General features: G+C 51.4%; 4 protein-coding genes and 1 pseudogene across 5 annotated transcripts; 3 read left to right on the plus strand and 2 right to left on the minus strand.

Moving 5' to 3' along the window:
- Positions 1 to 5,398: 5,398 nt before the first annotated feature.
- On the plus strand, positions 5,399 to 6,334 carry LOC309685490 (olfactory receptor 14J1-like; annotated as a pseudogene). The gene has a single exon. The product of its transcript is annotated as an olfactory receptor 14J1-like (transcript).
- A 9,590-nt stretch (positions 6,335 to 15,924) lies between these two features.
- Positions 15,925 to 34,748, minus strand: LOC309685491 (olfactory receptor 14I1-like; the record flags this gene model as incomplete). The annotated part of the gene is made up of 2 exons (XM_082501253.1): positions 15,925 to 16,854; positions 33,864 to 34,748. 2 exons carry the CDS (start codon positions 34,746 to 34,748, stop codon positions 15,925 to 15,927), a joined length of 1,815 nt encoding a protein of 604 aa, XP_082357379.1.
- An 8,142-nt stretch (positions 34,749 to 42,890) lies between these two features.
- LOC309685492 (olfactory receptor 5AP2-like) lies at positions 42,891 to 43,736 on the minus strand (the record flags this gene model as incomplete). The annotated part of the gene is made up of 1 exon (XM_082501254.1): positions 42,891 to 43,736. The coding sequence occupies one exon, from the start codon at positions 43,734 to 43,736 to the stop codon at positions 42,891 to 42,893; it is 846 nt and encodes a 281-aa protein (XP_082357380.1).
- Positions 43,737 to 51,177: 7,441 nt separating this feature from the next.
- On the plus strand, positions 51,178 to 52,113 carry LOC309685467 (olfactory receptor 6E1-like; the record flags this gene model as incomplete). Its single annotated transcript, XM_082501230.1, has 1 exon — positions 51,178 to 52,113. The coding sequence occupies one exon, from the start codon at positions 51,178 to 51,180 to the stop codon at positions 52,111 to 52,113; it is 936 nt and encodes a 311-aa protein (XP_082357356.1).
- A 12,269-nt stretch (positions 52,114 to 64,382) lies between these two features.
- Positions 64,383 to 65,318, plus strand: LOC309685493 (olfactory receptor 14A16-like; the record flags this gene model as incomplete). Its single annotated transcript, XM_082501255.1, has 1 exon — positions 64,383 to 65,318. The coding sequence occupies one exon, from the start codon at positions 64,383 to 64,385 to the stop codon at positions 65,316 to 65,318; it is 936 nt and encodes a 311-aa protein (XP_082357381.1).
- Positions 65,319 to 70,639: the final 5,321 nt, after the last annotated feature.

Raw genomic sequence — 70,639 nt, forward strand, 5'->3', positions numbered from 1 at the left:
CCTGAGCCAGGTGGCCATGAGCCCCACCTGCCCTTCTGTCTGCCATGGTTGGTCAGGTTGCTGTAACAGAGGTGCCCCCAGGATCAGAACCCAGGTGGGCCTCTTCCACCTGCCTCACCCCCTCCCCTCCCAAAGGATGGAATTCCTCTTGGGTGGGGTCTCTGATGCGCTGGATGACCTCAGAATGCCTGCTGGCCAGCATGTCTCCTGAGGGCCAACCAGGCTGCTGCTGTGGAAGTGCTCTCATAAGCATCACCATGCCAGCCATCTCCCTTTGGCCTGCTGCTCCCCTTTCCCTCTGCCCCTATCTTGGCTCTGCTGGGAAGAGCGGTTTTGTGATAAACCTCTTGTCCCCAAACTGCTGGGGCCAGCTGCGGGCCAGTCATGCTCCTACAACAGTAGTGGCCTCACAATCAAGATCAGAACTTGTCTCACCTTTGTCTATCTCTCCCCATCCACTCCCTTGACTCCTCATCTCTGCTGGACCCCACCTTCAACATCCAAACCCCATTACTGGCTTTTCCCTCTCCTCTGCCCCACGGGTTGCCAGAGACAGGGTGGCACATCTTACGTTTAAGCTTTGCAGTGCTCATGCATAATTATTGTGATAAAGTGAGTGCTGAAATCAGACTCTATGGTGTGGAGCAGTTAAAACAGCAGATAGGCAGTGGTGGCCATCATGTTGGTTTTGCAAGGGGGGGCTTCTGTCTATATACTAAAAGGATCTCCTACTACCAAGATGTGTTTGGTGTTTCAAGCTGTCACTTACAGAGGTCCCACAAAATTGATCTGCAGTTGTGCCCGTGGGCTTCCAATATGTTAGTGCTGGAGTTGGGCTTTTGATCCAGGGTTGTCTGCATGGGTCATGGCACAAGAAAGGCAGTTCCTACACCAGAGATATACATCCTTCTTCAAGTTAGGCCCCCACCCGCTGCTCAGAGTCTTTGTCCGAGCTCACGCATGAACTTCGATAAACTCTCCTTGAATATTCTGAGGCAAAATCCAATGCTTATTGCCTTCTGCATCTACAGCATAATAAATATTGCTTTCCCTTACTATGCAGGCTGACCTGATGGGTCTTTTCACATTAATCCCTTTCATTGCCTTGGTTGGAAGATGACATTTTCCCACCTTGGGTCAAGATTGGTTGTGACTTCTGTTCGTGACTATATGTTACTCTGCTGGAAGCTGAGCTGCTGTTCCAGCTTTCTGTAGCTCAGTTTCTAAAACCTTTAGTTCTGTTTCTAAATCTTGTGCTTGTCCAACTTCCAAGTCCAGCTGTTTGATTTGTAACCAGGGTCTATGTCTGTTTACCTTGAGATCTTCCTCTCAAATTTTGATTAAGATGATGATTGTCTTTATTTTGGGAAATTCCTCCTCCTTCAATTTACAGATGGCTTTTTTTTGCACATTCTTTACCTTCTCATCCATTTCTCTCAGGAGATCCTGTGAATCATACATGGCACACCACAGGGTTCCAATGGCACCGGCTTCCTTTTTCACTTTACAATGACTAACGTAAACTTGACAGGCTGGAGAAGTGGGATCTGCTACTTTAAGACAGTGGGATCTCCTAGGGCATTTCCCTGGTTCAATCACCTGCTTATTGAGTTTCTAACATCCTTTTCCTCCTTAACGTATATTTTAGCTCAAGCTGCGTGGTCTGTTTTATGCTGTGCACTTTCCATACAGCCTCTACACAGGCAAACACTAACAGGAATTTTGCTGCTCCAAGCGACTCAGTAGAAAAGAGTTTTAAATTTGTTTTCCGTAAGCTCCAATTCCAAATTGACTTTCCTTCAGAGGTCCATTGGTTCTGAGCATCCAGAAAGCCACACCAAAAATGCATTGTGGGTCATTTCAGTCACCACCATCACCCACAAACCTTCCACTTTGACTGCAGAGCTTGCCTCTCCATTTACAGACCATGCAATGAAGTTGGGATGAGGCTGTTTGTTAGGAGAGCTTCCCAGACAAGATGCTGCTTGAGCCCAGCCAAGGGTGTGTCGGGGACAATTCCTCGAGGCAGCCAACCAAATATTAAATGAGCACAGAGCTACTTGTGGCTGGAATTCTGTGTGCAGGAGCAAGGACTGCCTTTAGTCCAACAGTGCAGTTCCTTCACTCTTGTTATGGTTTGGTCCGGCCTGGCCACTGCGACAAACGACAGATGCTCTCCCTCACCTCTCTTTCCAAGGAGAGGAGGGAGAGAGAGAAAGGACTTGTCAGTTTAGATAAGTTAGTCGGTTTTGGGTCACCTGTCCTGTCTGCTCCTATCCAAAGGTGCATCCCCTCTACACTTTACCGCTTCCGACCCTCCAACGGGGCATATAACAAAGTGAGCTGCCCTTGGTTGTTATAGCAAAAAGTCTAAGCAAGAGCCTCTCTGCATACCATGCCTTGGCATCAATTATAGATAATCAGGTTTTGTCACTCTGAGAGCCAACAGCTTATGGCCAATATGCATTAAATTTGAGAGAGTTCAGTTAGTTAGAGGAGGCTTGGCTGCAAAGTCAAATTACTGAACAGAAAAAGGGTTCTGTTTCACCTCAGACCAGCACAGGTGGGCTGTTCTTTTGGGAGGGTATTAGGAGAATAAAAGAGAAGCACTCGGGATTTCAGGGAATGGAAAGAGAAGCAAAGGATGCTGTTGGCCTTCTTTGCCCCCGGCTCCTGTTTTGCCTAATGAAACTGAAGGACCACGAGAGCCTTTCCCGCAAAGTTGCCACCCAGCCACACCGCCCCGGCCCTCTGTCATTGCACGGGGTTAGTGCACCTCAAGGGCAGGACTTCAGAGTTCTCTTTATCAGACATCATGATATTACTTTTGGCCCATCTCTCTGGCCTGTCTATGTACCTCTATGTTCCTTCCCTCAACCTCCATGGCCTTTCAATGATTACGGAGTGTCATTGAATACGCTGGCACATTGGCTTACCCTGTCATCTCCCTCAGCTGCCACCCCTCCTGTCCCATAGACTGGTAAGGATTGTCTTAGTTAAGGTGACTTGGGAACAATCCACTGCTGGTGGCGTTCCTCCAGATTCCTGCCCCGAGTCTCAGAGCTCTGGGAGACCTTGCTGGGGCAGACTGAGGCAAAGAGGATGTAGAGAATTTCCGATATAGCTCCACCCGCTCTATGAAACTCAGCAGTGGCCACACAGTGGATTTGGTTCTCCTCAAACTGTTCCTGAAGGAGTAAACACTCATTCTAGTGCCCTTGAATTGCCTTTCAGGCTTAGATTGAATTGCGAACTGGACTATAGCAGAGCTTGGAGGAGGCTGTCCTTGAAGACCAGATGAACTGAGCTCTGCCACCATGTCACAGCTCTGTCTGCCACAGGAACGGCTCCAGCTTGTCCTGTCTGTGCCCCTGGCTGAGATCATTGCTGCACATTTGGGCTGAAGCCCCCCCAGCTGTGGCACCAGGCAAGCGGTGACTTGCCATAAGGAATTCTGGTGCCAACACTCCAATACCCCGGTGTGTCCTACTGATGGGACAAGAAGAGGGGTTACTCATGGCCAGCTCTTCTTCTGCTGGGAGAAATGACACAGCTGGAAGTAAGTGTCTCTGCCCAGCTGAGGGAGGGAACATCAGAGATTGCATCATTTTTTTTCATAGGCGGTTCCCCTGGAGCCCCAGGGACACCTCCAAGGAGCCCAGAGGGGACAGAGGCAGTGCCAGCGTGGGCTGGTCCTCTGCTGCTGAGCTGGGCCAGGGTTCTGGGATGGAGGGAGCTCCTGGCAAGCGGGCAGCGCTGCAGAGAGACAGCTCTGCCCAATAGCAGGGCTGGGGACACTGCCTGCAGGCAGGGAGGGGAGACCTGCGAGGCAGAGAGAGCTTAAAGGCAGTTGGGAGTGGGGGGTGCTGAGAGCTCACTGGGGCAGAAATCTTCACCGCCCTCTGTGTGGTAAGTCTCAGGGTGCCGGGCAATGCAGCTCCAGTTCCTAGAGGGATCTCCTCAAGCTGGTCCATCTGAGAGCTGCTGGGCTCTGTCAGGAGGACTCTCTCAGTTTCTGTGCTGTAGAGGAGGAGGATGTGCTCCAGAGCAGGGCTTCCCTGCTGCCCGGTGAGAGGGACAGGGCCCGAGGGCTGCCTTCTGCTGGGGATGGTTGTGGAGGTGTGCGTAGGGGTGTGCAGGCAGGGGTGGCCAGGGCTGTCCTTGCCAGCAGGGTCCCTGCACCCTGGGGGCTGTGTGCCGGGCAGGGACTCTGCCGCCTGCCAAGGTCAGCTCTCCGCCTGCCCGGGGAGCTCCCACGGAGCTTCTGTGGGGAGAAGCAGTGGGTGGAAGGAGTGACTGCCAGCAAGGCAGATGCCTTCTGTTGCTGAGATGGACCTGTGTGGGTCAGGGCTGCTCCAGATCCCCATCATCCCAGGACATTAGCAGAGGGCCCGTTTTGAAGAAGGACATCGAGGCACCTTTCCCCTGAAAGGGAACAAGTCTGTGCTGTGGGATTTCTCCTCTCAGCTGGTGGGTGGGCAGTGGGAGGTGGGAATGGATTTCTCCTTTATGGAGAAGGCACAGAGACCCCCGTTCTTGATAGCACTTCCCTGAACCCCTCCTGAGCCCCCGCACACCCAGAGATGCCCCCGGGCAGCGCTGTGCTGCCAGGAGGGGTCTGCAGGGCAGAGCTGAGCACACAGCGGGTGGGATGGGCTCTGGGGCACTGGCAGGGAGGAGACCTGGGGGCAGAGAAGCAGCTCCAGGCAGGGGCAGCTCCTGGCAGCCCAGACACAGGCAGGGACAGAGAGGGAGCTGCTGCCAGAAGTGCTCAGGCAGGGGGGATCCCGGCACCTCCTGCCGCCCCCTGACCTTCAGACAACTTCTCCGCAGCAAGCCTCTGCTCTCCTCTCCCGCCCACCCCACAGCCACAGGGTCCGGAGCCTGAGATGCCTTCTCGGCAGCTGCATCTCCAGTCCAGGAGAAGTGAGTGTGTCCTACAAGTGATGCACAACATAAAAGCAAGTGCCCTGCAGTGTCGCTGTCTGGAGACACTGTCACTGAGGAGAAGGCTTCACTGCACGCCTGCCTGACTCCCTCTCCTCGCTTCCTTTTTTCAGAGCACAGACGCATTTCTCCTTGTTTCCCCACCCCTCTGTTGAACTCTGCATCTCAGGAGTTGGGGAGGGGGTGCGGGTCAGCTTCTCTTCTGCCTCTGACTCTGGGAGTCCTGCCCCAGAGGTGTCCTCATGGAAAGTAGGTGTCGAGGCAGTATTTTACCCGATAAGGGAGAGTGTCACTGAGTTTGTGGGGTTGGGAATGAGCTGGGTCATTCCTCATTCAGCTGTGGGAGGGAGATTTCTGTGAGGAATGGCATGGGGATTTCCTCAGAGAAGTCTGTCCCAGTTTGTCACTACCTTTTCCTCCTCGGACAGGTCCCCCTGCTCAGAAGCAGCAAATGTCCAATGGCAGTTCCATCACCCACTTCCTCCTCATGGAGTTTGCAGAAACACGAGAGCTACAGCTCTTGACCTTCGGGCTCTTCCTGGGCATCTACCTGGCTGCCCTCCTGGGAAACGGCCTCATCATCACTGCCATCGCCTGCGACCACCGCCTCCACACCCCCATGTACTTCTTCCTCTTCAACCTCTCTGTTCTTGACCTGGGATCCATCTCCACCACTCTCCCCAAAGCCATGGCCAATTCCCTCTGGAACACCAGGGCCATCTCCTAAGGAGGGTGTGCTGTCCAGCTCTTTTTCTTTCTCATTTTTATTTCAGCTGAGTATTTTCTCCTCACCGTCATGGCCTATGACCGCTACATTGCCATCTGCCAACCCCTGCACTACGGGACCCTCCTGGGCAGCAGAGCTTGTGTCCGCATGGCAGCAGCTGCCTGGGGCAGTGGGTTCCTCAATTCTCTCCTGCACACGGCCAATACATTTTCACTGCCCCTCTGCCAGGGCAATGCCATGGACCAGTTCTTCTGTGAAATCCCCCACATCCTCAAGCTCTCCTGCTCACACTCCTACCTCAGGGAAGTTGGGCTTCTTGTGGTTAGTGCCTGTTTAGTCTTTGGGTGTTTTGTTTTCATTGTGGTGTCCTATGTGCAGATCCTGAGGGTGGTGCTGAGGATCCCCTCACAGCAGGGACGGCACAAATCCTTTTCCACGTGCCTCCCTCACCTGGCCGTGGTCTCCCTATTTATCATCACTGGAGTGTTTGCCCACCTGAAACCCCCCTCCATCTCCTCCCCATCTCTGGACCTGGTGGTGTCATTTCTGTACTCGGTGGTGCCTCCAGCAGTGAACCCCCTCATCTACAGTATGAGGAACCAGGAGCTCAAGCATGCCCTATCAAAACTGACCCAATGGACGCTGTTTCACCGACAATAACCTGCCACCCCTTCTCTGCACATTGCCCAGGGCTTATCTTAGATCATGAGCCTAATTTTCCTCTTGTCATAACCCTGCTTATTGATATTTTTCTGGGTTTATACTACTTGTTCTAAGGCTTCATCCTACTGGGTCTGACCCTTGCACAACACTGAGTCAGATGTAGCCGGTCAGGTAACAGCTCTTAAATGAAACGGGATGTCTCAGGTAGAATAGCAAGAAAAGGGAAAAGCAGGGAAAAAAAAAAACAACCATGGGCTGAGATAAATATCGTTTAATAGAACAGTAACAGAAAATAAAAGCATTAGCAGTAACAACAACAATAATAATAATAAGTATAAGTATATATAGAATAAAGTGATTCAAAATATATTACTGTCAACACCCAATGATCATTTGCCCCGCCTGTCTGGAGAAGTCATCACCGATTCCTTCCCTCAAGCCAACTCCCATTTATATACTGAGCATGACGTCTATGAGATGGAACATTCCTTTGGCCAGCTTTTCTTGTCTGTGCCCCCCCACCTTCTACGGGAAGTTGAAAAAGTCCGTGACTTAATATAAGCATCACTCAGCAACAACTAAAACAATATGAGTTATCAATATTATTCTCATAGTCAATCCAAAACAGAGCAGCTACCAGGAAGAATATTAACTCTATCCCAGGCAAAACCAGGACAGCGTCCGCCCCTTATTCTATACCATCTACCTCATGCCCAGGTCTTACACTTTTCCATAAATCACCACCATTTTCCTGTCTTTCATATATGTATATATGCACACAGATATCATTCCCTTAGTCCATGGCCCATCCCACTGAAATGGCCCTTGAGTTCATTTAGTCCATGACTTTGGGCTCCATCTGTTGTAACTGTCTTTCCCGGCAGGAGACGTGGTGTGTGATGTGGAATTGTTGCGTGCGGCATCTGGAGCTCGCAGCTGGTGTAGCCGGCATGGCCCATGCCCATCATCTGTGGGTTGAAGATGTCGATCTCAAGACAATTCCCAGGTGCCAGTTGCTGCAGCCACTTCTGGTTCCATCACTTCTGCACTTTGCTCAGTTTCATCAAAGTTCATTCTTCATTAATTTAGGTCACTTTCACTGCAATGCCATAGATAGAGCATATAGCAACCGTATCAGTGATGACATATAGTGGTAATTTAGCAATAAATATCATATCATTTGATTCATTGGACATTCTCACCAAAATCAAATCCCCTTGAGGAACACATCGATCATCCCCATCCTCCCGCATCACCCACCAAGTGCACTCAGGGCCTTAAAAAAAGCAATCCCACAGAGAGTTTTGCCTTTGCTTGTGTCAGGAATAACCCAGACTGTCTTCCCGAACATATTCAGATCCTCAAATGTTCCCTAACCAGGTGGCATTTGCTAAATGTGTATCCCGACTTTTGAAGGTCCCACCACCCATGGCTCTCAGTGTAGTTTATAGCAGTCCGTTGTATTGTTTCATTTTCCCAGAGGCTCATGCATGGTAGGGGATGTGATACACCCGCCCAATGCCATGCTCTTTGGCCCAGGTGTCTATGAGGCTGTTTGGAAATGAGTCCCACTGTCTGACTCAATTCTCTCTGGGGTGCCATGTCGCCATCAGACTTGCTGTTCAAGGCCCACGATAGTTGTTCAGGGCGGTGGCATGGGTCACAGGGTGTGTTTCCAGCCGTCAGGTGTTTGCTTCCACCGTTGTGAGCACGTGGCGCTTGCCTTGGCGGGTTTGAGGGAGTGTGATAGAACCAATCTGCCAGGCCTCCCCATATTGATATTTCAGCCAACGTCCTCCATATCAAAGAAACTTTAACCGCTTGGCTTGCTTAAATGCAGCACACCTTTCACATTCGTGGATAACCTGTGCAATAGTGAACGTGATCAAGTCCAACCCCTGGTCACGAGCCCATCTATATGTCACATCTCTTCCTTGATGGCTTGAGGCGTCATGGGCCCACCAAGCTATGAATAGTTCACCCTTGCGTTGCCAGTCCATGTCCACCTGAGCCACTTCAATCTTAGCAGCCTGATCCACCTGCTGGTTATTTTGATGTTCCTCAGTGTCCTGACCCTTGGGTACGTGGTCATCTACATGATGTACTTTCACAACCAGATTCTCTATCCGGGCAGCAATGTCTTGCCACAGTTCAGCAGCCCAGATGGGTCTACCTCTGCACTGCCAGTTGCTCTGCTCCCACTGCTGTAACCACACCCACAGAGCATTTGCCACCACCCATGAATCAATATGGACGTAAAGCACCAGCTGCAAAGGGGCTCACAGCCGGTCCCGGGTCACCCCTGCGCCTGTGATTTCACTTTGGGGCACATTCCAGAGCCACCAGACAGGCAGGGGTTGGGAGACGGTGTTGGAGGCAGGGCACAGACAAAGCGCTGTAGCACCTCCAGGAGAAGCACCTTCCACTGCCACAGGCTGTGACGTGGGCGATAGCTTGGCTCCCAACGTCACTCATCCTCACCCAGGGAGAGGAAGATGAGTGCTGTGCTTTGCACCGTCTTCAGTGAGCTTTGCCTGGAGGAGAGACTCTGCGATGTGGTTCTCAGCGTGGGTGGCATTGAGTTCAGTGATGAGAAGAACATCCTCTGTAGCTACAGTCAATAGTTCAGGTCAGTGCTTGGAACAAGATGGGATGGGGACACACAGCATTTCCCAGGCTGTGTCACGCTGCCTTAGTGTCTCTCCAGCGCTTCCCTCGGCACTGAACCTCTTTTCCAGCACTTCCCCACAGTCCTGGTGCCTCCCTGGACACCGGAATTCATCCCCAACCCAAGATCTCACAGCAGCGCTGGAAGCGGTGTCTGACGAACCCCCCGATGCGGTGCAGGGCTGGAGCATGGCCAGCCGGGCTTGTCTGCCGTGGGGCGGGAGGTGTTCCTTCCCCACACAGCGCCATTCTCTGGTGGTCTTGTTGAAGCAAGGAGGGCACTGGCCCTGTGGCTCTCTGTGCACAGCCGGCGGCGGTGACTCCTTGTTAAAACAACCGGCTCGTAACACATGAATTAATAAACCCCACGGCCTCCCAGCATGGCGACTGCGTGTGCCCAAATTGGTGCCCCAGGAAGGAGGCACAGGGGATAATAGGGTCTGGCTTTAATGCAGCAAAGATGCTTTTTCCCCCAGCACTGCTTTGCTTTTTTCAGGGCTTTGTTTTCCACCCACTGGAGCAATGCCGGGAACGTCGTCTATAAAATCCCCGGCACTTCACCTGAAATGATGCGGCTCATTACCAAGTACGCCTACACCGGCACAGTTCCGGTCAAGGCCATCAACGTTGAACGTTTGCTGATAGCGGCCGACCAGTTCAACGTCATGGGCATCGTCAGACTGTGCTGCGAGTTCTTAAAGTCCCAGCTGTGCTTGGAGAACTGCGTCGGCATCTGGAGATTCACCGAGTATTACTACTGCCTTTATTATTGACTTTATTATTGACCTGCGGGAAGCAGCCCACGCGTTCATCCCCCATCACTTGGAAAGGGTGACCAGGGTGTCGAGAGAGTTTCTGGAGCTCTCCGTCAATGAGCTCCAGCGCGTCCTGCAGAAGGAGCAGCTCTGTGGGAAAGAAGGGGCCATGTTCAAGGCCGTTCTGCAATGGATGGCTCATGACCCGCAGAACAGGAGGCAGCAGGTTGCAGTCTTGCTGGGCAAGGAAGAGTGGAATGGGGGACAGAGGGCATTTATTTAAAAGAAAGAAAGTCTAGGTTATTCTTAGCTTAGAAAAAATAAACTCAGCATTTTTGACAGTAAGGACTTTGCTTGAAACTTTTGAAATCCTGCCTTCACAAGGGTATAAATTTGTAGTTCATATTCACTGTACATACACGCCACTCACCCAAATCCCATTGCTTGTTAGCACGTGCATGGTTTCCGAAGGCACACACACTGACACTGACACTATGGAAATGATGAGGTATGTGTTGTCTATGAGTGCCCAGGCCACAGTTGTGTGAGGCATTGCACAAGCATCGGAAATCCTTGCCCAAAAGAGTTTGCAAACCACCTGTTCCTTTCGACTGGGCTCGAAAGGGGGACCATCTTGCATAGGAGAGGATGGCACATTGCTCTCATGTTCTTGAGGTAGTCGTATTCGAGTCATGGTTTCAGTCAGAGTCCTTCCTGAACGATCATTGCCTGGGAGGACAGCACCATAAAGGCACTCAAGTGCCTTCTGGGCCACCTATGGGGACAATTCTTGGCCTTCGAGGATAACATCATGAAAACTTTCCAACTGCCCATGCTGTCCCAGGAGAGAGACTGGGACACAAAGTATGGAATTACACGAGTGATTCTCTGTTCACGAGCACGAGTGGTCCCAGTCAAATTGGGACACCCCAAATGCAGTTTCACACATGGTTCTTATACCTTTAGAGCATTCAGGTACAACACAATTTGAGTGATCGCTACGTAACACGCACACACAGGCTGCTGTTTGGCAAAGCAACTCTCATGCTGTGGCATCATCATCCACCTGCTGCTCTCCTAATGGAGACGTCCCTGGAGTCGGTCTTGCTGCAGTTCCTTATCTCTGATGCCAGATCAGGGGAGGGTTTCACAGGGGTGTCAGAGGGGCTGGGAGGCTGGCGTCATCCGGGCAGTGCTGGAGTATCCTTTCTTCTTCAGGCTGGGGGCTGTCTTCTCCTCCCGACAATGAGCTGGGTCCTGTAGTCATGCTGACTGAACCATGGCTATGCAGTACGCAATAGAAACGCTGTATATCTTAAGAAAGTTCATAAAATTTCATACTCTAAAATGTAATTGTTACAATAGTTCTGGAATGAGATTTTCCTAACAGTCCCTCCTTTTCCTTTCACCGTCAGGGTCACACTATACTCTTCATTATTTAAGTCGTAAGTCAAGTTCATAAGGTAATATTACACTGTAAACACACCCATCTAATTAGAAAGCAAAACAAGAGAGTGAATACAACAACCCAAATCCTTTCAGTTCACAGTCCTGTTCTTAAGTCTGGGAGCCAAGAGGTTAGCCACCCAAAGAGATTTAGGGGAGATCCCTGCCCTATTTTGTGTAATATTTTTAAATGAGTCTTTCTCTTGTTTCTCTCAGTTTTGTTTTTCTGGTCTTGACTGACATAAAAACCCCAGCAGCTCTTATTCAAGAACGCACCTACTCTGTCCTGTACTTCTAAAGGGTGCTCTAGAGCTAAGCCATTCTATATTACCATTTTTGATAATAATTTGATTTCTTCCTCTAAGGCTGTCATACTGCCTGCCCTCATTAATGGCTTTTTCTAATTCTCTTGGCACATTTGCAGTATCCCTTTCTAGTTTTGCGGTCCTTCGCTGTGGGATAAAATCTGATATAGACAGGTGGAACTCAGTGCCACATTATCAAAGGCATTTATGAAAGGCAGGTCCTGCTTGACTAACCTGATCTCCTTCTACAACGTGGTCACGCGCTCAGTGGATGAGGGAAAAGCTGTGGATGTTGTCTATCTGGACTTTAGTAAAGCCTTTGACACTGTTTCCCACAGCATTCTCCTGGAGAAACTGGCTGCTCATGGCTCGGATGGGCACACGCTTTGCTGGGTAAAAAACTGTCTGGAAGGCCGTGCCCAGAGAGTGGTGGTGAATGGAGTTAATTGCAGTTGGCGGGCGGTCAGGAGTGGTGTCCCCCTGGGCTCAGTACTGGGGCCAGTCCTGTTTAACCTCTTTATCAATGATCGGGATGAGGGGATGGAGCGCACCCTCAGTCAGTTTGCGGATGACACCAAGCTGGGGGGGAGTGTTGATCTGCCTGAGGGTAGGGAGGCTCTGCAGAGGGATTCCGACAGACTGGACCCATGGGCCAAGGCAGACTGTAGGAGTTTCAATGAGGCCAAGTGCTGCGTCTCACACTTTGGCTACAACAACCCCTGCCAATGCTACAGGCTTGGGGAGGAGTGTCTGGAAAGCTGCTCACAGAGAGGGACCTCTGTTGTTGGTTGATAGCAGCTGAACATGAGCCAGCAGTGTGCCCAGGTGGCCAAGAAGCCCACGGGCATCGTGGCGTGTATCAGGACTAGTGTAGCCAGTAGGACCAGGGAGGAGATTTTCCCCCTGTACTGGGCACTGGGGAGGCCGCATCTTGAGTACTGTGTTCACTTTCAGCCCCCTCACCACAAAAAGGACGTTGAGGCGCTGGAGCGTGTCCAGAGAAGGGCAACGAAACGGGTGAGGGGTCTGGAGCACATGTCTTATGAGGAGCAGCTGAGGGAACTGCGGTGGTTTAGCCTGGAGAAAAAGAGGCTGATTGGAGACCTTATCGCTCTCTAAACATATCTGAAAGGAGGTTGCAGAGAGGTGGGGGTCGACGTGTTCTGTCAGGTAACGGGTGTTAGAACAAGAAGAAATGGTTCAAGTTGAGCCAAGGGAAGTTTTGACTGGGTATCAGGAAGAATTTCTTTACTGAAAGGGTCATCAGGCATTGGAATGCGTTACCCAGGGCAGTGGTGGAGTCCCCATCCCTGCAGGTGTTTAAGGGTCATGTAGTTATTGTGCTGAGGGACATGGTTTAGTGGTGGGCTTGTCTGTGTTAGGTTAATGATTAGACTATGTGATCTTACAGGTCTTCTCCAATATAGGAAATTCCATGATAGTGCGATTCTGTGATGATGGCGCTGGGACAACTTCCCTGGGGTGTCCAGTGAGCACAGGCACAGCCCAGACCCTGCTCTGCTGGTCCATCATGTCTCTCGCAGGAGCCCGGCTGTGCCAGGACACTGCTATGTGCCCCCACCCTGCACACTCCCCCACTTCAGCTCTTCCCTGAGGTTTTCCTCTCTGGGGCACTTGCCAGCCCCGCCAGCCCACACCCTCCCTGAATCTGGACACCTCCTGCTCTCTCCCAGCACAGACCAGCAGAGCAGCCTCATTGGCAATGGTCCAGCCAGCCTTCATGCTGAGGAGATATCCACCCCAGGCAGCTTGCAGCCCCCCGTGCCAAACGTCCTTCCCAGGATGGCATGAGAGAATTGGCCCAGGGCACCCTCAGGAAGGTCCTTTGGCCCCAGGGACAGGGCAGCCTGCCGTGAGCTGTCCCACCAGAGCAAAGGGTTCCTCTTTCCATGGCTGCCCTGCACACACACGGTGCCCTGCTCTTCTCCCACCACAGCCCATCTCCCCTCAGAGCCTTTTCCTGAGAGAGCTCATCCGTGCTGGCCTGGCCAGCCGTTCCTGCACCCCTCCCCAGGTGTCCCACAGCCCCCGAGCTGGTGGTGCGGCTCTGCAGAGCTGGGGGCTGTGGTGCCCAGGGCCATGCTGGTCAGGCTGGGAGGCAGACCCAGGTCGGGTGGCTCCTGCCCCCTTCACCTCAGCACACAGACGTGGCCCCTGCAGCTCCAGAGAAGTTCTCGGAGAAAGGATCTCAGACAAACAAGTCAGTGCAGGGTCCTTCAGTTTTTTAAAAACAAAGAGAGAAGAGCTTCTTATCTACGCGAAGTCTGTGGCTCCCACAACACAGACGGATCCTGACATAGCAATAGGATAAAGGATGATTCTTCACTTTTATTGACAGCATTAACAAAACCCAGAAAAGCTAAAAACCAAAGAAATGAAAGGAAAAAAAGTACTAAAGACAATCTGGGCCTGTAATGAGTTACATCATGTGCGATATGTTAGAAGATGGGCAGTTCAGTGCTGCTTCTGACAAGATACCAGTCATCAGTTTCCACAGGGCATCCTTGAGTTCCTGGTTCCTCATGCTGTAAATTAGAGGGTTCACTGCTGGAGTCACCACTGAGTACAGAAATGACACCAACAGGTCCAGAGATGGAGAGGAAATGGAGGGGGGGCTTCAGGTAGGCAAACATGGCAGTGCTGTTAAACAGGGAGATCACAACCAGGTGAGGGATGCCCGTGGAAAAGGCTTTGTGCCGTCCCTGCTCAGAGGGGATCCTCAACACAGCCCTCAAGATCTGCACATAGGAAAAGAGAATGAAAGCAAAAGCCCCGAATGCTAGTAAGACACTAAGCACCAGAAGCCCAACTTCCCTGAGGTAGTCTGAATGTGAGCAGGAGAGCTTGAGGATGTGGGGGATTTCACAGAAGAACTGGTGCAGGGCATTGCCCTGGCAGAGGGGGAGTGAAAATGTATTGGCCGTGTGCAGGAGAGAATTGACGAACCCACTGCCCCAGACAGCTGCTGCCATGCGGACACAAGCTCTGCTGCCCAGGAGGGTCCCGTAGTGCAGGGGATGGCAGATGGCAATGTAGCGGTCATAGGCCATGATGGTGAGAAGAGAAAACTCTGCTGAAATGAAAAAGACAAACAGCAAGGCCCGTGTAGCACGTCCTGCATAAGAGATGACCCTGGTGTCCCAGAGGGAATTGGCCATGATTTTGGGGAGAGTTGTGGAGATGGAGCCCAGGTCAAGAACAGAGAGGTTGAGGAGGGAGAAGTACATGGGGGTACCAAGAAGACCAAGTGGATAAGGTCCTCTATAGACAGATTGGAGTAGGCTCACATTCACAAGCCCTGGTCCTCAGAGGGAACTTCAGCCACCCTGATAGCTCCCCAGCCCCTGCCCAGCTCTGCCCACCTCCCCAGCCCTCTCCCCAGGACAGCCAAACCCAGCAGCCCAGTCTGGACTGGCCCCACAGCACTGCCCGCCGCAGGCTGATGCAGAGCTCTGGGCACTCACCGCACAGCCCCAGCTCCTCCCAAGGGCGCAGCAGCTCCTGGGGGGCAGACAAGGAGGTCAGCCTGCCCATCAGCCCCAGGGCTCGTGCTGGTGCTGAGGGAACGAGGAAAAAGAGGCTGGTCACTCTCTGCTTCTCTGGAATTCATGTTGTACGTGATCCCCAGCCCTGACTGAATTTGCCCCCTTCTCTCCCCAGTCAGCCCCACGCCCCAGGACAGCACAGCAGTCCTGGCCCTGGGGTCCCCTCAGGCACCTCATGCGTCTCCCCACTCTCCCCTCCCTGTGCCTGATGAGTCCCTGCTGACTCCCTCGGCACTGCAGCGTCCTTGTGCGTGGACACATTGATTCAGTGCTTTATATGGGTGGACTTTACCTTTGAGGGTGTTTCACCTTCAGAGTCTCCATCTGTTCCAGCGCAAGGGCACGTGTCGAGTCCCTAATCCCGCCTCTCCTCCCCCTAAAAAATGCATTTCCAGAACATTTGGTATATGCCATCAGTCCTGTCATACATGAAGAAGACTGAGGAGATAATGGGAGCTCATGGACCATCTCCCCTTCCACTGGGCACCAAGAAGAGTGCTTTTAAATCCAGAATATTTGGTGCAGTGGAACCCAATAGTACCGTGAGCTTACCTCCAGAAACATTGAAAACACAAGAAGAGACTCATTAAAATATTGATTCCTTGAATATGTTCTTGGAAGGTACTTTGGAGGAACAGCCCATCCTTCAGGCACGGCACTTGGGAGGTGCCCTTTTATTAAAGAGCTGTTATCTGTGCAAGGGTCAGGCACAGTAGGATCAAGCCTCAAAACAAGCAGCGTAAACTCAGAAAAACGTCTATAAGCAGGATTATCACAAGAGAAAAAAGCAGACTCACAGCCTAAGATAAGCCTTTGGCAATGTGCGGAGAAGGGGCGGCAGGTTATTGTCAGTGAAACAGTGTCCATTGGGCCAGTTTCCACAGGGCATCCTTGAGCTCCTGGTTCCTCATGCTGTAGATGAAAGGGTTCACTGCTGGAGGCACCACCGAGTACAACACTGCCACAACCACATCCAGACATGGGGAGGAGATGGAGGGGGGCTTCAGGTGGGCAAACACTCCAGTGCTGATAAAGAGGGAGACCACAGCCAGGTGAGGGAAGCATGTGGAAAAGGCTTTGTGCCGTCCCTGCTGTGAGGGGATCCTCAGCACCACCCTCAGGATCTGCACATAGGACACCACAATGAAAACAAAACACCCAAAGGCTAAACAGGCACTAACCACAATCAGCCCAACTTCCCTGATGTAGGAGTGTGAGCAGGAGAGCTTGAGGATGTGGGGGATTTCACAGAAGAACTGGTGCAGGGCATTGCCCTGGCAGAGGGGGAGTGAAAATGTATTGGCCGTGTGCAGGAGAGAATTGAGAAACCCACTGCCCCAGGCAGCTGCTGCCATGCGGACACAAGCTCTGCTGCCCAGGAGGGTCCCGTAGTGCAGGGGATGGCAGATGGCAATGTAGCGGTCATAGGCCATGACTGTGAGAAGAGAAAAATCTGCACCAAACAAGAAGGAAAAAAAAAAGACCTGTGCAGCACATCCTGCATAGGAAATGTCCCTGGTGTCCCAGAGGGAATTGGCCATAGCTTTGGGGAGAGTGGTGGAGATGCAGCCCAGGTCAAGAACAGAGAGGCTGAGGAGGAAGAAGTACATGGGGGTATGGAGGCGGTTGTCACAGGCGATGGCGGTGATGATGAGGCCGTTTCCCAGGAGGGCAGCCAGGTAGATGCCCAGGAAGAGCCCGAAGGTCAAGAGCTGCAGCTCCCGAGTGTCTGAGAATGTCAGGAGGAGGAAGTGGGTGATGGAGCTGCTGTTGCACATTTGCTGCCTCTGGGCAGGGCGACCTGTTCAAGGAGGGAAACAGAGTAAGTCAATGGAGACTTCTGTAAGCAAAATCAAAGCCATTTTCGGTGGGGTCAGTCCCGGCTGCATACACTCCCTTCCTCACGTCCATGGCTGGAGCTCTGGTTGGCGTTGGCTGCCTGTGCCATGAGGAGCAGGCCTCTGCCCAGTGGCTGCCACGGAGTCAGCCCTGCTCTGCAGCAGGGAGTTCTTAGGGAGGGTGGTGGCAGGAGCCAGTCCTGGTGTTCTGCTATGGCTGATGAATCCACTCCTTACACAGATGGGCTTCTCAACATCTGAACACCCACTGCTACGGAACAGGGATGGCAGAAGGCAGTTGGAGAGGCTTTGGGTATTTTACAGCTCTCCCACCTCCCCTGAGCATTGTTCTGGGATGTCAGAAACCCTCAGCATTTGTGCTGCACTCCAGGAGAACAGAGGGAGTGCTGTGAGACATGAGGATCGCCTGGGGTAGAGAGCAGAGACAGGGGAGATGGTTTGTCCCTCTGTCTTGCACCGTCATGAGATGGAGGGGGATTCCCCTCTTCTGTTATGCAATCAGACAGTGCTGAGAGCAGAAGGATCAATCTCAGACCATGAAATGTCTCACCCTTTCTCAAGGTCTCAGAAGCCCACCTCTAGCCAAGGACACCCACGGCTCATTTCACCCACCCAACAGCATTTCCTCAGTATCAGAGTCTCTGTGTTTCTCTGTGGGGCTTTGCGATAACACAAAGGTGCTATGGGACAGGTTGGCATCCTGGAGGGCAGCTCACAGCTTCCATGAACACCCAAAGGACATACCCAATTTTGGGGATCTCAGTGGGAGATTTAGCAGGGGCTAAAGAGCAGGTGCCACAGACCCTGGTGAGACTGGAAAGGGGATGCTGGTGCTGTCTGTAGCCCCCAGAGCTGGAAACCGAAGATACAGCCTCAGGAAAGCTCCTTATCTCTACAGGGATCCCTCCTTTGAGCTTTCTTTTAATGTCCCATTGTACATCTGCCACTGCCCACCCAGCCAACCAAGATGGGAAACATCAAAAGACAGACCCTCTACTGTTCAGGGAACTCAAACTTGAAATGTGCCCTCAGGAATGCCCAGAGGTAATCTCGAGGTGTAAACAGCCCTGACCCACACATCACAGTATCACAGTATCACAGTATGGTAGGGATTGGAAGGGACCTCAAAAGATCATCTAGTCCAATCCCCCTGTCGGAGCAGGAACACCTAGACGAGGTTGCACAGGAAGGTGTCCAGGCGAGTTTTGAATGTCTCCAGAGAAGGAGACTCCACAACCTCCCTGGGCAGCCTGTTCCAGTGCTCTGTCACCCTCACTGAGAAGAAGTTTCTTCTCAAATTTAAGTGGAACCTCTTGTGTTCCAGCTTGAATCCATTACCCCTTGTCCTATCACTGGTCGCCACTGAGAAGAGCCTGGCTCCATCCTCATGACATTCCCCCTTTATATATTTATAAACGCTAATAAGATCACCCCTCAGTCTCCTCTTCTCCAAACTAAAGAGACCCAGCTCCCTCAGTCTTTCCTCATAAGGGAGATGCTCCACTCCCTTAATCATCTTAGTTGCCCTACGCTGGACTCTCTCCAGCAGCTCTCTGTCCTTCTTGAACTGAGGGGCCCAGAACTGGACACAATATTCCAGATGCGGTCTCACCAGGGCAGAGTAGAGGGGAAGGAGGACCTCTCTCGATCTGCTAACCACCCCCCTTCTAATACAGCCCAGGATGCCATTGGCCCTCCTGGCCACAAGGGCACAGTGCTGGCTCATGGTCATCCTGCTGTCCACCAGGACCCCCAGGTCCCTTTCCTCTACACTGCTCTCTAACAGGTAGCTCCCCATCCTATACTGGAACCTGGGGTTGTTTCTGCCCAGATGTAGGACCCTACACTTTCCCTTGTTGTATTTCATTAAGTTATTCCCTGCCCAAATCTCCAGCCTGTCCAAGTCTCTCTGGATGGCAGCACAGCCCTCTGGCGTGTCAGCCACTCCTCCTAGCTTAGTGTCATCAGCAAACTTGCTGATAGTACACTCAATTCCCTCATCTAAATCATTAATGAATATATTGAATAATATGGGCCCCAGTACCGACCCTTGAGGCACTCCGCTGGTTACCGGCCTCCAACTGGACTCTGCCCCATTGACTACGACTCTCTGGCTTCTCTCCTTCAGCCAGTTCGCAGTCCACCTAATTATCCGGTCATCCAGTCCACACTTCCTCAGTTTAGCCATGAGGATGCTGTGGGAGACCGTGTCAAATGCTTTACTGAAGTCAAGGTAGACCACATCCACCGCTCTGCCATCATCCATCCACCTCGTTATTTCCTCATAAAAGGCTATGAGGTTGGTCAAGCATGACTTCCCCTTGGAAAAGCCATGCTGACTGCCCCTAATAACCCTCTTATCCTTGATATGCCTTGAGAGGGCACCAAGGATAAGCTGCTCCATCAGTTTCCCAGGGATGGAGGTGAGGCTGACCGGTCTATAGTTACCCGGGTCCTCCTTCTTGCCCTTTTTGAAGACTGGAGTGACATTTGCTTTCCTCCAGTCCTCAGGCACCTCGCCCGTTTCCCAAGACTTGGTAAAGATGGTGGAGAGTGGTCCAGCAATGACTTCAGACAGCTCCTTCAGCACCCGCGGGTGCATCCCATCCGGACCCATGGATTTATGGATGTCCAGGTTGCTTAACTGGTCTCTGACCCAGTCCTCATCAACTAAGGCAAACCCATCCATTGACTTGACTTCATCTGGGGTCTCAGCAGAACAGGACTCCTCAGGACAGCCCCCGACAGAGTAGACAGAGACAAAGAAGGCATTCAATAGTTCTGCCTTCTCTGTATCTTCTGTCACCAGGGCACCCACCCCATTCAGTAGTGGGCCTACATTGCCTCTGGTGTTAGTTTTATCTGCCATGTATTTGAAAAAGCTCTTCCTGTTGTCTTTGACCCCTCTTGCCAGGTTTAACTCTAAGGAGGCCTTAGCTTTCCTAGTTGCCTCTCTACATCCCCTGACAGCAGCCCTGTACTCCTCCCAAGTGGTCAGCCCCTCCTTCCATGATCTATAAACTCTCTTCTTCCACTTGAGCTTGCCAAGCAGTTCCCTGTTTAGCCACACAGGTCTCCTGGCTCCCTTCCTTGACTTCCTACGTGTCGGGATGCTCTGATCTTGAGCTTGGTAGAAGCAGTCCCTGAATGCTGACCAGCTATCCTGGGCACCTTTACCTTCAAACAGCTTTGTCCACGGGATTTCCCCTAGTAATTGTTTGAAAAGGCCAAAGTTTGCCCTGCTGAAGTCCAGGGTTGCGATTCTGCTTGCTATTCTGCTTCCACCAGCCGAGATCATGAACTCCACCATCTCATGGTCGCTGCAGCCAAGGCAGCCTTCAACCTTTACTCCTTGCACCAGACCCTCCTTGTTAGTGAGGACGAGATCCAGCAGTGCACCTCTCCTAGTCGGCTCCTCCACCATTTGCATCAGAAAGTTGTCATCAATGCATTGGAGGAACCTCCTAGACTGAGGCTGGCTGGCTGTGTAGTCCTTCCAGCAAACATCCGGAAAGTTAAAATCCCCCACGACAACCAGGGCCTGTGACTGTGAGGCCACTCTCAGCTGCCCATAGAAGGCCTCATCAACTTCCTCCCCCTGATCTGGTGGCCTGTAATAGACACCCACAACAGTGTCACCCCTGCCAGCCTGTCCCTTAATCCTCACCCACAGACTCTCAACTTGCTCCTCAACTGAACGTGGACAGTACTCGGTACATTGTAGTTGCTTTCTCACGTAAAGGGCAACTCCACCACCTCGCCTGGCTGGCCTGTCTTTCCTGAAAAGGACATAGCCACCCATGACCACATTCCAGTCATGTGAGCTGTCCCACCATGTCTCTGTAATTGCCACCAGATCATAATCTCCTGACCGAACAAGAGTTTCTAACTCTTCCTGCTTATTCCCCATGCTGCGTGCATTGGTGTACAGGCATTTCAGGGAGCGGGCTGAGCACACCGATTTCACCCTATGGGTGTGGGAGGCCTCCTGGCCTTTATCAATTCTGGAGTGCTGCCCCACCAATGCAAGCTCAGTAACAACCCCACCCCCCTTCGAATCTAGTTTAAAGCCCTCCAAATGAGCCCTGCTAGCTCCTGCCCCAGCATCCTTTTGCCCCTGTGAGATAAACCTTTCCCACATGTCACTGTCCAGACCGGTGTCCTATAAAACCAGCTGTTATCAAAGAAACCAAAGCCCTGCCTGTAGCACCAGTCCTGAAGCCAATCATTTATTGACTTAATTTTTCCATTCCATCCCACATCATCACGTGAAGATGGAAGGAAAGAAGAGAAAATAACTTGGGCCCCAGAGTCCTTCACCATCCGCCCCAAGGCCTTGAAATCCTGCTTCATTCCCCTCAGGCTACGGGATGCAGCTTCCTGCCCATCCATCTGGAATACCAGCAGTGGATAGTAGTCTGTCGGGTGCACCAGGGTGGGAAGTACCCTGGTGATGTCCCTGATCCGGGCTCCGGGTAGACTACACACTTCCCTGTGGTGAGGGTCAGCTCTGCATATCGGGCCCTCTGAAAAAAAACATAATAAAAAACTCTAAAAAACATAATAACCCCTCCCCACCAGGGGTTGCTCCTTCCACCCACAGCTTCTCCCAACAGCACCGGGGGGAGCTCCCCGGGCAGGTGGAGAGCTGACCCTGGCAGAGTCCCTGCCCTGCACACAGCCCCGGGGTGTAGGGACCCTGTCGGCAAGGACAGCCCTGCCCACCCCTGCCTGCACACCCACCTTCACAGCCCTTCGACCATTCCTGGGAGAAGGCAGCCGTCATGCTCGTGCTTCTGATGGTGAAGCAGGTAAGTCCCAATCTAGAGAATGTCCTCTTCTTCCGCAGCAGAGAAGTTGTGAGCGTCCTCCTGAAAGATCCCACGGGCTGTGGGAGGTGCCAGCTGTTGGAGATCTCTCCGACTAATGCAGCTGCTCTGCTTTGGGAAGAGTTCTCCCCCCACTCACCCTCAGCATCCTCCCTCTCCAGACTGCCTTCAACCTCTCTCTGCCTCCCTGCTCTGCCCTCGCTGCCTGCAGGCAGTGCCCTCAGCCCTGCTGCGCTGTGCAGAGGAGCTGCTCCTGGGCAGAGCTGTCTCTCTGCAGTGCTGCCCGCTTGCCAGGAGCTCCCTCTGTCCCAGCAGCCCGGCCCAGCTCAGCAGCAGAGGACCTGCTGTGGCTTTCTCTCCCTCCTCCTCGCACTGCCCCAATCCCTCGAGGTGTCCCTGCGCCTCCAGGGCTGACAGCTCCTCCAAGGCGGTGGGGTCTCTCCTGGGGAGCAGAGTTTGAAGCACAATGAAGTCATCACTGACTGTCTCTTTCTGAACCCTGGACGGACTGATTCCTGTGGTGGGAATTGCTCTGCCAGATTGTGCGGACCTACAGGAGGTTTCTGTGTTCCCCTCTGGAAACCCCCATTCCTGTCCCATTGCCAGGCAGGGCACGGAGGCAGTGACGGGCTGGGGATCATTCCCACCGGTGCAGGGCAGGGATTGAGCCAAGTCAATGAGGCATCTCAGCTCTCAGCAGTGTTCCTGAGGCCGGAGGGACATTCAGCTTCTCCAGTGCAATGCACAGACCCACCAGAGGGAGGATTCCTCTTGCCTCAGCTCAGCTGCCCTAAATCGGAGTGAGCTCCTTCTCTGAGCTGCCCTGTGAGCAATGGAGACAGAGGCCAGGAGGGAGCTTTTCCGATGCAAACACCAGGTGACATTTGAGGTGCCAGAGGTGGTTCAGGACACGTGCAGGGAACTGCAAGCTCTAATGGAGCAATTGTGAGAGACAGGGCAGCATCGGTGGGCACTGGTGGGGAATCCCTTTGGCCAACGGAAAACATAGAAGATCACAGAATCACAGGATCACAGAATGGTAGGGGTTGGAAGGAACCCTTGGAGATTGTCTAGTGCAACCAACCTGCCAAAGTAGGGTCACCTACAGCACGTTGGACAGGAATACAGCCAGGCGGCTTTTGAATATCTCCACAGAAGGAGACTCCACAGCCTCTCTGGACAGCCTGTTCCAGTGCTTTGGTGCCCTCAAAGTAAAGACGGTTTTCCTTGTGTTCAGATGGAATTTCCTGTGTTCCAGTTTGTGCCCGTTTCTCCTTGTCCTGTCACTGGGCAGCACAGAAAAGAGTCTGGTCCCATCCTCTTGACACCCGTCCTTTAGATATTGATAAGCATTGAGGAGATCCCCTCTCAGCCTTCTCTTCTCCAGGCTATACGTACCCACCTCTCTCAGCTGATTCTCATAAGAGAGGTGCTCCAGTCCCCTGATCATCTTTGTAGCCCTCTACTGGACTCTTTCCAGTAGTTCCCTGTGTTTCTTGAACTGGACACAGTACTCCAGATGTGGCCTCAGCAGGGCAGAGCAGAGGGGAAGGATGGCCTCCCTCCACCTGCTGCCCACGCTCTTTTGTGATGCACCCCAGGAGACCATAGGCCTTCTTGGCTACCAGGGCTGGCTTATGGTCAACTTATTGTCCACCAGGACTCCCAGGTCTCTCTCGGCAAAGCTGCTTTGCAGCAGGTGAACCCCCAACCTTTACTGGTGCATGGGATTTTTCCTCCCAGGGTGCAGGACTCTACATTTGCCCTTGTTGAATTTCATTATGTTCCTCTCCACCCAACTCTCCAGCCTTTCCAGGTCTCGCTGACCAGCCTGCCGTTTCCTGGGTCCTCCTTCTTGCCCTTTTTGAAGACTAGCGTGACTTTGGCTTTCCTCCAGTCCTCAGGCACTTCTCCTGTCCCCTGTGACCTTTCAAAGATCATAGAATCATAGAATGGTTTAGGTTTGAAAGGACCTTAAAGATTATCAAGTTCCATCCCCCCTGCCATAGCAGGGACATTTCTCACTAGACCAGGTCGCCCAAGACCACGTCCAGCCTAGCCTTCAACACCTCCAGGGATGGGGCCTCAACAACCTCTCTGGGCAACGTGTTCAAGTGCCTTACCACCCTTAAAGTGAAAATCTTCTTCCTAATGTTCAATCTGAACTTGCCCTCTTCCAGTTTAAAGCCAAGATGATGGAGAGCACCTTTGCAATAATATCTGCCAGGTCCCTCAACATTCCCGGGTGCGTCCCTTCAGGGCCCATGGATTTGTGGGTGTCAAGTTTGCCTAAATGATCTCTAACCCTATCCACCTTGACCAAGGGAAAATCTTCCCTTTTCCAGGCTTTTTCTCTTCCTCCAGGGTCTTGGATTGCTGAGGGCCGGCTTCAGCCTTCCTCGCTCCATCCCTACATACTCTCGCAATTTTTATATACTCCTCCCAAGTGGCCAGTCCCTTTTTCCACTTTCCGTAAACTTCCCTCTTGCACCTGAGTTTTTTCCAGAAGGTCCTTGCAGATTTCCTGCCTCCTCTTCCCGATTGCTTATTCCTAGGAATGCACTGATCTTGAGCTTGGAGGAAGTGGACCTTTTCTATTAACCAACTCTCCTGCACCCCCCTTCCTGCCAAAGCCTTTGCCCATGGGATTCCTCCAAGTATGTCTTTGAGGTGTCCAAAGGCAGCTCTCCTTAAGTCCAGTTCTACTTTTTGCCCTGCTTCTTCCACACAGGATTCGGAACTCCACCATCTCATGGTCACTGCAGCCAAGGCTACCCCCAGCCTTCACATCCCCAACTAGTCCTCCTTTATTTGTCAGTAATATGTCCAGCAGCGCACCTCTCCTCGTTGGTTTCCCCACCAACTGTGTCAAAAAGTTCTCATCAATGCTCTGCAGAAACCTCTGGGACTGTGTGTGACTGGCTGTGTTGTTTCTCCAGCAAATACCAGAATGGCTGAGGTCCCCCATGAGAACCAGGGCCTGTGACCATGAGGCTATTTCCAGCTGTCTGTAGAAGGCCTCATCAATTCAGGCATTTCAGAGAGGTCATCAAGCATGCAGGTTTTCCTGGAGGAGAGCGAGAGGATCCATCACAGTCGTACGCACCGTGGAGGTGGTTGGCTTTCTGGATATCACCTTGGGAGTCCACCTAGGAATATTTGTCACTGTTCTGGTTGGCCGGGCTTATTCCCCAGTAAGCTGTGATGGCATGAGCATTGTCCCCTTCACCCCAGCCCCAAGTCTTTTGGATTCAAGCCCGCCTCACCAAGCTGGCCAGCCTGCTGCCAAAGATGTAGTCTATGTAGTCTAAATCAACCCTCTTTTGCCTTAAAACATCTACGCATAGCCCTGTCGCAGCAGGCACTGCCCAAAGGGCAATGATGCCACGCTTGGTTTGTTCCTGTGAGCTGTCAGCAGGCAGTGCTCGGAGCCAGGCGCTGATGCCTGCCACGGGGTCTGCACACCCTCATCCCACAGGCACAGCATTCAGTGGGGTCTCTCGGAGGTGTCCCATCCCAGCTTCTTCCTCTCCTCCTGCTTGGAACCCCCCAGGCTGCCCCTCCTTCCCCCTGAGAGGCCACCATGCCCAGTGCCCGGAACCAGCGACTCTGTGACATCAGCCCCGGGAACAAGGGCACCGCAGGCACCATGAGGACTGTGGGCAATACGTCGGCTGCTGCACTGGTGGGGACGACCCCTCGGCTCTTCCAGCTGCAACGTGCCACTGCTGGCAGTGATGAATGTGCTCCCTGTCGTCATCCTGACGGCCTTGTGCTGGGCCATGAACAGCACATGGGACAGCAGTGGGTAAACGGCCTGAGGTTCTGAGAGGGAGCTTGGGCAACACTTATGGGCTTCACTGGAGGGTGCCTGCTTGTCCCCTGTGGCCACTCCACAGCTTCTCAAACCCCACATGGGAGCCTGAGACCCTTGCCAGCACCCAGGCTGCTGGCCCATCTCACCTGTGGGGCTCAAACAGAAACAGAGGCAGGCATACGCATGCCCCACAGGGTTCCTTGGCCCTACTGTCCATGCAACACCTTGTGGGGAGGGGAGATGGCTGACCTTCAGCCTGAACTGCAGCAAGCCATTGAGCAGGACAGTCATGAGCTTCTAGTGACAGAGGGACCTGCAGGCTCTGGCCCATGGGTTCCGGCTATGGCACGTTGCACGTGGTGGGTGGCAAAGATGCCCGGCCAGGCACCTGGCCCTACATCACCAGCATCCAGCCTGGAGAAGAGAAGGCTCTTTGGGAGACCTTATAGTGGCCTTCCAGTATCTGAAGGGGGACTACAGGAAAGCTGGGGAGGGACTTTTTACAAGGGTAAAAGGTATGTTTAAAAAAATTAGGGATAGGACGAGGGGGAATGTTTTCAAGCTGGAAGAGGGGAGATTTAGAATAGATATTAGGGAAAAAAAACATTCACATGAGTGTGGTGAGCCCCTGGCGCAGGTTGCCCAGGAAAGCTGTAGCTGCCCCATCCCCGGAGGTATTCAAGGCCAGGTTGGACAGGGCTTAGAGCAACCTGGTCTAGTGGGACATGTCCCTGCCCAGGGAAAGGAGGTTGAGACTTGGTGATCTTTAATTTCCTTTCCAATCTAAACTATCATATGAGTCTATGATTCTACCATTCTACTCACACCGCTCAAGCTGCACCATCTATTTGATGCTGTGCACTTCACATACTGCCTCCACAGGGGCAAACACTCACAGAAATTTTGCTGCCTCAACCAGAAAAATCATTTTCACTGTGTTTTCTGTAACTCCAATTCCAGATTTACTGCACTTCACAGTTCCGTTGGTTCGGAGCATCCAGAGAGCCAGACCAAAAGCTGCATGGCGGGTCATTGCAGTCACCACCATCACCCACGAACCTTCCACTTTGACTGCAGGGTTGTCCCTCAGTTTACAGACCACGGAATGAAGCTGGGATGAAGCAGTTGCATCAGATAGCTTACCAGAAAAAATGCTGTTTGAGTCTAGCCAAGGGTGTGTCGGGGACAATTCCTCGAGGCAGCCAACCAAATATTAAATGAGCACAGAGTTATTTATGGATGGAATTCTGTGTGCAGGAGCAAGGACTGCCATCAGTCCAACAGTGCAGTTCCTGCTCTCTTGTCGTAGTTATGGCTGGACTGGCCACTGTGACAAACAACAGATTGTCTCCCCCACCTCTCTCTCTCGAAGGAGAGAGAGCAAGAAACTTGTGAATGTAGGAAGAACTCAACTGCTTGAAGGAAATATTAATAAAAAAATAATAAAAAAGATATAAAGAAATAAATATTAATCTGGATCAAGCTCCCAGGATGATGATCACGTCACCGGCAGGCATGGGGAAAACCCAATACTTGACTCAGGGACGGATGGGAATCGGATTCCAGATCTGCATTCAGGAATTCACAGATCGGGATCAAAGGCAGACAAACAGCCAGAGTCCTCCTGGGACACAAACCACTGAAGGAAGAGAGCTGACCCTTTGATCCCTCAGCTTTTATACTGAGCATGAGGCCACCATGCCCAGCACCTGGAACCAGCGACTCTGTGGCATCAGCCCTGGGAACAAGGTCACCGCAGGCACCATGAGGACTGTGGGCAATACGTCAGCTGCTGCACTGGTGGGGACGACCCCTCGGCTCTTCCATCTGCCATGTGCTGCTTCTGGCAATGATGAATGTGCTCCCTGTCGTCGTCCTGCCGGCCCTGTGCTGGGCCATGAACAGCACATGGGACAGCAGTGGGTAAGGGGCCCGAGGTTCTGAGAGGGAGCTTGGGCAACACTTATGGGCTTCACTGGCGGGTGCCTGCTTGTCCCCTGTGGCCACGCCACAGCTTCCCAAACCCCACATGGGAGCCTGAGACCCTTGCCAGCACCCAGGCTGCTGGCCCATCTCACCTGTGGGGCTCAAGCAGAAACAGAGGCAGGCGTACGCACACCCCACAGGGTTCCCTGGCCCTGCTGTCCATGCAGTGCCTTGTGGGGAGGGGAGATGGCTGACCTTCAACCTGAACCGCAGCAAGCCATTGAGCAGGACAGTCATGAGCTTCTAGTGACAGAGGGACCTGCAGGCTCCAGCCCATGGATTCCGACTACGAAACGGCACATGTGGTGGGTGGCACAGATGCCCGGCCAGGCATCTGGCCCTGGATCATCAGCATCCAGCCTGGAGAAGAGAAAGCTCTTTGGGAGACCTTATAGCAGCCTTTCAGTATCTGAAGGGGGGCAACAGGAAAGCTGGGGAGGTACTTTTTACAAGGGCAAGTAGGGACGGGACAAGGGGATTGCTTTCAAACTGGAAGAGGGGAGATTTAGAATAGATATTTGGAAAAAAATATCACTGTGAGGGTGGTAGACCCGTGGCGCAGGTTGCCCAGGGAAGCTGTGGCTGCCCCATCCCTGGAGGTGTTCAAGGCCAGGTTGGACAGGGCTTGGAGAAACCTGGTCTAGTGGGATGTGTCCCTGCCCAGGGCAGGGGGGCTGGGACTTGGTGATCTTTAATTTCCTTTCCAATCTAAACTATTCTATGAGTCTATGATTCTACAATTCTACTCACACCACTCAAGCTGCACCGTCTATTTGATGCTGTGCACTTCCCATACTGCCTCTACAGGGGCAAACACTCACAGAATTTTGCTGCCTCAACCAGATTAAACATTTTCATGGTGTTTTCCGTATGCTCCAAATCCAGATTTACTGCACTTCAGTGTTCCATTGGTTCGGAGTGTCCAGAGAGCCAGACCAAAAGCTGCATGGCGGGTCATTGCAGTCACCACCATCACCCACGAACCTTCCACTTTGACTGCAGGGTTGTCCCTCAGTTTACAGACCACGGAATGAAGTTGGGATGAGGCTGTTCCTTCAGACGGCTTCCCAGACAAAATGCTGTTTGAGCCCAGCCAAGGGTGTGTCGGGGACAATTCCTCGAGGCAGCCAACCAAATATTAAATGAGCACAGAGTTATTTGTTGATGGAATTCTGTGTGCAGGAGCAAGGACTGCCATCAGTCCAACAGTGCAGTTCCTCCTCTCTTGTCGTAGTTATGGCTGGACTGGCCACTGTGACAAACAACAGATTGTCTCCCCCACCTCTCTCTCTCTAAGGAGAGGAAGGAGAGAGAGCAAGAAACTTGTGAATGTAGGAGGAACTCAACTGCTTGAAGGAAATATTAATAAAAAAATAATAAAAAAGATATAAAGAAATAGATACTAATCTGGATCAAGCTCCCAGGATGATGATCACGTCACCGGCAGGCATGGGGAAAACCCAATACTTGACTCAGGGACAGATGGGAATCGGATTCCAGATCTGCATTCAGGAATTTGCAGATCGGGATCAAAGGCAGACAAACAGCCAGAGTCCTCCTGGGACACAAACCACTGAAGGAAGAGAGCTGACCCTTTGATCCCTCAGCTTTTATACTGAGCATGAGGCAGATGGGATGGAATACCCTGATGGTCAATTTGGGGTCACCTGTCCTGTCCGCTCCTTCCTGCAGGTGCCACCCCTCTATGCTCTTCTGCTTCTGACCCTCCAATGGGGCAAAGAACCAAGTCAGCTGGCCTTGGGGGTTATACCAATAAGTATGAGAAAGAGAATTCTGCAGACCATTCCTCGGCATACATTACAACTTATCAGGTTTTATCGCTCTGAACAGTGTCACGACAATATGCTGTTAATTTCAGAGAGTTCAGTTAGTTAAAAGAGGCTCAGCTGCAAAGTAAAGTTGCTGAACAGAAGAGGGGTTCTGTTTCACCTCAAACCAGCACAGGTGGGCTGTTCTTTTGGGAGGGTATGAGGAGAATAAAAGAGAAGCACTTGTGATTTCAGGGAATGACAAGAGAAGCAAAGGATGCTGTTGGCTGTCTTTGCTGAGGGCTCCTGTTTTGCCAAATGAAACCCAAGGACCACCACAGCCTTTCCTGTGGAGCTGCTACTCAGCCACACAGCCCCTGCCCTCTGCCATTGACAGCGATGGAGTCACTGCGAAGGTGCAGTAGAAGAAATGAAACAGTTTGTGGTGCTGCAATGGATGGGCACATAGTTCTCAGTACAGACAGGCTGGAAGGCTCAGGGGTGGGGGTCCCCTCTTGTGGCTCCATCTCTGGAGAGAGAGGAGCATTAGGAGGGCTTTGGAAGAAGCTGCACAGGTTATGGGGAACTCATTGGCAAAAGCTCAGAAAAACATGGCTTTGTGTTTGAAGAAATAGTGAAGACAGAGAGTCATGAGTAAAGCTTGGGCCAGCACAGGGTGGGAGTGAGGTGGGGAAGCAGGGGTGGTGGTTGAAATCTGCAGAGAAACGGGCACAGGCAGAGGAAAGTGTAGGACAGCCTGTGGTCAGCGTGCACGACACCCCACCCCCCCAGCAGAACTGAAATCCTTGTCCTTTCCACTATGGCTGCGGACTCTTCCACTGGAACCCCTGAGAGCACTCCAGTTCCTCACAGACACACTGCTTCGCTGCCTCCTCCCCCACCCTCCAGACAGCCCGAGAGGTTTCCTACACACACCCCCTCATCTCACTGCTCCCAGAAAGAGCCCTGAGCATCCCTTGAAGGAAAGAATCTCCATTGCCAGAGTGTGGGGGTCAGCGCTTGAATATCCTGCTTGATGAGACACGGCAAGGGCTTTCACAGACACTTTCACATTTCATTTCCAACTGGAAGCAGTGCCTCTGGCTTTCTGCTTCAGGGACAGTCAGGGATGGCCCTCAGTGGGGACCGCTGACGCCCTCAGAACCTTGGAGGCTGACTTGCACTGCTCTAGAGACCACTTCAATCCACCCTCAGTACCTGCAGTTCAGGAACTGGGCACCAGAGGGCTCATTAACATGCAAAATGCCATAACGAGCCATGGTTCTGGGCATAATTTTCTTATTATACAATTCTGCTGTGGTTAATTAGAGAGATTTCAGAAGTTAAAAGGTTTCAATAGTAAATAACAAGAAGAAAGGATTTATTTTTCTTACTTTTTTTTTATTTGTCTGCTTAATTTCTCTGTCTATTGATATCAGCAATTTCCAAATGACACTGAAACTGGACCTCTCCAAACAGAGTCTGACTGAGTAGGGCAGTCAAGACCCTGTATGTCAGACACTCTGTGGGCAGCCTTTGTCCCCACCTCCAACCCCGCCTTTCTCTCATCAGCCACCTGGGACTTACAGCACCTTTCCTCAAATCTCAGCTTTCTCTGCTACACTCTGGAGTTGCAGGTTTCAGCCCTTTGGAAACAGTTTCCACCTGTTTCACTTGGGGAATGAACTGCACCCAGACACAGAATTTTCTTTGCAGCCCAAAAACAAGCCCAAAGGAAGGCATGGTTGAATAGAAAAATACAATATACAAAATGCAAAATACACTCCTCTGCTGTACATTAAGTCCACCTTACCTCCGCTGAAGTCCACTCTCCACAGTGGATAGCCTTAGACCAAAGGAAAACACATTTTTGTGCCAAACTGGGATCCCACGAACACCAAAGCACTCCCTGCCCTGGACTCGGTTCACATGGGCTCACAGCGAGTCACACGCTAAGGTCACGAGCTCCCTCCATTCACAGAGGGAAGCAAAGAGAGAAAGTGAACGGCATGCTCTTTTGAAGGGGTCTGGGTTACGGGAACATCTCCAAGCAGACTCTGCAACATCCGCACCCACTCCTTGCCCATCCTCCTCCAGCGATGGACAGCTTGGGTGCAATTGTCCAGGCTTCCTTTTCTCCCGGAGGGAGAGAAATCAGTTGTCTCAGCTGAGATGCTTTGGCCTACCTTGACTGTCCACCAGCTCCAGCTCCACAACTACCACTTGTAAAAAGTCCCTCTCCAGCTTTCCTTTAGGCCCCCTTCAGCTACTCGGTCTGCTATAAGGTCTCCCGGAGTCTTCTCCAGGCTCAACAACCCCAACTCTCTCAGCCTGTCCTCACAGCAGAGGTGCTCCACCCCTCTGATCACCTTCGTGGCCTCCTCTTTTCCCACTCCAACAGATCCATGTCCTCCTTATGCTGGGGCCCAGCAGCTGGATGAAGCACTGCGGGGTCTCCCCAGAGAGAGTAGAGAGGCAGAACCACCTCCCTCGCCCTGCTCGCCATGCTGCTGGTGATGCAGCCCATGATGCGGTTGGCTTTTTGGGCTGCCAGCACACATTGCAAGCTCATCTTGAGCTTCTCATCCACCAGCACCTCCAAGTCCTTTTTCTCAGGGCTGCTCTCAAGCCATTCTTCACCCAGCCTGGATTTGTTCACAGGATTGCCCTGACCCACATGCAGGACCTTGCCCTTGGCATAGTAGAACTTCACGAGGTTTGCACAGGCCCACCTCTCAAGCCTGTCCAGGTCCCTCTGGATGGCATCCCTCCCCTCCAGAATGTCAACCGCTCCACACAGCTTGGTGCCATTGGCAAACTTGCTGAGGGTGCACTCCATCCCAACATCCATGTCACCAACAATGATGTTAAACAGCACCAGACCCAGTACGGACCTCTGAGGAACACCACTCGTCACTGCCCACCATTTGGACAGGGAGACCTTGACCACAACTCTAATTTTCTTTCCAGTGGCTGCTGTGTTTCAGATTTGGTAGGAAAAGAATGTTAGTAATGCATATTGTTTTAGTTGTTGCCAGGTGTTGTTCATATTTTTCAAGGACTTTTCTTTCAGCTTTCCGTAGAAGCTCAAAGGGGCCGAGAGAGAATGATGGAATGGGCAATGAAATATTCCATTCCACAGAAGTCATGCTCAGTATTTGGATGGGTTTAACCAGGGGGCGGGTACGTGCAAACGCTGCTCGGGAAGGCACCAATTCACTGAGTGGTGACAGTGACTTGTATTGTCATTAGTAGCAGTAGTAATATTGTTGTTGCTGTTGTTGTTGTTTTCCTTTTCTGTTATTGTTCTATTAAACTCTCTTTACCTCAACGCATGACTTTGGGTTTTTTTGTTTGTTTGTTTGCTTATTTGTTTTCTTTCCCTTTCCACTCTTTTTCACCCTCTTCTCCCTTTCCTCCTGGGGGAAGGGGGAGAACTGCACCAGTGGGTGCATGGTCCTAGCTGCTGGCTGGGGTTAAACCACGACACCTGTGCTGAGGCCTCCAGAGCTGGAGGCAGCACTCCATGTGGGGTCCCATGAGAGCAGAATAGAGGGGCAGAACCACCTCCCTTTCCCTGCTGGCCATGCTTCTTTTGATGGAACCCAGGACACAGCTGGATTTCTGGGCTGTGAGTGCACATTGTTGGCTCATGTCCAGCTTTTCATTGCCCCATACCCCCGGGTCCTCCTCAGTGGGGCTGCTCTCAATCCCTTCATCCCCCCGACCTATACTGATATGGGAGGTTGCCCCAACCCGTGTGCAGGACCCCGCACTTGGCCTTGTTGAACTTCATGAGGTTCAAATGGGCCCACTTCTCCATCTTATCCAGGTCCCTCTGGATGCCATCCCATCCCTCAGGCAAGTCAACAGCACCACTCAGCTTGGTGTCTCCATCTTGGGTGATTTCTCACTTTGTGGGGCTCCATTCCATGCCCACCCCAGGCAAATGCTGCTTCTGGAGAGCCCAGGGGATCTCCAGGAAACTCCATTTCCCCCTTGAGAATAAAGTTGTCTGTCACGGCTTGTATGTGACAGCCTTGGCTATGTCACTCAGTGACCAGCCATTGCTTCCACTGTCACTACATGCTGACGAGTGAGTCCTAAATCCCATCCTCGAGCTCTAAAAGAACCCAAAAGCAACAGTCCTTTTGGGGATGCCATTGCTCAGGCCTTCTCCTGAGACCAACTTTTAGAAGAAAGGACCAGTGTTTCTGCATAGCACAAAGTAGATCCCATTTTGTTATAGGGATGCTGTGAGAGTTTCAGTCCTGACCTGGTGTTAGACACTGTTATAGAGGCACCAGTGGAGAGATAGTGGGTTAATGCCTCTTTTGAAGTGGAAGGCATCGAAACCTTTCTGCAGGAAAAATCTAAAAAAAAAAGTAAGAATGAAAATAAGAATGAAGAGAAGAAAGACAGCTCAGGATTGGCGTAGAACATCCTATGAGTCATCTGTGGAGAGAGATGGTAATTTTATTGCTGCTTAGAAGGTGACCATGAAATCAGTTTCTGAATGGAATCTTTGAGCTCCTGGTTCCTCATGCTGTAGAGGAGGGGGTTCAATGCTGGAGTCATCACCGAGTACAGAAATGACACAACCAGGTCCAGAGATGGGGAGGAGATGCTGGGGGGCTTCAGGTGGGCAAACACTCCAGTGCTGAGAAAGAGGGAGACCACGGCCAGGTGAGGGAGGCACGTGGAAAAGGCTTTGTGCCGTCCCTGCTCAGAGGGGATCCTCAGCACCACCCTGAAGATCTGCACATAGGACACCACAATGAAAACAAAACACCCCAATGCTAAACATGAACTAACCACAAGAAGCCCAACTTCCCTGAGGTAGGAGTGTGAGCAGGAGAGCTTGAGGATGTGGGGGATTTCACAGAAGAACTGGTCGATGGCATTGCCATGGCAGAGGGGGAGTGAAAATGTATTGGCCGTGTGCAGGAGAGAACTGAGGAACCCACTGCCCCAGGCAGCTGCTGCCATGCGGACACAAGCTCTGCTGCCCAGGAGGGTCCCGTAGTGCAGGGGATGGCAGATGGCAACGTAGCGGTCATAGGCCATGACGGTGAGAAGAGAAAACTCTGCTCCGAGCAAGAAGAAAAGCAGAAATACCTGTGCAGCACATCCTGCGTAGGAGATAGCCCTGATGTCCCAGAGGGAATTGGCCAGAGCTTTGGGAACAGTGGTGGAGATGGAGCCCAGATCAAGAACAGAGAGGTTGAGGAGGAAGAAGTACATGGGGGTGTGGAGGCAGTGGTCGCAGGCGATGGTGGTGATGATGAGGCCGTTTCCCAGGAGGGCAGCCAGGTAGATGCCCAGGAAGAGCCAGAAGGTCAAGAGCTGCAGCTCCCGTGTATCTGTGAATGCCAGGAGGAGGAAGTGGGTGATGGAGCTGCCATTGGGCATCTTCTTCTTCTGGGCAGGGGGACCTTTTCAAAATGTAAAGACAGTGACAAGTTAGGGTAGAATTCATAGAATCATAGAATGGTTTAGGTTGGAAGGGAACTTGAAGATCACTGAGTTGCAACCCCCTTGCCATGGGCAGGGACACCTCCAACCACACCAGGTTGCTCAAAGCTCCATCCAGCCTGGCCTTGAACACCTCCAGGGTTGGAGCTTCCGCAACTTCTTTGGAACATCTGCTCCAGTGCCTTAACACGATAAAAGTGAAAAATTTCTTCCTAATATAAATCTACCTTCTTCCAGTTGAAAGCCATTCCCCCTCAGCCTGTCACTACGTACTCGTGTAAAATGTCCTTCCCCAGCTCTCCTGTAGCCCCTTTAGTTACTGGAGGGCCGCAGTAAGTTCTCCATGGAACCGTCTCTTCTCCAGGCTGAGAAACTCTAACTCTCCCAGCCTGTCCTCATGGGAGAGGGCCTCCAGCCCTCTGATCATCTTTGTGGCCATCCTCTGGACCCACTCCAACAGGCCCATGCCCTTCTTTTGTTTGGGGCTCCAGAGCTGGAATTCTCTGAGTATAATCTATCCAATTTCTCATAAAACACCCCCAAACCACTTTTACCTTTCCAGGAAGACCTTTTGTGAGCTCAGATTGGTGCTGTCTGAGGGTGCCCCAGAGAACAGGAGGTTCTGCTGTTGGCTCTGCAGGACTCAGACCCGCCCTACAGCAAAAGGAAAATAGGAACTTGGGGTGATCTCAGATTAAATCCACTTTTGATAGCAAAGAGCTGTTCAGCATTGTGGCTCCCAATGCACCCGGCTGCAGAGCAGAGCTGTGGGGATGATGTTGTGTTCGTACTGTTTTAGTTGCCCCAACACACCTTAGGAGTGTTTTTAAGACAGAAATCCTGCTGCGCCTTGTGGGTCCTGAGACACAAACGGGCTGTCATTGCAGGGGGTTGACTAGGTGACCCGTAAAGGCCCCTTCCAACCACACCATTCTAGGAGTCTACGATTCTGTGGCACTGGTGAGAGCAGAGGAAAGCGCCTTCCAAGTGCATCTCTCTAAAGCCCTCAGCCCCTCTAATCATACCTGAGGAAGACCTCAGCTCTGCCCTCCCAGCCAGGGACACAGAGGGCTCATTACAGCTGCCCACAGACAGCTGCCCAGCAGCGTTTCCATGGCTTTAGCACCACGATGTGGGACTGCTAGATAACACAGAGATGCCATGGGAGAACTGTGTCCTTCTGGAGGGCAGCCTGCAGCCCAGCAGGACCCCTCAAAGAAGGAATCACTTATCTTAAATTTGCTTATCCTGAAGGCACGATCAGGTCATTTCCAGCCGCATACACTGTGATTCCCAGAGCGCCAAAGGCAGACAGGATGCAAGTTGGCTGCTTTTCCTCCATGGACATACGTGCACGAAAGTACGTGCAGTGTTGGTGTCTCAGCTGCGCTTCAATCCTTAGCCCCCCCCCACCAGGGAGTGTAACAGTAAGAACAAGGGCAGACGGGAGAAGAGGGGATGCCAAGGTACCTCTTCCAGGGCAGGCAGGTGAGGGAGACACAGTCGGACACTTGAGCAAATCTCCTCTGTGGTGGTCAGGTTGCTGGAAAGGCAACTCATGACCAAACCCGCATGACACGAAGGGCAGAGGCTCTGCTGTGTGAGCGAGGGGACCAGGGGTTGCTCCAGGGAAGGCATCTGCACTGTCGGGGAGGGCAGGGAGATGCCTGTATCCCCCTTCCCACAGCATTTCTGGGAGCCCGGCTCTCTTCCTCCCTGCCCATGACTCTCTTACCTGGAGCTTGTCTTGGCCAGGACCTGTTTCTCTCTCCCCATATCTCCTCCCTCTTCATGCTCACAGACCCCATTCCGCCTGCTGCGTGCACAGCTCTGCCCTGCAGACCCCTCCTGGCATCAGGGCACTGCCCAGGGACATCTTCGTGTGCAGGGGTTAACGAGAACCTCAGACAAGTCCTATCAACAAATGGGGTCTCAGAACCTTGTGCACGGTGGAGAAATCCATTCCCATCTCTCCCTGCCCATCCAGCCGACCAAGAGGAGAAAACTCACAGCATAGACTTGTTCCCTTGCAGGTGAATAGTTCCTTGACATTGTTTTTCAAAAGAACCCTCTGCAAATGTCCTTGGGGTGACCTGGAGCTGGGACCAGTCCTCAACCCTGCAGTTCCCTTGCAAAAGCAGAAGTAATCTGCCTCACTGGCGGTCACTCCTTCCACCCACAGCTTCTCCCCACAGTGCCGTGGGAGCTCCCCGGGCAGGCTGAGAGCATACCCTAGCAGGCGGCAGAGCCCCTGCCCCGGCACACAGCCCCCGGGGGGCAGGGACCCTGCTGGCAAGGACAGCCCTGCCCACCCCTGCCTGCACACCCAGTGTCACCTCCTGCAGACATCTCCAGGAGCAGGCAGCCATCGTGCCCTGTGCCTCTGATGGTGGGGCAGGGAAGCCCTGCTCTGGAGCACGTCCTTCTCCTTTGCCACAGCCATGGAAGGTGCCAGATGTAGATGGTGCCAGGAGCTGCAGCTGCACTGCCCCGCAGCCAGAGACTTACTGTGCCGAGGGCTGTGGAGATGTCTCCCCTGGTGAACACTCTGCTCTGCCCTCGCTGCCTGCAGACAGTGCCCTCAGCCCTGCTGCGCTGTGCAGAGGAGTTGCTCCTGGGCAGAGCTGTCTCTCTGCAGCGCTGCCCGCTTGCCAGGAGCTCCCTCCATCCCAGCAGCCCGGCCCAGCTCAGCAGCAGAGGACCAGCCCACGCTGGCACTCTCTCTGTCCCCTCTGGGCTCCCTGGAGGTGTCCCTGGGGCTCCAGGGGAACCGCCTGTGAAAAAGGCTGATGCAATCTCTGATGTTCCCTCCCTCAGCTGTGCAGAGACACCTACTTCCAGCAGTGGTATTTCTCCCAGCAGAAGAAGAGCTGGCCATGAGTACCCCGTCTTCTTGTCCCACCAGTAGCACACATGGGGTCTTGGACTCTTGGTACCAGGATTCCTTATGGCAAGTCATGGCTTGCCTGGTGCCACAGCTGGGGGGCTTCAGCCCAAACGTGCAGCAATGATCTCAGCCAGGGGCACAGACAGGACGAGCTGGAGCCGTTCCTGTGGCAGACAGAGCTGTGACATGGTGGCAGAGCTCAGTCCAGCTGGTCTTCAAGGACAGCCTCCTCCAAGCTCAGCTATAGTCCACATCTCAATTCAATCTAACCCCGAAAGGCAATTCAAGGGCACCAGAATGAGTGCTTACTCCTTCAGGAACAGTTCAAGGAGAAACAAAGCCACTGTGTGGCCACTGCTGAGTTTCGTAAGAACTGGTGCTGATAGATCTGAGATACTCCATGTCCTCTTTGCCTCAGTCTGCCCCAGCAAGGTCTCCCAGGCCTCGTGCTCAAGGATGGAACCTGCAGGAGAACCACCAGCAACGGCTGGGGTCAAGTCCTCGAGCAAACACAATCCTTACCAGTCTATGGACAGGAGGGGCGGAAGCTGAGGGAGCTGAGGGGGCAGCCAGTGTCACAGTGGTCACTCTGTGATTTGGAAGATCACGGAGACTGGGGGTATTGTCTGCTCACTGGCAGCGCCCAAAAAGTGCATGCCCCAAAGGATTAGCAGGGGAGCTGAAGGCTGTGCCCCAGAGCATGTCCACTCAGGGCCTTTTTCTGTGTGTTTGAAACAGAAGGTGACGGGTTTTACCCAAAGCAGATCGCACCTGGCCATCCTCTTTGCTTTCTGTGCTGAAAGGACAGGATTGCTGGGCAGAGAGAGCGGTAACTTTTACTGGGAAGTCAGAAGGGCATTCAGCATCACCCCCACCTTGTTTCTAACTGAGGACAGTAGAATCTGCATGGGTAGATAAGCAGGTGGGTAAAATACGATCTGAACTGCTGGGCTTGGAGGCATGTGGTTCCTGCGTGGTACTGTGCCTGGAGGTATCTCGCCAGTAGGGTCCTGCAGGGGTCGATACCATAACCTGTCCTGTTTGAAATGTTTATAATGACCTGGAGGACATAAGAGTGAAAACTGAGTAGGAGGGTGGTGCTGCACCGCAGCGGGACCCTCCCAGAGGATCTTTGATCTCCATGTTTGGAGGTTTTCAGGTTTCAGCTCCACAGTCACAGCTGACCAGAGTCTGAGGTTGGCGATTTCCCACCCTTTGGTGGGAGGCTGGACCAGAGACCCCAACAGACCCTTTCCCTACAGCCCTTCCCTGAGCCTGGATGTGAGGGTGGCTACAGCAGATGCTCATGGGACAATTCAGGGTGGAACTGTCCTGTGATCAGTGGGTCTCTACTTCGACCTTTAGTTCCAAGCAGGGCTAGTTCTGAGGTCAAGCAGGTTGCTCAAGAAACAGCAGCGTCCCTGTGCAGACTCTGCACACGAGAGCCCAACATCGAAGCCACCATTACAGACACGGGGACAAGGCATTTGACCAGCTCGTTGAACCCAGAAATCGGTATGCCATGCCTCCTGAGATTCCCACAAGCACCTAAGATTTTGTCCAGGCAAGTGGGGAAGTGTGATTCCTCTTTCAGTGTCCTGCCTGTCTCCGGCCCCATGTGGTGCTTTAGGATGTGAAGAGAATCAAACCCAACCTTTGGACTAGATTAGTTTCATTTTCCATGCTGGAATGCGGGGCAGATGAAGGCAGCTCTGAGCTCTCTGCTGCACAGCTCGGACTTCCGAGAATGGAAACGCAGGTAATCTTCTGGTGTGATCACCGATTTGCCTGCCTTTGTGCCTTTTCACTAACCGGGGATCTGTCCGTCGGCCTGAGAAACTACTCCCCTATTCCACCTCCCTCTCTTCATAAAAGGAGGGAACAAAGATATGGAGCATGGATGACTTAAGGACACTATTGTAATCTTTACATTATAGGAGAGAGAAAAGATAGTACAACTAATTCCAAACTATCCTTGAGATGCATTCTGATTCTTCCTTCTTTCCAAAGCTCAGCCACCTTAGATCTTGAAAGGACTGCCTCAAATCTCTGCAACGAAAATCCCACAAGCCTTCTCTCAGAGAAGTCCTTTTAGCACAGGACACCTCTGCCCGTCACTTCTGCCCTATGCCCAAACTCTGTTTTGCAGTTGGGCGAAGTCAAGGTGTCAAGGTACTCCCTTGCAACATCTTCCCTACAAAAGTTGTCTTCTCTTCATGCTGATCCCACTTGCATGGCCTCATGTTATGTACAGCTCCATCCTCCTCTTGCACAGCTCCACTGGGTGACCAGTTTTCCGTTTCTTTCCTGCCCATTCACCTTCACAACCTTTTTGTATTTTATGCGTACCAAATATTATCTGAAGCAACACATTTATTGCCCCCAGCTTCACCCATTTCCAACTGCAGGCTGAGCTATTTCTCCTCTTTGAGCAGACATTGTGCAAAGCTGCTCCAGGTATGGAAACTCACTTAAATGCAGCACATTAATTGGGGCTCAATCAAATATAAAAAACGTATCCTGAGCTAGTTTTTCAGAGACAGTTTCAAAGTGGCAAAGCAGATTCAAAGTGTCTGAAGGAACTGGGGGTTTTTAACCTGGAGAAAAGGACGCTGAGGGGAGACCTTATTGCTCTCTACAACTACCTGAAAGGAGGTTGTAGCCAGGTGGGGCTTGGTCTCTTCTACCAAGTAACAAGCGATAGGACAAGAGGAATTGGGCTTGAGTTGCACTGGGGGAGATTTAGATTAGACATTAGGAAAAAACGTCTTGACTGAGAGGGTTATCAAGCATCGGACCAGGCTACCCGGGAAGGGGTTGAGTCACCATCCCTGGAGGTATTGAAAAGACATGTTGGGATGGTGCTGAGGGACATGGTTTAGTGGTGGACTTGGTTAACAGTTGGACTCGATGATCCTAAAGGTCCCTTCCAACCTAAACGATTCCATGATTTTATGATTCTATGATTCCATGATTCTATGATTCCATGATTCTATTCTACATAAATTCTGAGAACCAAGTTACAAGAAAGGGAAAAATAGGTGAAGCTGTATTTTCTAGACTCACTAATTCTCTGTCAGTAAAGAGAAGGTCCCACAGCCTGTGGCACGTTTTCATTAGTTGGCCCTATGGGAAGTTTTGTTTCTTGGGTCTCTTGGCTCGAGCCTGCTGCGTTCCTATTTCCAGCAAGGGCAAAAGTTCCCGTTCAGGTATCAAACTTTTGCCCATCCTGCCCGGAGAGCCAGGACAGTTGTGTCACACAACATTCAGTGTCAGAGTGAAGATGGAAAAGAAGTGTGAATTGAAATGATTTGTCCTCCAATGGAAACTCAAATCCTGAGCTGGCTGGACCACATTGGCTGCAGTTAGACATAAGTTACCTGAGACAAATGTGAGTTCAGACCTGGTTGGCAGAGTTTCTCACAGCCCTCACTGAGGAGAGCAGGGTGTTGCGAGAGGGGAGCGAGTATCTGTTCCCCAAATCCCAAGGTAGTGCCCAAAACATCTTTCCCTTGGCCTCTGGCATCTCATGTCTTGAGATGCAAGAAATGCTGGGCCTTCTGTCAGTAATCCTCCAACAATCCTTCAGGCGGTTGTGTGAGTTCCCTATCAGTATCTAAAAAAAGTAACACCCTCCCCCAAAACTAAACAAACAAAAGCCCCACCAATCACAAAAAAACAATCCAAAGTCACCCACAAACATTAATCTGCCTAAATCTAAATGCAGCAGTTTGCATCTTGGACAGCTGCTCTGGGCAGTGCCAGTGAAATCAGTATTTGCAGCGTGAGCCGTGATACCCCATCCTCAAGAACAAATCCAAAGCAGTTCAGAGGAAGGGTGGTCTTTCAAAAGGCACTGTTTGAGTCCCCAGGTGGCATGGACACTGCTGATTCCCCACTCCAGAGCGGCAGAGGCTGGAGCCCTTTTGCAGGATGGACTTCTTGCCAGGAAGCCACAGCTATGGGGGTGTCTCACCTGGTTCTTACTGTCCCTTAGCTCAGCATCCATTTCCGTGTATTTCACTCTTTTCTATGTCTACTCTTTCTATATGTCGGAATGACAGAAAAGCAAACATTTCCTAAAAGTTTGTCATAATGTCCTTGCTATAGACAAGAAGCCCATCAACCCTGGAGGCAGCCAAGAACATTGCCATGAGCACCAAGAAGATCCAAGAAGCTCAAGGCCTCTTCTGAAGGGCAGCAAATTCTTGCAACTGTGATTTGAGCCTGGAAGTGGGAAGGAATTTTCGTCTGTGCTTGGAGGAGGAATAAGCGTGTTGTGGCAGTATGTCAGGGCCGAAGGCCCTTGCGCAAATCAGGGATGATGGAGACATTTCCATCTTGTGTGCGTGCCTCAGGGCAGGAAATGGGGCATGCCCGCTGCTGGGGGTGTGTGTACTCAGTCAAGCCTCATGAGCTGACCTTGTTCTCTCATGCAAGAAAGAAGAAAACAGGAGGACTGAGTTTGCCATACCTCAGTCAGCCAGTGGGAAACAAAAAAGTAAAGACATTGGGAGAGGAGGGTCGGAGAGGGGGAGGCAGATTAGGAGGAGGAAAGAAGGGGGAAAGTGATGATTGCTGTGTTCAAACATTGGGAAGCCAAGACCCAGCTTGTTTGCCTTTCTTCTGAAGATGGATCTTGGTTTTTCTTTTCGGGGGGAGGGAGGGCGGAGGTGTGTGACCCTGTCAGACTAGCTTTCACAGTTGTCCTCTGCTAGGAAGCCCAGAGAACACGAGGGCTGGCATGCATCTACTGGGATTTAGACGTGTCCACTAGCGGGGCTTGATTCAGCTGCCCACTTCTCACTGCCAATAGGGAGGTGCCCTGAGGAGTCCCAGGCATGCAAGAATGGCAGCCCTCAGCTTGGCTGGGTAACGGAAGAGGAAACAGCATGTTTAGCGTAAGTTTTCTCCCACTCCTGGGCAGGTGTGGCATTTCACAGCTCCCACCTGCAGGATCACAATCGTGTTTACTTTAAAGAAGGAAGCAAGCCAGGGAAGATTTGACACTCTTCAACACCAGACCTGTATTTCTTTAAGACACAAATTCCCCTCTCCCACTTCTCATTCCACAACCAGTCCACAGATTCTGCACTTCTAAAGATGGACCTGGGACACAAAATATGCACTTACGAATTGTCCATGCTTGGTCAAAGGAGACCCACAACCTGTGTCTTCCTGGTGGATCTCAACTAGTATGAGCTCTCGACGCAGGCCACAGTTTTTCTGAGTGCATTTCCTAGAGCCCCCTTGACCTCCCTGTTCCGCAGGCTGTAGAGGAGAGGATTGACCATGGGCGTGAGGATGGTGTAGAAAAAGGAGAGCACTTGATTGAGCTGCCTCAGTGAGGCTGTCCTGGGTATCATATAGACAACGACGAGGGTGCCATAGAAAACAGTGACCACCATGAGGTGAGAGGAGCAGGTGGAGAAGGCCTTCTGCCTCCCCATGGTGGTGGGGATCCTCAGGATCGCAGCTATGATGCAGATGTAGGATACCAAAGTGACTACAAACGGGACGACTACATCCAGAAAACAGATTATGAAAGTCACCAGTCTAAGCACGGTGGTGTCACTGCAAGCGAGCTCTAGCAACGGGGCAAAATCACAGAAGAAGTGATCAATTGCATTGGGACCACAGAAGTGTAACTTGGAAAATTGTCCAGTGACTATGGTAGACATCAGTAATCCTGCTAGCCAGGACCCAGCCGCCAGCTGGAGACAGAGCTTCCAGTTCATGAGGCTTGCATAGAGCAGGGGTTGACATACGGCCAAGTACTGATCATAGGACATGGTGGCCAGCAGGTAGCACTCAGCACCTGCAAAACAGCCAAAGAAAAAGAACTGCGTCATGCAGCCTTGAGCAGAAATGGTTCTGTCCCTGGTTAGGAAGCTGGCCAGCAGCCTGGGCAGGATAGTGGAGGTATAGCAGATTTCTACACTGGATAAATTCCCCAGGAAGAAGTACATGGGAGTGTGAAGATGCCGATGTGCCACCACCAGCACAACAACGAGGATGTTGCCAAACATGGTCACCATGTAGATCATGAGAGAGAGGATGAAGAGAGGCACCTGAAGCTTGGGGACATTACTCAGTCCCAGCAGGAGGAACACCACTGGTGAGGTCTGGTTGTCCCATTCTTCTTTCTCCATGAGGTGCTGTAGGACCTTCTTTTCCCCATGAGGCAGGAAGGGAACCTGGGGAAGGGCATGCGTTTCTGTGCTTTTTGTGAAAATGAACTGGGAAGAAGTCACTGCCAGAGATAACATGGAGGTTTTCCCCCATTTGACTGAATTCCGACTTGGTTTAGGGGCACTATTCCTGGCGAAAGGGCAAGAAAAGGTTCTTTGAGAGGGCCAAACTGCTCTTCTTTGAAGAATCTCCTTTGATTAGAGAGGTGAGTTGCCGCATCGAGGTGCCTATTTCTGTGGAATGAAAGAAAATGTTCATTTGATCACAATTAGATTGTGATGCGTGAAGTTATTGCCAGGAGTACCCAGCATAGGTTTTAGCCAAATTTCAAGCAACAGAAAGACGGGCCAGAGAGGAAAACTCCATCATGCAAAAAAAGCCTTTAGGGGAACGCATCGTGCCATAGACAGCTTCTTTCCACTGAGGAAGAATGGACACTGAAGAGGGCTAGAGGTCTCAACTCCCTGAAACATTTGCTTTCTGATGACACAATTCTGTCCCTGGACAGTCCATCTCTTTCCACTGACCAAGAGTGGCCAGGACTTACTAGCTTGGTAGCTGAAGGCACTGCAAAGGGTCTGTTAGACAGGAGACTCACAAGCAGATTTGAACTTGGGAGAGAAGGGTGGGGAAAACGGGATTCCAGAGAAGAGGTCCCTGAGGTTCTAAGCCAAATGAGGAAAAGCGACGTTGCACAAGGAGGAGGCAAAAAGGACAGGGGTGACGATCATTTGCTGGACATCTCTTCCTCCTCACCTTACATTTCTGGGTGCATTTGGGCTGCCTCCCTGCAGCAGCACAGCACCTGGACCTCAGCATTGCCACCTGAGTGCTCAGGGCTCCCTGTTCAGCACTGCAGTGAAGACACAAGAGTGTCCCGGGGGTGAGTGGGGGCTGAGGCAGAGAAGGATCCTCATGAAGCACACGTTTCCAGTAAATGCCTGATACACACCTGGTTGCCTGCCCAGGGAACGCCTGTGGCTGAAAGAGAAAGCCTACACCACCTCTCTGGGCTTCCATAATACTCGGGTCAGACAAAACACTGTCCCTGATGATGCTCTGCCTCAAACTTCACACATTTTACAGAGAGTTGGAGATGGCCAAGGCAGGCACCTGGTGAGCCCAGAGAGTTCCTGGGACGGAGGAGCCCTTTGACTCAGTGATTCAGCGCACCTACACTGGGATGCATTGTTCCAGAAGGTGCTTCCATGGGGAGGGTGCCCCAGAGTCAGTGCTCTCAGTAAATCACACCCCATGTGGATGGCTGAGAGACAGCTGTGAGAGAGCTGAGGCATTGAGGTGAAGCCCTAAGACACAAGCAAGATGGAGAAAGAGACAGAGAGAGAATAAGAGTTGAGACATTAAAGGACGTGTGTTGGCACGCTGGCCCCATACCCTCCTCTCCAACCTCTTCATGTCCATGGAGGTGTCCGAGTGCCCATCAGCTGATGCCCCGCAGCTCTGTCTCTGCACTGACAACCACGCTGCCTGTATCTGTTCAGTGGTGTCAAAGACCCAGGGAGGGTATCCAGAGGAAAGAGTGAGCTGGAAGAAGAAGACATGCAGGACAGGGCTGTACCAAGACACATGGTCCCACTTCCTAGTGGCCGCTGTGCAAAGAGCCATTGGCACATTAATGATACCCACCTCAGCAAACCCAGCACCTACCTGTAGTCCCCAGCAGGATGTCACAGCCCTTCCTCTGAGGGGAATGGAGCATGAAAGGCAAGGTCTGGGGGCTATCTCCTGCCTCGTCCCCATTCCACCCTCCCCTTTCCAATTCTGCCTGCAGACCCTGACCCATGACTTAGTCACTGCTCTGTCCTTGCACTCACCTGTCACCATCTCCTTCTGAGAGTCTTCAGCAGCACCTGAATATCCCCTTCTCTGCAGTGCCTCCCGGGTTTATAGAAGAGGCTCCTGAAGGTTCCTGCTGCAGCTCAACTCTCTGTGTCACAGCAAGTGAGCCCTGTGCAAGTGAAGCCCCGGGGGGATAAAAGGCCTGAGCTGCCCTCCCTTGGACCTCTGTGCTCTTCGGAGGTGGGGAAACAAGCCGGGGAATGAGCCGTGATCTCTTCCAGCTCACAGAGCAGAACTATAATGAGATGCTCCTCACAGCTTCTCCTTCTAGACTCCACGAATGGTTGTTGGGGAGGGAGGAGTGATTTCCTCCAAGCTAAGGAGACTGGGAATGTGGGACAGGATAAGTCCCCAACAGGGGTGCCAGGCTCTGCCCTTTAAGGAGAGAGGAAACCCAAACCTTCCCCAGAGGTCAAGGTGCTTCACTTGCTGGGGGCTAAAGTGAGCTCAGCTGCTGATCTAGTGACAGTTAGGACTCCACCCTCCTAGAGGAATGGTGCACAGGGTTCTGCTTGGCTCCAGCTTTAGGTTAAGGGAGCTGACTTAGGTTAAGCTCTGCTGACTTGCTCCTCATGACAGGTGGACCCCTCAGGTCTCTCCTCTGAGTGCAAAGGGAGAGAAGGACCCTGAGACATCATTTAGGGTAGCAATTGCACAGAGCATTGTCTCCAGTGAAGTCAGACTTGGTGGTCAGGGCTGTGTCCCAGTAGGGTCTTGAAAACTTCAAAGAGTAGACGTTCCATAGCCTGCCTGGACAACTTGCTCCAGTGTCTGTCTGTCTGATGTTCTTCCTGTTCCAGGTCAGAATCTCCCGTTTCAGGTTATAGAATCATAGACCCTAGGATGGTTAGAGTTGGAAGGGACCTTAAAAATCATCTTGTTCCAACCCCCTGTCATGGGCACCTTCCATCAGTCCAGGTTGCTCAAAGCCCCATCCAGCCTGGCCTTGAACACCTCAAGGGATGGAACAGCCACAGCTTCTCTGGGCAACCTGTGCCAGTGTCTCACCACCCTCAGAGTGAAGAATTTCTTTTCCCATATCCAATCTAAATCTCCTCTTTTCCAGTTTGAAGCCATTCCCCCTCGTCCTATCACTACATGCCCTTGTAAAAAGTCCCTCTCCAGCTTTCTTGTAGGCCCCCTTTAAGTACTGGAAGGCCACTGTAAGGTCTCCCTGGAGCCTTCTCTTCTGCAGACTGAAGAACCCCAACTCTCTCAACCTTTCTTCATAAGAGAGGTCTCCATCCACCTGCATCATAAGAATGGAACCACCTAGTTACCAAGGCTAATGGTTTCTTCACAAGCAGAGTCCTTTTGTAACTGTAAGGTTGCAGCCATTCCTGCTGGGGGTCTCTGCAGATCCATCTCTGATCACACATGAAGCCTTGCTCCAGATGTGCCCCAGCTGTTGGTCGCTCTTGATGTGTGTGAGGCCAGAGCGGGGGGACGAGGGGCCCATGAGCAGCCTTCCCTGAGCAGATCCCACCACCCTTCAGGCACATTAACTGAAGGGGGGTTTAGCAGGTGGGTGAGACAAGACAATCTCCACAGACCACCTCCAAAACCCTACCGGTGTGATCCTGGGATTCTGTGAGTGATCTGGTTTGAGCCAGTGCACCTGAAGGAATTTTTTCCTGGATGATATTTACGTTCACTCTTGGCTCTAGTTAAGGTCTGACCCACGCTTTGACTCCAGATGAGATTTTCTGTCAAAAACAAGAGCATTTTTCCTTTCCCACTTGGGTTCTGATAGTGACTCCCAGACACCTTGGCCCCCTTTTTCTTCCACAAGACAACTTGCTTACAGACACCGCTCCCCTGACTGAAGGGAGCTGAGGGTCCTCACTGGTGCCTACCTGATGCTGGTGGCGGCTGAAGAACCGTGTCCTGATCAAGCTGTGCAGGTACAGTCTGGAGAGCCAGGACCGGCAAGGACTCAAAGCCCATTTTGCCAATTTGTACCATGCTGTTCCTCCATGAGTTCCTCAGCTCTTGCAACGTTGAGGTCTATGGTCAGCAGGGCCCTGTGAGCCTTGTGCAGAGGGCAGGAGAGAGCCAGTCAGCCTTCTCCAGCCCATGAGTCTCTCTAGGAGAAGACCCAGGTCTGCCTTAGGCACTGGTTCTATCCAGCTGCTGGACCCTGGTCTTCATGGTCTCCTCATTGCCTGCACCCGGGCATTGGAGTCCAGGATGTTTGCAGCCCTGCTCCAGTTGCTGGAAGACAGACCTCGTATCCCCCTCACCGGTGATTCCAGCTTGAAGTTCACTGCCATTCACACATGCCCACTAAGAACAGAGGATGCGCCCGCACAGAAGGTAGTTGGAAATCGGCTCCAATGAGAACACGGGACACAGGCTACTGCAGGGCTCCATCAGAGAAGCCTGCTGACTAGAAACCTGTTTCCACTCACACGGTCCCTTTTTCCCCCTTTGCTCTGTTTTCCTATTTTGTTGCCAAACCACTTTCCTGCTGGTTCTGTTTTCCTTTACACTCAAAAGGAGTTTTCCAGGGCTACACACAACAGGGACTTATCCGAGAGTGCCGATTTCAGTACGTATATAGCAACACACGGATTATGGTGCTGTAGGCATCCTAGTCAAGGGAAGGCTTAAAGGGAAATTGCAAGGAGACTTTTGCAATGGCTGCGTGGGTCTGTAGAAGAGATGCTTCTGAAATGATCATAGAATTATAGAGTGATTGAGGTTGGAAAAAGCCTTTAAGATCATCGAGTCCAACTGTGAACCTAACACTGCCAAGTCCAGCAGTTAATTTTGAAGGTGACTCATTTTGGCTCATTTTGGAGCTGGTTAATTTTGAAGGGGGTGACTCAACTCAATCCTTTGGTTCCATGTCAATCCCCTCTCTCAGACCAGTGTCTCCTCTTGTCGATGTAGATGATGAGTTGGGAGGGTCCCTGGACCACCCAGGGGATTAATGACTGAAGAGCTCTGGCTGCACACTTGCACAGGCTTGATGCCCAGCTACACCACCATGAGAAATGTAACAGAATTCATACAGCTTTTGCCAGAAATATCAGTTCCTAGCTGGCAGTCCAGAATACCCATGCAAGCCAGCAAGGCTGGAGAGGCATTTCCTGAGTCTGAAGACAAGTGGGCTGGATCAATATTTGTTTCATGCCACTGGGTAAAAACACAGAGAAAAGCAGAATCCTTACAGAGGGCAGTTCTGGTGTCCCATTTCAAGAAGGAAGAGGAAGCCCAAGAAAAGGGAAGGAAGGGTCAAAAACACAACATGGTATTAGTTACCCTTGTCATGCGTTCAACTGACTGGGTACAGAAATGGATCCTCACAACCATACCACATCTTTCCTGAAGACCTTTCCAGTCATTCCAGAGTGGAAAGTCCTCCTTTTCACACTGCTGCTGGTGATTTATCTGCTCACTGTCACGGGGAATGCAGTCACCATTGCCGTCATTTGACTCTGCCGCTATACCACACCCCCATGGATCCCTTCCTCAGCATCTTGTCCTTCTTGGCCATTTAATTCACTTTGGTCATTCCCCTAACATGTTTGGCAGTCTCTGTGGCTGCTTACAAGTCACAGACCTTCTCCTCTGTCTTCCTGGGCCCAGCTGAGTTTAACCTATGTGCTGGGATGTGTTTCCTTTGCTGCAGCGCCATTTGCAACCCCTCATACTATTCTGTCCTTACGAACTCCTGGTTGTGCTCCATGCTTATCTTTAGCTGCTGGGCAATGACAACTCTATCCATGCTCAGCCCACCAACTTGTATGCCATCGGACCCTCTGTGCCCAGTGTAGAGACTGCTTCTTCTGCGGCATTGTCCCTTTGCCGGGAGCAGCCCGCGTGGGCTCCAGCTACTATGAAACATGAGCGTTGCTCTCTCCTCTTATTTTCAGATAATTTAGGTGTCACCCAACAGAGTAAGAACACACAACCCTTTGGGTGTTTGAACTGACCCAGAAAATGGAAACTGGGACTGTGACCTCTGTTGCACTGACTCACTATGCTCATCCTGCTGTAGGTGACTGAGCCTGAGCCGCATCCAGCCAGTGGTTTAACCTCAGAAAGTTTTCCAGGCAAGAGCCAGTGCAGAAATTCCCCTGTGCCAGACTAGAGGCAAAGAACAAGCCGGGCGATTGGGTTCTAAGACAAGCCTGAGCCCTAAGCTCAAATGTCCATGCAAGCATGGGGCACCGCCCTATACTGAACTTCCCATTTTACTCCTTGGGTGAGTGCTACCCATTCTGCCCTGGACAGAGCCTGCGGGGACAACACAGGCTGTGGAGAAGCTTTGCATCCCTGCTTCAAACCCACCGTCTCCTCCCCTCCCTCTCCTCCCCTTCCATTTTGAATCATCCTAATTTGGGGGGGTCATCTGCTCTGCTTCTTTCTATGTCTAAAAGCAAATGCAAAGATGAAGGGAAAAACATCAGTCTTTATTGCATGTATTTTTTCTTGTGCTTCCTTCTGTTAGATGTGTATTTTGATGTAAAAAACAACAGTAAGTTAATGAGTCAGAGATTTGAGACTTGAATAATGAGTTTCATGTACTTCGTTGCAGGTGCCTATGAGAACTTGTTTCCCCAAGGCTCCCTCTACAGTCAATGGAGACACAAGAAAATGCTAGAGGCTGGGTCCTCCCAACCCATAACTGGCATGCCAAAGAAAGATTACAAATCTCTTCCAGACACTCTTCTCTTGCCCTGCATTTAGGTCAGGACATTTGGTAGTAATAGCAATGAGCCGCTGTTTGGAAAGCACTGCATTTCGGCACAGACAAATGTCAGAGGAGACCGTGTGACAGAGTGTGTGGAACCATGGTAAATTTCAATCATTATTTAGAATACGGAAGAAGACAAGTTCTATGTGGTCCCTATTCCACCCACTCCCCCTTTCCTGAAGAAAGCAAGAAGAGAGCCAGAATCTGTGGAGGAGAGCAGGGGATTACAAAAGAGGTGCTTGATATTACTTGGTTTGAAATCAACAAATCCTCAGGGATTCCTAGCCCAAAAAGGCAAGTACTGAAAAGTACAAAAAAGAGCTTTCAACATACACATTTGATTTGATTTGATTTGATTTGATTTGATTTGATTTGATTTGATTTGATGGTTTAGCATTTGTGCAATAGAAGAGATGAGTTTGGCACATAGGTATGACAGATGTTTGCAATAGGTCTGAGTGAATTTGGAATTTCCCAGGAATGGGCTGAAATGGCTAAAAGCCTCTTTAAAATCTTCTGTTCTGCAGAAAGAACCCTTTGTGAGTGTTTGAAAAAGGTAGAAAGAAGATGACAAATACTCTGGGGACTCTAACTGAAATGTAAGACTGCAGGAAAACAAAGGCGTAGAAGAGGAAGGACAGACCTGGTCATCCAGACCATGAAATTATCACACTTGGCTTTGTGCCGTGTTCCTGTCTCGGCAGGATGAACTGAAATTCAGCATGGGACCAGAAAATGAAACTGCAGTTACTGAGTTCATCCTCGAGGGTTTCTCGGGGCTTGATCAAAGACTACAGCTATTTCTCTCTCTGGTCCTTCTGCTCATATACCTGACAACAGTGATGGGGAACACAACCATCATTTTCCTCGTGTGTGTGGATCACCGCCTGCAAACCCCCATGTACTTTTTCATCAGCAACCTGTCCTTCCTGGAAATCTGGTTTACGTCCTCCACGAGCATCAAATTGTTTGTGATCCTGGGTTCTGGTAGGAGAACAATCTCACTAAGCAGCTGCTTTGCCCAATCCTATTTCTATTTTGCCCTGGGCTGTACAGAGTTTGTTCTACTTGTTGTCATGTCCTTTGACCGCTATGTTGCCATCTGCCAGCCTTTGCGTTACACTGCCATCGTGAAGCCTCAGCTCTGCATCCACCTGGTTCTTGCTGCTTGGGTCATGGGCATCACACTCTTGACTTACCGTCCGGTCCTCCTCTACAAGCTGACTTTCTGTGGCTCAAACAAGATCCATCATTTTTTTTGTGACAACTCCCCCTTATTCAAATTGTCCTGCTCTGACACCAGCCTGATTTGGAAAATAGACTCGGTTTTATTATCGTTTGTTGTTCTCAGTTCCTTATGTTTAACTCTGACATTTTACATAGGCATCCTTCCCTGTATTCTACACCTCCCAGCAGCCTCCGGCAGGAAGAAGGCCTTTGCTACATGTTCTTCTCATCTCACCACCTTGGCCATTGTATACGGGAGCTGCATTGCTCTCTATGTGCATCCTTCAGGAGATGTTTCCTTGGAGGCAAACAGAATGGTAGCTTTGCTGAACACTGTCCTGTACCCATTCTTAAATCCATTCATCTACAGTCTTAGAAACAAGGCTGTGATACTGGCCCTGAATGAAGCCATTGCCCGTGCAACACGATAGCTTTTCCCTCAATCATGATGCCTTTCTGGACAGCAACTCCAATGATCTGCTCTCCTATGTTAAATAATACCAATGAATATGCATATAACCTCCAAACGCAGATGTCTCAGGAGATTTATGTTCTCATTGGATTGTTTTAGGTTGAGTGATAAGAAGCTCATCTGCAACTGAAGAAGGCACAAGCAATGTCAGGGGTGTAAACCCATCAAGATGAATCACAGAGAGCAGCTCTCTGGATCACCATTTGGACTACGGGGATTGTTGCCTAGGGCTGTAGGACACATTATGGGTACGCTCCTTTTGATGCAGCCCAGGATGTGGTTGGCTTTCTGGGCCAGTAGTTCCCTGAGCTGCACTTTTGGCCTCCTTCAAAGTTGGGTCCAACACTTGATCGTCCTCTCTCACAAGACCTCTACAAATCCAATGACCTTTCAAAAATTACATTCCACAGAATTATAGATCTTCCCCTGTGACTTCATTGCCACTATTCTGCCTGTTAATAAAGTGGTTTTAATTTCCCTCAACTTTCAGACATGTATCACCTGTTTATATACAATGACCATTTCTAAAGTCAGCTTTTCAGATGCAGACTGTCTCGACAAAGGCCTTTTCTATTGCACTCCACTTTTCTCCTGCCCTTCCTCTTTGGTCATTCAGATTCCTGTCACCTATCCAGCTGCTGCTTTGAGCTTCAGGGAGTTACAAGTTTGCCTGTCTTTCCGTCGTCTAATTATCTCCTTTAGCCAAGTCTGTAACTACGTTTATATCTCTCTTTTTGTACCTGTCCATCTACAGCATTTCTGATAAGATCATCCCTTGTAGCAAAGCAACCGCATTAGAGGCAGCTTGTCCTGAGCATCTGGTTGCAGAGGGTGTTTTATTGTTTATCAAACTTGATCATGCTTTACTTTTCTCTGCTTGCGAAGAGGAAAACTCCTCCTGCGCCTGGGTGCAGCCAGGTCTCTGAGGAGCGCAGGAGGGAGATGGTGCAATGGAGCTGTAACACCCAGCTGCAGAGTTCAGTGGAGAAGTCTGAGGTAAGGAAAAGTGATGCAAACCCCAGTTGGCCAATGACAGGGATGGGGAGGAAGGGGAGGTGAGGAGCAAGGCTGTCCATACAGTCTCAGACCTCAGGGGACTGCTTTTCCTGGCTGCCCGGACCTCCTGAGGAGACCCTCTGCATCAATATCAACTGCTGACTGCTTCTATCGCCTCTTCTCTAACTGAACTGTTAATAAAAAAACCCTTTGAAATAAAAAAAAATTAATATTTTCTGTTAGGTTCTCTTTAAAATCTTCCTTCTAAATTACAGTATGAAACATCTCCAATTAGCTTTATTGAATACGTGAAGAATATTACAGGGAGAGAAATAGCTCGTTTGGACTTTCTGTACTTTAACGAGCCCCATGGTGTATTTGGCCCTGACTCCATTAACCGCAGACACTGAGAGGAGACTGAACAAAGTGCTCCAGAAGTCCAAGTCAGAAGCAAAGTACCTTGAAGCCTTGATTGGGCCCACTGAGGGTCGTTACTGCCAAAGCCTCCCCATGGGCTCGTTAGAGGAGATAACTGGAGGCTGTGGTTGCAGATAGGCAAAGGCACTGTGCAGGTGGCTGTAATGCTGAGGAACCCCTTGGTTGGTTTGATGCAGCAGAAAGGCCAACCCCTGACCCCCAGGCCCTGGGAAGGCAGGTCCTGCCCCTCACTGGTGACTCAGGGCTCTTCCTGGGGGTGGTGGGGTCTGAGGGTGAGCGAGGCTGAGTGTAGGAAAACCGCACACCACCTCCCGGCTTCCCCGAGCAATGGGGAAGAAGAAACCAAGTCCAGAGCCTCACCATAAAGTTGTGCCTGTGTTATGGTTTGAGAAATCCCTCACAATTTATTGTCCTTTAGACAATCACTCTGTCACCCGATGACCCCTGCCCACCCAGGAAGGGGAATCAGGCAAAAACCAAGCAAACACATGGGTGGAAATGTCAACAGATTTAATAGACAAAGATTGGATAATTTACATTAATAACACTAAAGAACCAATAGGGATCCAGATACCAATACAAAATATACAAAGACTACACTCAGCCAACGATATCAGTCAGAAGCTGTGCACTCCCAGCAGTGGACAGTAAATGTGGGACACTGCGAGCGCTACGGCTTCGGGAGGAGGGGGAGGGCTGGGGGATCTGGCACTGGGGAAGAAGTTCTCAGGATGGCAGCCATCAAGGGAGAGAATGAACTTTGCAGCAAACTTTCTAATCTGTATTGAATGTGACGACGCTCATGGTATGAAATAACCGTGGTGGCAGCTTGGGTCGAGTGCTGAGGTCTCCCTCCTGAGGTCCCCGCTCCGGGCAAGCTCGAAAACGCTGAGACATCGAAACCCACACACCACAGCTGGCTATAAAGTAAATATAGTCACAAATTCAGACACTAGAGTCCTCTAAAAGTGCAGTCTCACTCAAATTACTGTTGTATTTGTCTTCTAATGTATATATACACACACACAAAAAAATATAATTCTCTAAAGTGATGAACTATTCCTTTACGAGGTCTGTTGAATTTCTGTAGTTCAAAACGAGGAGTCCCATCTATCGTAATTGTCAGCAGAACTGCTACCCTGGACTTCCGGGGGGCAGACTTGGGGCTTTTCAGGAGCCTGGTTGACAAAGTCCCCTGGGAGGCAGTCCTCCAGGGCAAAGGAGCCCAGGAAGCCTGCATGGTTTTCAAGAAGGAAGTCTTAAAGGCGCAGGAGCAGGCTGTCCCCCTGTGCCAAAAGACAAGCCGTTTGGGAAAAAGACCGGCCTGGCTGAACGGGGAGCTAGGGTTGCAACCTAAGGAGAAAAAGAGGATTTATGGCCTTTGGAAGGGCAGGCCACTCATGAGGACTACAAAGAGGTAGAGAGGCTATGTAGGGAGAAAATCAGAAGGGCCAAAGCCCAGCTAGAACTAAACCTGGTTTCTGTTGTCAAGGGCAACAAACAAAGTTTCTATAAATGTATTAGCAATAAAAAGAAGACTGAGGATAATCTCTATCCTCTAGTAGATGGGACCAGTAACATCGTGACCAAGGATGAGGAAAAGGCTGAGGTACTTAATGCCGTCTTTGCCTCAGTCTTCAGCAGTAGAACCAGTTGTTCTCTGAGTGCCCAGACCCTTGAGATGGAAGACAAGGATGGGGAGCAGAACGCATCCCCTGTAATCCAAGGGGAAATGGTGAGGGACCTGCTTCAGCACCTGGAGGTACACAAATCAATGGGGCCAGATGGGATCCACCCAAGGGTACTGAGGGAGCTGGCGGAAGTGCTCACCAGCCCACTTTGCATCATTTATGAGAAGTCCTGGCTAACCGGGGAGGTCCCAGCTGACTGGAGGTTGGCAAACATGACACCCATCCACAAGAAGGGCAGGAAGGAGGATCCAGGGAACTACAGGCCGGTCAGTCTGACCTCGGTGCCTGGGAAGGTCATGGAACAGATCATCCTCAGGGCCATTACATGGCACATGCAGGAGAATAGGGTGATCAGGCCCAGTCAGCATGGGTTTGTGAAAGGCAGGTCATGCCTGACAAACCTCATCTCCTTCTATGACAAGGTGACCCACTTAGTGGATGAGGGAAAAGCTGTGGATGTAATCTACCTGGATTGTAGCAAAGCTTTTGACACCGTTTTCCACAGCATTCTCCTGGAGAAACTGGCTGCTCATGGCCTGGACCAGGTGTACTCTTCGCTGGGTAAAAAACCATCTGGATGGCCGTGCCCAGAGAGTGGTGGTGAATGGAGTTCAATCCAGTTGGTGTCCGGTCACAAGTGTTGTATCCCAGGGCTTGGTGCTGGGGCCGGTTCTCTTTAATATCTTTATCAATGGTCTGGATGAGGGGATCGAATGCACCCTCAGTAAGTTCGCAGATGACATTAAACTAGGTGGGCGTGCTGATCTGCTTGAGGGTAGGTTGGCTCTGCAGAGGGATCTGGACAGGCTGGACTAATGGGCCGAGGCCAATGGTGTGAGGTTCAACAAGTCCAAGTGCCGGGTCCTGCACTTGGGTCACAACAACCCCCTGCAGCACTACAGGATGGGGGCGGTGTGTCTGGAAAGCTGCCCGGCAGAAAAAGACCCGGGTGGACAGCCGGCTGAATGTGAGCCGGCAGTGTGCCCAGGTGGCCAAGAAGGCCAACAGCATCCTGGCCTGTATCAGGACTAGTGTGGCGAGCAGGACTGAGGCAATGATCATCCCCCTGTACTCGGCCCAGTGAGACCCCAACTCGAGTACTGCGTTCAGTTTTGGGCCTCTCACTACAAGAAGGACATTGAGGTGTTGGAACGTGTCCAGAGAAGGGCAACGAAACTGGTAAGGGGTCTGGAGGACAAATCTTATGAGGAACGACTGAGGGAACTGGGGTTGTTTAGCCTGGAGAAGAGGAGGCTGAGGGGAGACCTTATCACCCTCTACAACTACCTGAAAGGAGGTTGTAGAGAGGTGGGGGCTGACCTCTTCTCCCTGGTGACAAGTGATAGGACCAGAGGAAATGGGTTCAAGTTATGTCAGGGGAGGTGTAGATTGAATATTAGGAAACACTTTTTCACTGAACGGGTTTTTATAATTGGAATAGGCTGCCCAGGGAGGTGGTGGATTCACCATCCCTGGAGGTGTTTATAAAAAGGGCAGATTTGGTACTTAGGGACATGGTTTTGAAGTGTTTTTTGTCAGGGTAGGTTAATGGTTGGACTTGATGACCTTAAAGGTCCCTTCCAACCTCAGCAATTCTATGATTCTATGATTCTACAACATGTACTGCTGAATGGTGTTACTGCTGCCTGGGCATTTCCCCTTGTTGAACTCGGTGAAGTTCCCCTCTGCTCCTTTCTCCAGCCTGCTGAGGTCCCTCAGCAGGGCAGCACAACCATCTTGTGTAGCAGCAGCTCCTCTCAGTTTCATATCATCTGCAACCCGCTGAGGGTGAACTCTGCCCCACCATCCAGGCCATTAACCTAGTTGTTAAAGAGTGTTGGTCCCAGTGTCGACTCCCCACGTACAGACGTAGTAAATGACCTCTAGCTGGATTGCGTATCTCTGGACACAACCTTCTGACCCCAGGTGTTCAGCAAGCTTCCAATCGACCGCCCTTTCACAGAACCACAGAATCATAGAACCTATGATAGAGAACTCCTATATTCTTTTCTGTGTTCTCTCTCTAATCATAGAGATCTGCAGTGACAATAATGGCATTGTTCCCCTGTTCAGCCCCACATTGCCTGACAGAATTTGGGGCAGCTACTCAATTTCATGTTCAAACCTAGGCCCAGAGAGCTACATGAGATGCCAAGGCTGGCATGGACCACACGGGACCTACGAGAAAACAGTTCCCATTCAGGGTGGATGCATCACAGATGCCCCAGACAGCATCGCAGAGAGTGCTATTTGGTGTCTGTTCTGTTGTGTGATGCCATCATTCAGAGGCATCAGTCAGAGGCATCAGTCACCAGGTCTATTCAGAGGCAAGGTCTGACCCCTCTCTATCCCACAGTGACACGCGTTGCATGGCCATGAAGCACATCGCACAGGCATCTTCACTCACTCCCTTGGTGATACAGTCAATGAAAAGACCAATAACTTGAACAGTGTGCCTGGATACATCTTGCCCTAAAGGAGAGCACTGTCCAGGCGCAGCAATGGTCCATATCAAAACTGAATTGAAACTCAAAAGGAATTCCAGGGCACCAAGATGAGCTTTTGCTACTTCTGGAACAGTTAAAGAAGCCCAAGGGATAATGTAGCAGCACTGCTGAATTTAGTAGGAGTAGGTGTAGATAGATCTGAGACACTTGATGTCCTCTTTTCCTCTGTTACCACCAGCAAGGTCTCCCAGGCCTTTGTGCTTTGAGGCAGGATTCCAGAGGAGAACAACCAGCAGTGGATGGGGAACAAGCCAGGGTTCACATGAGCCAACTACACACTTACCAGTGCGTAGGACCAGAGAGTTTGCATCCAAGGGTGTTTTTTTTCACCAGGAGGTGCTGGTCTGTGATGATCCCAGCAAGAAAGGCACTCAGCCTCCATAAGGGACCTTTGAAACTCTTCTGACATCTACCCAGAGAAGCCTCCAGGTTCATGAGCAGGTTCCCGTGAAGAACCGTAAGTATCCTGGCATTCAGTGGCCAGGCAAAGCAACAGGGTGCCAACAGTCTGGAGGATCTTGGGATGACTTCTTAACACAGCTGCCAGGTGGGCCAGGAAGGGTGGTGCTCACCTAGCCCAGGTACTGGCCAACATGGAAGAGCTGGTCAGGATGTGATCAACAGTGTCAGCCCTGGCTGTCGTGACCAGGAAATAGTGGTGTCCCAGGTGCCAAAGAGGAGTGAGGAAGGCCAGCAGCGGAGCACAGATGGGCGGGCTCCAGAGAAGACGACTTTGATGTGTGTGGGAGACTGATACAAGCGGTGCCCTGGGAAGCAGCTCTGAAGGGTGAAGGAGCTCAGGGAATCTCATAGGCCTTACAGGACAGCATCCTCCAAGGGCAGGAAGGATCTCTCTGAATAGCCATGAAGAGAAACATCCCTCTGAGGAGGCTGCTGGTGTAAAGTGAGTGAGCGCCAGGGCCAAAAGGCAGCAGGCAGGAGGTGGAAGCAGGGGGCAGCTGCCAAGGAGGAACTGAGAAGCCTTGGCCCAGCATGGAGGGAGGGTGTCAAAGCCAAAGCTGCCATGGGCTGGAGCGTTGCAGTGCTGGGGAGCAAAAGCCCAATGAGCTGATGCAGGCTTGGAGGGTCATGGGGAATGAGTCAGCCTCTGCCAGGAGGCCTGTGACAAGTGGGCACTGCAGAGGTTTGCATCTTGAATGCATGCCTCAGCCTAGGAGAGGGGGGTGCCTCCTGCAAGGGATGGTGCGGGGTCTGTGCCAGTCCATCCATATGGCTCTGGATGGTGCCGACTCTACTTGAAGTCATTCCTCTAAGCCAAACGCATTGGCATTAATGCCAAAGGGGCTAGTTAAAATCAAACATGTTATTCCCTTTGTCTCTCTGCTTTGACATCTTTTCACTTTGACTGCACTCCCAAAATCTCTTTAATGAGCCACATCAGACCTGAAGACTAAAGGAAAATTTTGCCCCAACTTGGTTCCTTCGGGTGGTTTTTTTTGTGGGAATGAGCCCTCTGGTGCCGAGTTCCTGAACTGCAGCTCCTGAAAGGCTGACCAAGCTTCTGGAGAAGCAGCAAACCTGGAGGTTTCTGAGGGTGTTGGCAGGCCCTGCTGACGTCCCTCACTGAAGAGACCATGGAGGGAATGAGCAGGCAAAGCACCTGTCTCTGGGGACTGGTAAAGCAGGAAGTCGAAGGCACTTGGTACAGGAGGAAATTTAAATGTGAAGACCCCTGTGAAAACCCTTGATGTGCTTTACCAAGCAGAATGGTCAAGCCCAGAGCCCCAGCCCCTGGGAAGGGGTATCCTTGGCCTCTTAAAATACTCTGGTCACTTTGTGGGGGCAATGCAATGTGGGAATGTGTAACACCAGGTGCAGATCAGCAGTAGCGCACGTCCCAGGCTCTGTGGAGGGCAGGTGAGGAGAAAAAATGCACTGGAGCTGTCAGAATCTGGTGTCCTCTCGTGGCACACAGTGGAAGAGACAGAAGCCATAGCTGAGCAGACAAGGCTCTCAGTTCTGTTTGGGTGTCAAAGCCCCACCAAGGTCCTTGGCCGTCCCCACCACAGCTACACACTCCTACTCCTGTGCCTGCTTCCTTCCTGCCAGCACTGGGGTTTTCTGGGGCTATGCCAATGCCTGTGATTTCCCGACAATGCATGTGGATTCTTCAGTCATGATGACCTTCCAAAATGTATCACAGCAGCCCTCTTGTGACATTGGGCTGCTCTCCCAACATCTTTAGATTCATCCCATCTGGTCCAATGGACTACTAAGGGTTGACCTTAGCTAAGTATCCCCAGACTTGATCTCCATCCACTGCTGGGTTTTGCATGGGGTTTTGCCTCTTAGGCACATGGAACTGGGAGGCCTTGCTGGTGAAGAAGGAGGAGAGAAGAGAACAGAGAAAAACTTGGATCTACACATGCTCTTAGCGAATTCGGCAGTGGTCACACACGATGTTCAATTCTTCTTTCAAAGTTCCTGGAGTAGTAACAGCTTATCCTTATGCCCTTGAACTTCCGTGCAAGTGTCAGCTCTATAGGACCTGTGGCTTTTCTAAAACCAACCGTATTTCTGAATTCTTCCTTTGTTTTAACACATGCCTCCTCATCTCACATGCTTCATTTTCTCTATAGAGCTTCCCCATGAATTTTCTGTTTCCCCAAGCTCCTCTCCTGACAGCTGGGCTTGTTTTTTTCTGACTATTGGTATGACTACACTCTCATACTTGACACATGCTGTCCTTGCAGATGAGGTATACTGAGCTCTGCTGCCCTTCTGTGCTGCTCACATGGGCTCCCCGACTAAAAGTCACAAGATGAGGCCAAAGGCTGCTCCTCTGAGGTCTAGCATCTACATTCTTCTATTCTCCTTCCCTCTGGGGGGACAGGCCCCACTATTTCATGGACATGATAGCCAAAACTGACATTCTTTAGACGTCCATGTCCAGCTCTACCTTCATGGAAATTAACAGATGCAGATGAGCATTACCATTGTTGGCCGATCTGGCAGCTGTGCTATAAAGACTGGGGTCCTCAGCTGTGTCTTGACCAATATTCTCGAGAAGCCTCCAGGACAGTTTGCATGCAGTTGTGGTCCCCTTCCAGTGAATGCCAGGGCAATTAAAGTTGACAGGGTGATGTAAATAGGTTTGTTGTCTCCCACCACAATGTAACCCTTACCAGTCTCTTTTCTGACCCTTACTGGTTCACCCAGTTTATTTATCACCTAGAGGAGCTCCACAAATCTAAGCAGGTCCTTCACCCTGAGGGCAAGCCTCTCTCAAAATTTCTGGCCTCCTGATCATCCTGCACCCACCCATCACAGCACCCCAGTCATGGGAGATGTCCAAACACCCCTCAGCTCTTCTTCCCTCCAAGTGGAATGAAGAGATGGCACACACAGCTCCAGCCCCTCCTCTCTGTGCCCAGGCTGAAGACCTTGGGGCATGGCTGGGCTGCGGCACCTGAGCTGTGGCACACTTGGGCTGAGAGCAGACTCACAAGACCTGCTTCCAAGGCCCCAAGACCTCAGTTGCACAAAGGATTTGCTTCAGAGCAGAGACATGCTGGAGTGGATGGCAAAGGGCAGTGTGAAGAGGAACTGAGGTGCACACAAAGGGAGCAAACTCTGTGGTGGAGATGAAGCTGGTCTGAGGAAGAACAAGATGGTGTTGAAAATGTCCTTGGTGTGAACATGCTGTGATTCAGGCCCACTGTGAAAATCATTGGCCTGATCCATGATTCTATCATCAAGGGGATGGCTAAACAATTCAGGAGAGAAGAACCAGCATAGTTTGAGAGTGAAGGAGCATGAGAGGAGACCCTGGTGTGATGTGCTTGCTGTTCAGGCGCTGCCCAGTTTCTCTGGAGAGAGAAAGGGACAGAGCTTGTGCCAGTGCAGGGGTGGGACTCAGTCAGTGGCCCAAAGGCACCCACTCTGTCTGAGATGCTCTGGGTGATGGCTGTCACACAGCCAGGCTGGATGGGGACGGGGTTCCTGTACAGGACCTCGGCTGTCCCTGTCAGGCACATGCAGTTGTGCTGGAGAGCCCTGGCACCTCCCCTACCACTACAGCCCTGAATTTGTAAACTAAATTGAGGTTCAGCTGCCCTGAATTAGGTCAGGCAATGAAGGGATGCACGTGAGACACCTGCCATTCTACTCCAGGGACATGTGGAAAAGACAACTGATGGAGAAGAGAGAAACTTAACTCTGCCTGTGCCGCACGACTCCATTTGGTCAGCTGAATCCCTCTATGGGCTGCCCTGGGCAGAAGGAAGAGTTACAGGGGCACTTGTCCTCCACGTGGACACCTTCTGTCATTGAAGTTGGCCAAAGGGATTTCCCCCCAGCCTCCACCAAGATGCCCCCAGATGCTGCCCTGTCTCTCTGAACTGCTCCAATAGAGCTTGCAGTTCCCAACATGCCTCTTGGACACCTCTGGCACCACAGATGTCCCCAGGTGTCTGTGTCCGAACATCTTCCTCCTGCCCTCCCTCTCCACTCATTCACAAGTGAGCTGAGACCAGGAGCTCTCATGCAGGAGCTGCTCTTGTGCCCATGTGAAGTGAGGCCAGAGGAATGCCACCTGCTGGGGGTTTGTGGTGGGCATGGGATGGAGCTCTTGTAGCCCCAGGGACTACAAACCCAGGCTGAGAAGCCTCCATTGACTCAGCTGAATCCCTTCCCTCCAAAGAAGAAAAGGAGATTGCTCCCTGGCATTATCCTGCTGTCATGTCTAATACTAAAACAAAACAGTTACTCTTAGACTTAAATTTGCAACAGCTAGAAATAAGTCTCTCTCCACATCTAAGGGTGGGAACACGAGGGACTCCTTCAGGCTGTTTACCAGTAGGTTCCCCTGGAGCCCCAGGGACACCTCCAGGGAGCCCAGAGGGGACAGAGAGAGTGCCACCGTGGGCTGGTCCTCTGCTGCTGAGCTGGGCCGGGCTGCTGGGCCGGAGGGAGCTCCTGGCAAGCGGGCAGCGCTGCAGAGAGACAGCTCTGCCCAGGAGCAGGGCTGGGGGCACTGCCTGCAGGCAGCGAGAGGAGACTTGCGAGGCAGAGAGAGCTTAAAGGCAGTTGGGAGTGGGGGGTGCTGAGAGCTCAATGGGGCAGAAATCTTCACCGCCCTCTGCGTGGTAAGTCTCGGGGTGCCGGGCAATGCAGCTCCAGTTCCTGGAGGGATCTCCTCAAGCTGGTCCATCTGAGAGCTGCTGGGCTCTGTCAGGAGGACTCTCTCAGTTTCTGTGCTGTAGAGGAGGAGGATGTGCTCCAGAGCAGGGCTTCCCTGCTGCCCGGTGAGAGGGACAGGGCCCGAGGGCTGCCTTCTGCTGGGGATGGTTGTGGAGGTGTGCGTAGGGGTGTGCAGGCAGGGGTGGGCAGGGCTGTCCTTGCCAGCAGGGTCCTTACACCCCAGGGGCTGTGTGCCGGGGCAGGGACTCTGCCAGGGTCAGCTCTGCGCCTGCCCGGGGAGCTCCCACGGAGCTTCTGTGGGGAGAAGCAGTGGGTGGAAGGAGTGACTGCCAGCAAGGCAGATGCCTTCTGTTGCTGAGATGGACCTGTGTGGGTCAGGGCTGCTCCAGATCCCCATCACCCCCAGGACATTTGCAGAGGGCCCGTTTTGAAGAAGGACATCGAGGCACCTTTCCCCTGAAAGGGAACAAGTCTGTGCTGTGGGATTTCTCCTCTCGGCTGTTGGGTGGGCAGTGGGAGGTGGGAAAGGATTTCTCCTTTGTGGAGAAGGCACAGAGACCCTCGTTCTCAACAGCACTTCCCTGAACCCCTCCTGAGCCCCCACACACCCAGAGATGCCCCCGGACAGCGCTGTGCTGCCAGGAGGGGTCTGCAGGGCAGAGCTGAGCACACAGCGGGTGGGATGGGCTCTGGGGCACTGGCAGGGAGGAGACCCGGGGGCAGAGAAGCAGCTCCAGGCAGGGGCAGCTCCTGGCAGCCCAGACACAGGCAGGGACAGAGAGGGAGCTGCTGCCAGAAGTGCCCAGGCAGGGGGGATCCTGGCACCACCGGCCACCCCCTGAACTTCAGACAACTTCTCGGCAGCAAGCCTCTGCTCTCCTCTCCCGCCCGCCCCACAGCCACAGGGTCCAGAGCCCGAGATGCCTTCTCAGCAGCTGCACCTCCAGTCCAGGAGAAGTGAGTGTGTCCTACAAGTGATGCACAACATAAAAGCAAGTGCCCTGCAGTGTCGCTGTCTGGAGACACTGTCACTGAGGAGAAGGCTTCACTGCACGCCTGCCTGACTCCCTCTCCTCGCTTCATTTTTTCAGAGAACATACGTGTTTCTCCTTGTTTCCCCACCCCTCTGTTGAACTCTGCATCTAAGGAGTTTGGGAGGGGGTGCGGGTCAGCTTCTCTTCTGCCTCTGACTCTGCCTCTGACTCGTGCCCCAGAGGTGCCCTCATGGAAAGTTGGTGTCGAGGCAGTATTTTACCCGATAAGGGAGAGTGTCACTGAGTTTGTGGGGTTGGGAATGAGCTGGGTCATTCCTCATTCAGCTGTGGGAGGGGGATTTCTGTGAGGAATGGCATTGGGATTTCCTCAGAGAAGTCTCTCCCAGTTTGTCACTGCCTTTTCCTCCTTGGACAGGTCCCCCTGCCCAGAGGCAGCAAATGTCCAACAGCAGCTCCATCACCCACTTCCTCCTCCTGGCATTCGCAGACACACGGGAGCTGCAGCTCTTGACCTTCGGGCTCTTCCTGGGCATCTACCTGGCTGCCCTCCTGGGAAACGGCCTCATCATCACCGCCATCACCTGCGACCACCGCCTCCACACCCCCATGTACTTCTTCCTCCTCAACCTCTCTGTTCTTGACCTGGGCTCCATCTCTACCACTCTACCCAAAGCCATGGCAAACTCCCTCTGGAACACCAGGGCCATCTCCTATGCAGGATGTGCTGTCCAGCTCTTTTTCTTTCTCATTTTTACTTCAGCTGAGTATTCTCTCCTCACCATCATGGCCTATGACCGCTACGTTGCCATCTGCCATCCCCTGCACTACGGGACCCTCCTGGGCAGCAGAGCTTGTGTCCACATGGCAGCAGCTGCCTGGGGCAGTGGGTTTCTCAATTCTTTCCTGCACACGGCCAATACATTTTCACTGTCCCTCTGCCAGGGCAATGCCGTGGACCAGTTCTTCTGTGAAGTCCCCCACATCCTCAAGCTCTCCTGCTCACACTCCTACCTCAGGGAAGTTGGGCTGATTGTGGTTAGTGCCTGTTTAGCATTTGTGTGTTTTGTTTTCATTCTGCTGTCCTATGTGCAGATCCTGAGGGCGGTGCTGAGGATGCCCTCTGAGCAGGGACGGCACAAAGCTTTTTCCACATGCCTCCCTCACCTGGCCGTGGTCTCCCTCTTTATCACCACTGGAGTGTTTGCACATCTGAAGCCCCCCTCCATCTCCTCCCCATCTCTCGACCTGGTGGTGGCAGTGTTGTACTCGGTGGTGCCTCCAGCAGTGAACCCCTTCATCTACAGCATGAGAAACCAGGAGCTCAAGGATGCCCTGTGGAAACAGGCCCAATGGACGCTGTTTCACCGACAATAACCTGCCGCCCCTTCTCCGCACATTGCCCAGAGTTGATCTTAGACCACGAGCCTGAATTTTTCTCTTGTGATAATCCTGCTTATTGATATTTTTCTGGGTTTATACTACTTTTTTTGAGGCTTGATCCTACTGGGTCTGACCCTTGCACAACACTGAGTCAGATGTAGCTGGTCAGATAACAGCTCTTAAATGAAATGGGATGTCCCAGGTAAAATAGGGAGAAAAGGGAGAAACAGAAATAAAAGACATGGGCTGAGATAAATATTGTTTAAAAGAACAGTAACAGAAAAGATATTATTACTACTACTACTAATAATAATAATAATAATAAAATATAGTGATGCAACACAAATTGCTGACACTTCCCAATGATTAACTCCCCAGCCTGTCCGGAGATGTGATCACCGATCCCTGCCCCTCTGCTAACTCCCATTTATATACTGAGCATGACATCTATGGGATGGAATATTCCTTTGGCCAGCATGTTTTGTCTGTGGCCCCCCACCTTCCACAGGAAGTTGAAAAAGTCCGTGACAATATAAGCATCACTCAGCAACAACTAAAACAATATGTGTTAGCAATGTTATTCTCAAAGTCAATCCAAAACAGAGCAGCTACCAGGAAGGATATTAACTCTATCCCAGGCAAAACCAGGACAGCGTCCGCCCCTTATTCTATACCATCTACCTCATGCCCAGGTCTTACACTTTTCCATAAATCACCACCATTTTCCTGTCTTTCATATATGTATATATGCACACAGATATCATTCCCTTAGTCCATGGCCCATCCCACTGAAATGTCCCTTGAGTTCATTTAGTCCATGACTTTGGGCTCCGTCTCTTGTAACTGTCTTTCCCGGCAGGAGACGTGATGTGTGGTGTTGACTTGTTGCGTGCTGCATCTGGAGCTCACAGCTGGTGTAGCCGGCATGGCCCATGCCCATCATCTGTGGGTTGAAGATGTCGATCTCAAGACAATTCCCGGGTGCCAGTTGCTGCAGCCACTTCTGGTTCCATCACTTCTGCACTTTGCTCAGTTTCATCAAAGTTCATTCTTCATTAATTTAGGTCACTCTCACTGTAATACCGTAGGTAGAGCATATAGTGGTAATTTAGCAATAAATATCATATCATTTGATTCATTGGCCATTCTCACCAAAATCAAATCCCCTTGAGGAACACATTGATCATCCCCATCCTCCCGCATCACCCACCAAGTGCACTCAGGGCCTTTAAAATAAAGAAATCCAACAGATAATTTTGCCTTTGCCTGTGTCAGGAATATCCCAGACTGTCTTCCTGAACATATTCAAATCCTCAAATGTTACCTAACCAGGTGGCCTTTGCCAAATGTGTATCCCGACTTTTGAAGGTCCCACCACCCATGGCTCTCAGTGTAGTTTATAGCAGTCCGTTGTATTGTTTCATTTTCCCAGAGGCTCGTGCATGGTAGGGGATGTGATACACCCGCCCAATGCCATGCTCTTTGGCCCAGGTGTCTATGAGGCTGTTTTGGAAATGAGTCCCACTGTCTGACTCAAATCTCTCTGGGGTGCCATGTCGCCATCAGACTTGCTTTTCAAGGCCCAGGATAGTTGTTCAGGGCGGTGGCATGGGGCAGAGGGTGTGTTTCCAGCCATCCGGTGTTTGCTTCCACCGTTGTGAGCACGTGGTGCTTGTCTTGGCGGGTTTGAGGGAGTGTGATAGAACCAATCTGCCAGGCCTCCCCGTATTGATATTTCAGCCAACGTCCTCCATATCAAAGAAGCTTTAACCGCTTGGCTTGCTTAAATGCAGCACACCTTTCACATTCGTGGATAACCTGTGCAATAGTGAACGTGATCAAGTCCACCCCCTGGTCACGAGCCCATCTATATGTCGCATCTCTTCCTTGATGGCTTGAGGCGTCATGGGCCCACCAAGCTATGAATAGTTCACCCTTACGTTGCCAGTCCATGTCCACCTGAGCCACTTCAATCTTAGCAGCCTGATCCACCTGCTGGTTGTTTTGATGTTCCTCAGTGGCCTGACCCTTGGGTACGTGGTCATCTACATGATGTACTTTCACAACCAGATTCTCTATCCGGGCAGCAATGTCTTGCCACAGTTCAGCAGCCCAGATGGGTCTACCTCTGCACTGCCAGTTGCTCTGCTCCCACTGCTGTAACCACTCCCACAGAGCATTTGCCACCACCCATGAATCAATATAGAGGTAAAGCACCAGCTGCACGGGGGCTCACAGCCGGTCCCAGGTCACCCCTGCGCCTGTGATTTCACTTTGGGGCACATTCCAGAGCCACCAGACAGGCAGGGGTTGGGAGACGATATTGGAGGGAGGGCACAGACAAAGCGCTGTAGCACCTCCAGGAGAAGCACTTTCCACTGCCACAGGCTGTGACGTGGGCGATAGCTTGGCTCCCAGCGACACTCATCCTCACCCAGGGAGAGGAAGAGGAGTGCTGTGCTTTGCACCGTCTTCAGTGAGCTTTGCCTGGAGGAGAGACTCTGTGATGGGTGGCATTGAGTTCAGTGCTCACAAGAACATCCTCTGTAGCTGCAGTCAATGCTTCAGGTCAGTGCTTGGAACAAGAGGGGATGGGGACACACAGCATTTCCCAGGCTGTGTCACGCTGCCTTAGTGTCTCTCCAGCGCTTCCCTCGGCACTGAACCTCTTTTCCAGCACTTCCCCATAGTCCTGGTGCCTCCCTGGACACCGGAATTCATCCCCAACCCAAGATCTCACAGCAGCACTGGAAGCGGTGTCTGACGAACCCCCCGATGCGGTGCAGGGCTGGAGCGTGGCCAGCCGGGCTTGTCTGCCGTGGGGCGGGAGGTGTTCCTTCCCCACACAGCGCCATTCTCTGGTGGTCTTGTTGAAGCAAGGAGGGCACTGGCCCTGTGGCTCTCTGTGCACAGCCGGAGGCAGTGACTCCTTGTTAAAACAACCGGCTCGTAACACATGAATTAATAAGCCCCACGGCCTCCCAGCGTGGCTACTGTGTGTGCCCAAATTGGTGCCCCAGGAAGGAGGCACAGGGGATAATAGGGTCCGGGTTTAATGCAGCAAAGATGCTTTTTCCCCCAGCACTGCTTTGCTTTTTTCAGGGCTTTGTTTTCCACCCGCTGGAGCAATGCCAGGAACAATGTCTATAAAATCCCCGGCACTTCACCTGAAATGATGCAGCTCATTACCAAGTACGCCTACACCGGCACAGTACCGGTCACGGCCGACAATGTTGAACGTTTGCTGATAGCAGCCGACCAGTTCAACGTCATGGGCATCGTCAGACTGTGCTGCGAGTTCTTAAAGTCCCAGCTGTGCTTGGAGAACTGCGTTGGCATCTGGAGATTCACCGAGTATTACTACTGCCTTTATTATTGACTTTATTATTGACCTGCGAGAAGACGCCCATGCTTTCATCCCCCATCACTTGGAGGGGGTGACCAGGGTGTCGAGAGAGTTTCTGCAGCATTCCGTCAAAGACCTCCTGTGTGTCATGCAGAAGGAGCAGCTCCGTGGGAAAGAAGAGGCCGTGTTTAAGGCTGTTCTGCAATGGATGGCTCACGACCCACAGAACAGGAGGCAGCAGGTTGCAGTCTTGCTGGGCAAGGAAGAGTGGAAGGGGGGACAGAGGGCATTTATTTAAAACAAAGAAAGTCTAGGTTATTCTTAGCTTAGAAAAAATAAACTCAGCATTTTTGACAGTAAGGACTTTGCTTGAAACTTTTGAAATCCTGCCTTCACAAGGGTATAAATTTGTAGTTCATATTCACTGTACATACACGCCACTCACCCAAATCCCATTGCTTGTTAGCACGCGCATGGTTTCCGAAGGCACACACACTGACACTGACACTATGGAAATGATCAGGTATGTGTTGTCTATGAGTGCCCAGGCCACAGTTGTGTGAGGCATTGCACAAGCATCGGAAATCCTTGCCCAAAAGAGTTTGCAAACCACCCGTTCCTTTCGACTGGGCTCGAAAGGGGGACCATCTTGCATAGGGGAGGATGGCACATCGCTCTCATGTTCTTGAGGCAGTCCTATTCGAGTCATGGTTTCAGTCAGAGTCCTTCCTGAACGATCATTGCCTGGGAGGACAGCACCATAAAAGCAGTCAAGTGCCTTCTGGGCCACCTCTGGGGACAATTCTCGGCCTTCGAGGATAACATCATGAAAACTTTCCAACTGCCCATGCTGTCCCAGGAGAGAGATTGGGACACAAAGTATGGAATTACATGAGTGATTCTCTGTTCACGAGCACGAGTGGTCCCAGTCAAATTGGGACACCCCAAATGCAGTTTCACACATGGTTCTTATACCTTTAGAGCATTCAGGTACAACACAATTTGAGTGATCGCTACGTAACACGCACACGCAGGCTGCTGTTTGGCAAAGCAACTCTCATGCTGTGGCATCATCATCCACCTGCTGCTCTCCTAATGGAGACGTCCCTGGAGTCGGTCTTGCTGCAGTTCCTTATCTCTGATGCCAGATGAGGGGAGGGTTTCACAGGGGTGTTAGAGGGGCTGGGAGGCTGGCGTCATCCGCGCAGTGCTGGAGTATCCTTTCTTCTTCAGGCTGGGGGCTGTCTTCTCCTCCCGACAATGAGCTGGGTCCTGTAGTCATGCTGACTGAACCATGGCTATGCAGTACACAATAGAAACGCTGTATATCTTAAGAAAGTTCATACAGTTTCGTACTCTAAAAAGTAATTGTTACAATAGTTCTGGAATGAGATTTTCCTAACAGTCCCTCCTTTTCCTTTCACCGTCAGGGTCACACTATACTCTTCATTATTTAAGTCGTAAGTCAAGTTCATAAGGTAATATTACACTGTAAACACACCCATCTAATTAGAAAGCAAAACAAGAGAGTGAATACAACCACCCAAATCCTTTCAGTTCACAGTCCTGTTCCTAAGTCTGGGAGCCAAGAGGTTAGCCACCCAAAGAGATTTAGGGGAGATCCCTTCCCTATTTCGTGTAATATTTTTAAATGAGTCTTTCTCTTGTTTCTCTCAGTTTTGTTTTTCTGGTCTTGACTGACATAAAAACCCCAGCAGCTCTTATTCAAGAACGCACCTACTCTGTCCTGTACTTCTAAAAGGTGCTCTAGAGCTAAGCCATTCTATATTACCATTTTTGATAATAATTTGATTTCTTCCTCTAAGGCTGTCATACTGCCTGCCCTCATTAATGGCTTTTTCTAATTCTCTTGGCACAATTGCAGTAGCCCTTTCTAGTTTTGCGGTCCTTCGCTGTGGGATAAAATCTGATACAGACAGGTGGAACTCAGTGCCACATTATCAAAGGC

The sequence above is a fragment of the Vanellus vanellus genome, assembly GCF_965231255.1.
Source record: "Vanellus vanellus genome assembly, contig: HAP1_SCAFFOLD_76, whole genome shotgun sequence".
NCBI classification, from domain to species: domain Eukaryota; kingdom Metazoa; phylum Chordata; class Aves; order Charadriiformes; family Charadriidae; genus Vanellus; species Vanellus vanellus.